The 72,089-nt window shown below is 45.2% G+C and overlaps 1 protein-coding gene across 1 annotated transcript; it reads left to right on the top strand.

Annotated features, from left to right (window-relative positions):
- Positions 1 to 34,232: 34,232 nt before the first annotated feature.
- ASRGL1 (asparaginase like 1) lies at positions 34,233 to 54,101 on the top strand. Its single transcript, XM_027531775.1, has 7 exons — positions 34,233 to 34,539; positions 35,127 to 35,327; positions 44,796 to 44,938; positions 45,612 to 45,769; positions 51,280 to 51,398; positions 52,343 to 52,453; positions 52,795 to 54,101. Exons 2-7 carry the CDS (start codon positions 35,138 to 35,140, stop codon positions 52,998 to 53,000), a joined length of 927 nt encoding a protein of 308 aa, XP_027387576.1. The 5' UTR covers positions 34,233 to 34,539; positions 35,127 to 35,137; the 3' UTR covers positions 53,001 to 54,101.
- The last annotated feature ends 17,988 nt before the right edge of the window (positions 54,102 to 72,089 follow it).

Raw genomic sequence — 72,089 nt, 5'->3', positions numbered from 1 at the left:
AAACGAAATTAGAACAAACTTTAACACCATGCAGTTTTCAGTAGCTAAGTCATTTCTGAGTCTTCATGACCCCATGGACTGCAGCATGCCAGGCTCCTCTGTTCTCCACTATCTCCTGGAGTTTGCTCAAATTTATGTCCACTGAATCAATGATGCTATCTAATCGTTTCATCCTCTGCCACCCCCTTCTCCTTTTGCCTCAGTCTTTTCCAGCATCAAGGTCTCTTCCAATGAGGAGGTTCTTCGCATCAGGTGGCCAAAGTATTGGAACTTCAGCATCAGTCCTTCCAATGAATCTTCAGGGTTGATTTCCTTTAGGATTGACTGGTTTGATCTCCTTGCTGTCCAAGGGAATCTCAAGAGTCTTCTCCAGCACCATAATTCAAAAATATCTAACACATACACAAAAATAAACTCAAAATGGATTAAAGACCTAAATGTAAGACCAGACACTATAAAACTCTTAGAGGAAAACAAAGAACATGCTCTGACATAAATCGCAGCAATATCTTTTTTGAGTCTTCTCCCAGAGTAATGGAAATAAAAACAAAAATAAACAAATGGGACCTGCTGCTACTGCTGCTGTTAAGTCGCTTCAGTCATGTCCGACTCTGTGCGACCCCAAAGATGGCAGCCCACCAGGCTCCCCCGTCCCTGGGATTCTCCAGGCAAGAACACCAGAGTGGGTTGCCATTTCTTTCTCCAATGCATGAAAGTCGTGTCCGACTCCTAGCGACCCCATGGACTAGAGCCCACCAAGTTCCTCCGTCCATGGGATTTTCCAGGCAAGAAAGAGTACTGGAGTGGGGTGCCATTGCCTTCTCCAAAATGGGGCCTAGTTAACTCAAAAGCTTTTGCACAGCATAGCAAACGGTAAACAAACCAAAAAGACAACCCAAAGAATGGGAGAAAAGATTTGCAAATGATTCAACTGACAAGGGATTAATCTCCAAATTTACAGTTCATGCAGCTTAATATTATAGGAGTAAACAATCCAATCAATAAATGGGCAGAAGATCTAAATAGACATTTCTCAAAAGACATTCAGATGGCCAAGAGGCGCATGAAAAGATGTTCAACATCGCTGGTTGTTAGAGAAATGCAAGTCAAACTATAATGAGCCATTCAGTCAGAATGGCTATCATCAAAAAAAAATCTACAAACAATAAATGCTGGAGAGAGTGTGGAGAGAAGGGAACCCTCCTACACTGTTAGTGGGAATGTAAATTGGTACAACCACTGTGGAGAAGAGTATGGAGGTTCCTTGAAAGACTGAAAATAGAGTTACCATATGATCCTGCAACCCCACTCCTGGGCATATATCTGGATATAAGCATTGCAACACTGTTTATAATAGTCAAAGCCTGGAAGCAACCTAAATGTCCATCAACAGAGGAATGGGTAAAGGAGGTGTGGTGTATTTATATATACAATGGAATGTTACTCAGTCACAAAAAAGAATGAAACAATGCCATTTGCAACAATATAGATGGACCTAGAGATTATCTTATTAAGTCAGAGAAAGACAAATATTAGATGATATCACTTATATGTGAAATCTACAGCATGATACAAGTGAGTGAAAGCCACTCAGTTGTATCCAACTCTTTGTGACCCCATGGACTATACAGTCCATGGTATTCTCCAGACCAGAATACTGGAGTGGGTAGCCACTCCCTTCTCCAGGGGATCTTCCCAACTCGGGTATCAAACCCTGGTCTCCTGCATTGCAGGCAGATTCTTTACCGGCTGAGCCTCAGGGGAGCCCTGATACAAGTGAACTTATTCACAAAATGGAACAGACTCACAGACTTGGAGAACAAGTCATGGTTCAAATTTATGGTTACCAAAGGTGGAAGGGAGGAGAAGGATAAATTAGAAGTAAGAGGTTAACAACCCTAAAGGCAGAAAGTGAAGAGGACCTAAAGAGCCTCATGATGAAGATGAAAGAGGACAGTGAAAAAGGTGACTTAGAACTCTACGATCATGACATCTGGTCCCATCACTTCATGGCAAATAGATGGGGAAACAATGGAAACAGTAACAGACTTTATTTTCTTGGGTTCCAAAATCACTGTGGATGGTGACTGCAGCCATGAAATTAAAAGATGTTTGCTACTTGGAAGAAAAGTTATGACCAATCTAGACAACATATTAAAAAGCAGAGACATCACTTTGCTGACAAAGGTCCAATTAGCCCAAGCTATGGTTTTTCCAGTAGTTGGGTATGGATGTGAGAGTTGGACCATAAAGAAGGCTGAACGCTGAAGAACTGATGGTTTAAATATGTGCTGCTGGATAAGACCCTTGAGAGTCCTTTGGACAGCAAGGAGATCAAACCAGTCAATCCTAAAGGAAATCAATCCTAAATATTCATTGGAAGGACTGGTGCTGAAGCTGAAGCTCCAATACGTTGGCCACCCGATGAGAAAAGCTGACTCATTGGAAAAGACCCTGATGCTGGGAAAGATTGAGGGCAGGAGGAGAAGGGAGTGACAGAGGATGAGATGATTGAATGACATCAGCGACTCAATGGACATGAGTTTGAACAAAGTCCAGGAGATAGTAAAGGACAGAGAAGTTTGGCATGCTGCAGTCCATGGGGTTGCAAAGAGTTGGACACAACCAAGCGACTGAACAGCAACAAATGGGATTAACAGATACAAAACAGATGTCAAATAAACAACAGGGAACTATATTCAATATCTTGTAATAATCTATAATAGAAAAGAATCTGGAAAAGAGTTTATATATATATGGGCTTCCCCGGTGGCTCAGAGGTTAAAGCGTCTGCCTGCAATGTGGGAGACCTGGATTCGATCCCTGGGTTGGGAAGATCCCCTGGAGAAGGGAATGGCAACCCACTCCAGTATTCTTGCCTGGAGAATCCCATGGATGGAGGAACTTGGTGGGCTACAGTCCATGGGTCGCAAAGAGTTGGACATGACTGATGTGGGCTTCCCTGGTGGCTAAGCCAGTAAAGAATCCACCTGCAATGCAGGAGACCCTAGTTTGATCCCTGGGTCAGGAAGATCCCCTGGAGAAGTGAATGGCTACCCACTTCAGTGTTCTTTCCTGGAGAATCCCATGGACAGAGGAGCCTAGCAGGCTACAGTTCATGGGGTCTCAAGGAGTTGGACACGACTGAGTGACTAAGCACACACGTAAGTGTAAATACATGAATCAGTTTACTGTACGCCTGAAACTAGCACAATATTTTAAATCAAGTATAGTGCAATAAAATAATAAAATAAAGAAATTTTAAAAGTGGCCTCTAGGCAGTAATTCCAGGGACTGGGGAAGTGGGGCGGGGTAGGGGGGTGTGGACAGACGACTGTTACTTTTCACTTCCAATTCTTTTGTATCATTTGGGTTTTTTTAAGCTGTACAGTATGCAATAAAATTATGCGCTTTCTTTTCCCCTCCCATATTTCTCTTTATATCATGACTCCACTGCCAATGAGATTTCCAAACCTCAACCACAGTCCAGATATAAATAAAGACTATTTCTAGGAATCGGACCACAGGCAGAATCTATTTGTACTCACGCATTTCCTACCCTGATTAAAAATTCTCTGGTCAGTAGGAAGGAGGAGAAAGCTGGACCTCTCCAAGATCTTCTAAGAACAGTCATGGGAAATGCTTACATGGGCATCCTAAAAACACCTTGAGACCTGTTTCTCAACAAATTCTTCTCCTGGAGGCAGGGCTACTAGAACTCCTAAATGAACTTGGAGATCTCAGAATAGAGGGGTCTGGGTTCCAGTTCTGGGGTTCCAGGTCTGGGTTCCAGGTCTAGGTTCCAGATCTGGGTTCCTCCTCCCTGGGGAGGGATAGGTAGCAAGCCCCAAGACTTTTGCACACCCTAGAAGGGCCGGAAAGAACTCATAGATCCACTGTGCCCCTGGTGGCACCTGGGAGCCAATGGAGGTTGCTAGCCCGTGGCCCTGGGAGCGCCTAAAGACATAGACAATATAATGAAGCAGATGCGCTCTGGCCACTAAGGTCAACGGGCAGGGGCGCTTGGGTTGTCCTCGGGGTGGTTCAGGTTAAAAGAGATGAAGGTTGTGCTGCGTGCGCTGGCGGCTCCTCCTCGAGAGCCTCCTTTCCATCTCTTCCTCCTTCCCTCCCGCCCCCTTGCTCTCTTGCTCTGTCCCTGGTCCCCGTCTGCCCCTCCTGCTCTCTCCTGCTCTGGTCCCCCTCCTCACTCTGTCCTGGCAACCCTCCCATGTCTTCCCCTAGAAAGCCCAGAGCCACTGTATTTAGAATCCCCTCTTTGGAGCTTTAACCAACCTCTGATTTTAAATGGTGTACCAATCCTTCGAAATCTTACTAAAATGATGTTGTTGAAAGTGAAAGGCACTCAGTCATGATCTGGGTCTGATCCTGATTCCTGATCCAGGTCTCCTGCATTGCAGGCAGATTCTTTACCATCTGAGCCACCAGGGTAGCCCATGGGCTACAGGGTGTCCTGCTAAAAATAAAAAGGTAAAGAATCTTCTTGCAATTCTGGAGACCTGGGTTCAATCCCTGGGTCAGGAAGATCCTCTGGAGGAGGAAATGCCAACCCACTTGAGTATTCTTGCCTGGAGAATCCCATGGACAGAGGAGCCTGGCGGGCTACGGTCCAGGGGATCGCAAAGAGTCGTTCACGACGGAGGGACTATCACTCACTTCCTTACCTCTCAGACTCTCCTGCCACTAGAGGTAGCCATGGAACCCTCTTTTGGCCAACGTAAAGTCCACTTGGGGACTTCCAAGGACACTTTCTTGAATTAAGGAGGCAAACTAAGCAGGTATGAGCTTCCTGCTTTGCCCTTCCCCATTCCTCCTGCCCAGCAGTGATCTGAGGGCCCAGAAAGATGCCAGAAACATGAAAGCCACTCGGTGAGAATGGCAGGAAAGGAAGACAGAGGGAATTGGGGCATCAGTGTCTACCACAGACCAGTCCCACTGGATTTCTTATTATACTTTAAAGAAAAATCAACACTTCCCTGGTTAAACCACTTGGTCAGGTTTTGTCAGGGGCCTTTGAACCCAATCTGTAATCCATGCAATTGCTGTTGGTTGAATATTACATTCGGAGTTAAACAGCTACATCCCTTCCCCCATCCCACAGTCAGACAAAAAGACCCTTCCTCTTCAGAGGCCAGAATTTTATCTTTACAAGAAAAGAAATGAGCATAAGACTTTGGACTGGAACTGGGCATATGAGGCCCATCAGAAAGCTAAGTAAATGCAGGGGTGGGGGCAAAGATGAAATGATCAAATAGAAACCACACACCAACCCCTGGGACCGTCAGCCACCTTCCCCAGTCCTCCGCCAGACTGCTGAATCCGAGACAAGTCAGGGTCTCGGTTAGGGTCAGGGACAGAGTAGGACTCAGCTCACTACCTCTGCTGCTGCTGCTGCTAAGTCGATTCAGTCGTGTCTGACTCTGTGCGACCCCATAGACGGCAGCCCACCAGGCTCCCCCGTCCCTGGGATTCTCCAGGCAAGAACACCAGAGTGGGTTGCCATTTCTTTCTCCAATGCATGAAAGTGAAAAGTGAAAGTGAAGATGCTCAGTCGTATCCGACTCTTAGTGACCCCACGGACTGCAGCCTACCAGGCTCCTCCGTCCATGGGATTTTCCAGGCAAGAGTCCTGGAGTGGGGTGCCATTGCCTTCTCCGCACTACCTCTAGCCGAACGCAAATAATCATAAGCTGCGTTCTGATGGAAACAGGCACATGACCAACGTGAGTACAAAACAATCATATTCGAAGCGTGCATTTGAGAGAGAGATACGGACTTTAAGAAGGAGAGATTGCCCTGCATTGTCCAAGAGGGACCAATTTAATCACAAGGGACTTTACACAAGAAGGAGACAGGAGGGTCAGAGTCAAGCAGGCAATGTGATGACGGCAATAAAGAGAAAAGGTAAAGTAACAACGGAAGCAGAAGTGAGAAAGGGGGACAGGGAGATTTAAAGATGTTAGGCTGTCAGCTTTGAAAGTGGAGGGATGGGGCTTCCCAGGTGGTCCAGTGGCTAAAACTCCACACTCCCAATCCAGGGGGCACGAGTTTGATCCCTGGTCAGGAAACTAAGATCCCGCATGTAGCAACTAAGAGTTCACAAGCCACAACTAAGATCCATCCCAGCAAAAATAAATAATAAATTTTTTAAAAAAGAAAAAATATGGAGGGAGAGGCCATGAGTCAGGAATAAAGTGTTAAGTGTTAGTTGCTCAGTCCTGTCCGACTCTTTGCAACCCCATTGGACTGTAGCCTGCCAGGTTCCTCTGTCTGTGGAATTCCCCAGGCAAGAATACTGAAGTGGGTTACCATTCCCTTCTCCAGGGGATCCTCCCGACCCAGGGATCAGCCTCCTGCATTGCAGGCAGATTCTTTACCATCTGAGCCACCTGGCCTCTAGACACTAGATAAGACAAGAAAATGGATTCTTTGCTAGACCCTCCATATAGGACACGATCCTGCAGCCCATTTTGGACTTCTGACCTCGAGAATTGTAAGATAATAAATTTGTGCTGTTTTAAGCCACCAAATTTGTGATAATTTGTTATGGCAGCAATATGAAACTCATACAGTGGGGGAATGACTTATGCTGTGCAGTGGGGCGGGGGATCAGAGGGGAAGTCTTCACAGAGGGTTTTATTTAAACTGGGTTTTAAAGTACAGAAAGGAGGGGACTTCCCTGGGGTCCAGTGGCTAAGTCTCTGAGTTCCCAATGCAGGGGCACAGGTTCGATCCCTGGTCAGGGAAAACTAAGATCCCACATGCCACACACTGTGGCAAAATAATAATAATAATTTGAATTGGGAGAGGAGAAGGAAACAGAGAAGGACATTTCAGGTGGGAGACCCAGCTTGGGCTAAGGCCTGGAGGAGGAGAGGGCTGTATAATATGCTGTCCAAACCAGCCCCCTTGAGGGCAAAAAATGTAACCAGGCAGGACCGTGTGGAGCCTTCCCAGGACAAATTCCCACATGTTCTGTGCCTGCTCTTGTCCTACAATTTAACTCCATTCCATTTGCCTGGAGATAGTGTCAGATCCCAGAGGTTAAGGGCTCAGTCCCACAACGGCTCCCAATCCACTTTCGATGCCAATTGTAGCTATAGGTCCCAGATTACTCACAACTTCTGTCCAGCTTGAGGGCAAATCGGGGGTCCCCATGATCTCTGCCTCAGGGTCAATTAATTTGGTAGAGCAGCTCCCAGAACTCAGGGAAACACTTACGTTCACCAGTTTACTAAAGGATATGATAAAAGATACAGATGAAGAACCAGATGAAGGATGCGTAGGGTGAGGTTTGGGGGCCCTGAGTGAAGGAGCTTCAGTCCTCATGGAGTTGGGGTGTGCTGCCCTCCTGGAATGTGGATGTACTCACCAACCTGAAAGCTTAACCTGAACCGCATATTATTGGGGTTTTATGGAGGCTTCCTCTCGTGTTTGACTCTTTTGCAGCCCATGGACTGTAGCCCACCAGGCTCCTCTGTCCGTGGGATTTCCCCAGGCAAGAATACTGGAGTGAGTTGCCATTTCCTACTCCAAGGGATCTTCCCAACCCAGGGATCAAAACCTGCAACTCCTGCATTAGCAGACAGATTCTTTACCACTAAGCCACCAGGGAAGCCCTTCCTCTCACAGGCATGATCAATTACTATCTCCATTTCCAGCACCTCTCCCCTCTCTGAAGGAATAGATGGGGCTGAAAAGTCTACACTTCACATCACAGCCTGGTCTTTCTGGTGACACCCAGGAGCCCACCCAGAGTCACTTGACTAGAACAAAACATTCTCCTAGTGTTCTTATCACTTAGGGATCTACATCTGTTTTAGAAGCTTTGAATCAGGAATCAGGGACAGAGACCAATATTTATATGTATTACCTTTTATATCACAACTTGCATATAGGCAGATGGGTATCATTGTTTGCAACCAGAAACTTTGACTAACACAAGTGGTCTGGTCTCTACAGCTAGTTAATAATTTCCCTACAGTCAGTGTGGATCTTTGAGAGCTTTTATATTCCTCTAAGCACAGACCATGCAGACCATGCTATATCAGGTTTGTGCCCAGAGGAATTAGGGGCACATAGTCAGGGGAGGGTGTAGGGTCGTGAAGCCTAAAGTGTGGTGTTGTTGCTCCTTGCCAAGCCCAGGGACAAACAGTGAACAAACAGCCCAAAGGCAGATGCCCAACAGACCCCAGCTGAATTCCAATGAGGCACCAAAGCTTTTGGCTGGTTGCCTCCTATGTGCTTTCTCCACTTCTCCCCAAATGGGGGCCAAGCAGGGTCCCTTCTTGTCCCTAGGAAAACAATTTAGCAGCTTGTCATCTTCAGGATTTACCCAGCATGCCTTGCAGAGTTTCCTACTTCCAGCAAGTATTGTGCAGTGTACTTGGTTCCTTAAAGCGTCTCACATTTCAGAAGTGTGTATTTATTTGCTGCTTCCTTCCTGGACTCGGCAATTTGAATGCTGTGTGCATTTGACACAGGGAAACATTCCAAAGGGACCAATGACTAGATTCTTGTCCAAGGCAGTAACACAGCTCTAAACTCCATTTAAAATCTATGGCTCCCCAAAACTATTTAGAAACAATTCTCATAAGTTTTTGTGAATTCTTGGTAGAAAGAAAGTCATAATTCATGGATACTCCTGCAACATAACTTATTTCCTGCTTCACCTCCCACATGTATCATAACCTTTGACCCCAAAAACCTACTTTATGGATTTTTCTTAGAGGATTAATCAAAATGCACATGAGGATTTATGTATAAAAATGTTCACTGAGTATTATTGCTAATAGCACAACATAGAAAACATTTAATAGCATGGAAATGCTCACAAATAATGCTGCTGCTGCTGTTAAGTCACTTCAATCATGTCCGACTCTGTGCGACCCCAGAGACGGCAGCCCACCAGGTTCCCCCATCTTTGGGATTCTCCAGGCAAGAACACTGGAGTGGGTTGTCATTGCCTTCACAAATGCTACCTGGGTGAAAAAAGTGCACAATACAGCATTCTAGTAGAGAGAGAATACATCAAAAAATTTAACTGTGAGTAGCTCCAGGGGTCAGAATTATAGCCATTTTCATTTGGTTCTTTTTACTTTCCCATTCTCTGTCTATAATAAATACACCCCTTACCTGAAAATGTATTTTTGCATCCAATTTAGAATTCCCATGGTTGATTAGTCTAAAGAAGAATCTTCCGTTATGCAAGTAAAATAAGTATGTTCTTTTGTTCCAATGTTGAGTTTAAATTATAATTACCAACCATCAGAATCCTCAGGACTCCAAATCTCAGCCCAACTGCTGTGCAATGCTGAAGACCCCCTATCTGAATGAAGTTGGCCCATTTTTTATTCAATAAACATTTGAGCAGTTACCGTGTACCAGCCTCTGTGCCAGGCCCAGGGAGGAGCTGGGAATTGCTCCAAGGAATATAAAAGCTCTCAAAGATCCACACTGACTGTAGGGAAATTACTACCTAGCTGTAGAGACCAGATCGATTGTATTAGTCAAAGTTTCTGGTTGTGTACAATGATACCCATCTGCCTAGAGGAAGGCTATGATATGGAAAATAATATATATATAAAGCACTGAATACAACAACCCAATTGTTACCCATTATGGAGCTGTCACTACCTCTAGGACACAGCCCCCAAGTGGGCACCGATGTGACTCTACCCGGAAAGTAGATTCCGGCCACCTCCATCTGAATGAAGCCCAGTGTTTTCCTCCCATGGCAATAAGTCATGCTCACTGATCAGTTCACAAATACCCAGACCATGCCAGTTTCATTCTTCCCAAGACCTATTGTCTCAGACTTCTGGAAATTTGCTCTTTTGAGTTTCTGAACCAGTTGTTTTTTATCCAACAAATGTTCTTGAAGACCTTCAGAGAGAGAGGCACTGTTCTGGCCTCATGTTACAAATAGAACTATTCATAAGATGCTCATAGCTTAGTCTGTGGCAGAAAAGTCCCTCAAAGGACTATACTCAGTGCTGGAAACTTCTGTGAAGATGTGGCAATGCCATGGCAGGAAGCTTAACAGATAAACCCCTCTTCAAATAGCTGCCTGTTCATTGAGAACTGCTATGAGAGCTGCAAATGTATTTAGGGGGCCTAATTTTAACCTTTGCTGTTGCTGCTGCTAAGTCACTTCAGTCGTGTCCAACCCTGTGTGACCCCATTAACTTAACTCAAATTCACCTTTAATTTGAGACCTTTAACTTGTAGATCTGGCACTAACTCCAGGTAGACAGTATCAGAACTGAACTGAATTGCTGGCCACCCTGCTGGCATCCGGAGAGTCAGAGAACTGGTTGCTAGCGCTGGGAGCTAGCAATACCCCCGAAGCAAGTTACATGGTTTTTAAGGCTCTACACTGGACCAGAGAGATAAAGTGATGAGCCTGAAGAGTCTGGTATGATAAAATACGGTCCTATTTCTTTTATTAACTCTTTAAAAGTTTAGGTCAAAATTTACCAATATATATAAGGATGAAGGAAATGTTAAGAGGGAGTAATAATTTTAATCATTCCCAACCAATTTCAATTACCCCCAGCCTACCCACCCAGATGAACTGAACTGAGCACTCTGACTCTGGGCTCTTAAGAAACAAAGGCTCATTCATCATTCATGGAATGCTTGAAGAAAAAGGAAAACCAAAAACGGCACAAATTTCCCAGCCTTTTAATTCCCCATTCTAGATCCCACGAAGAAAACTGTCATCAGTCCCAGGGTGGATGAGTTTACAAAGGACAAGATCTCAATGGTTCCTTCCAGACAGTGGTAATCCCCAGATCAGCAACAGCAGCATCACCTAAGAACTCTTTAAAAAGGCAAATTCCTGGCTTCCACCCACCCCCCGCCCCCACCTCCCCACCTCACCCCTCACCTCACACTCCACTCCCCGAAAGACCTGCTGAGTCAAAAACATTTGGAGTGGGGCCCAGCAATCTGTATTTCACCTCCAGGTGACTCTGATAGTAAAATGAGGCCATGGCTCAGTCATGACTAGCACCCTTTCCATCATGGGAAGGGGCCCAGGGTTAGGGTTCAGGATTAGGGCCACCATCCTCCAAGATAGATCTAACATTGACTTTCACAAAATTCCTCCCACCTTATCTATCAGAGCAGAAGTGATTGCTTATTGCTGTCAAGGCTGACACAAAAGAAAACAAGGGACCTATATTCAGTGCCGTTTGCTTCTCAAACCTCTTGAGACTATCACTGACACAGCCAGCTTGTCTTCTTGGGGAGGCCAGTATAAAAAATCATTACATGGGGACTTCCCTGGTGGTCCGGTGGCTAAGACTCTGAGCTCCCAATGCTGGGTGCCCAAGTTCAAGCCCTGGTCAGGGAACTAGATCCCACAAGCCACAACTAAGAGTTCGAATGCTGTCACTAAAGATTGCACATGCCAAAATGAATATGGAAGATCCCATGTGCCACAACTGAGACCCAGCACAGCCAAATAAATAATCTTTCAGGTCAGTTCAGTTCAGTCGCTCAGTCGTGTCCAACTCTTTGCGACCCCATGAATCACAGCAGTGGAGGCCTCCCTGTCCATCACCAACTCCCAGAGCTCACTGAGACTCACATCCATCGACTCAGTGATGCCATCCAGCCATCTCATCCTTTGTTGTCCCCTTCTCCTCCTGCCCCCATCCCTCCCAGCATCAGAGTCTTTTCCAATGAGTCAACTCTTCGCATGAGGTGGCCAAAGTACTGGAGTTTCAGCTTTAGCATCATTCCTTCCAAAGAAATCCCAGGGCTGATCTCCTTCAGAATGGACTGGTTGGATCTCTTTGCAGTCCAAGGGACTCTCAAGAGTCTTCTCCAACACCACAGTTCAAAAGCATCAATTCTTTGGCACTCAGCCTTCTTCACAGTCCACCTCTCACATCCATACATGACCACAGGAAAAACCATAGCCTTGACTAGACGGACCTTTGTTGGCAAAGTCATGTCTCTGCTTTTGAATATGCTATCTAGGTTGGTCATAACTTTCCTTCCAAGGAGTAAGCATCTTTTAATTTCATGGCTACAATCACCATCTGCAGTGACTTCGGAGCCCAAAAATATAAAGTCTGACACTGTTTCCACTGTTTCCCCATCTATTTCCCATGAAGTGATGGGACCGGATGCCATGATCGTAGTTTTCTGAATGTTGAGCTTTAAGCCAACTTTTTCGCTCTCCTCTTTCACCTTCATCAAGAGGCTTTTGAGTTCCTCTTCACTTTCTGCCATAAGGGTGGTGTCATCTCCATATCTGAGGTTATTGATATTTCTCCCAGCAATCTTGATTCCAGCTTGTGTTTCTTCCAGTCCAGGGTATCTCATGATGTACTCTGCATAGAAGTTAAACAAACAGGGTGACAATATACAGCCTTGATGAACTCCTTTTCCTATTTGGAACCAGTCTGTTGTTCCATGTCCAATTCTAACTGTTGCTTCCTGACCTACATACAGATTTCTCAAGAGGCAGGTCAGGTGGTCTGGAATTCCCATCTCTTTCAGAATTTTCCACAGTTTATTGTGATCCACACAGTCAAAGGCTTTGGCAGAGTCAATAAAGCAGAAATAGATGTTTTTCTGGAACTCTCTTGCTTTTTCCATGATCCAGCAGATGTTGGCAATTTGATCTCTGGTTCCTCTGCGTTTTCTAAAACCAGCTTGAACATCAGGAAGTTCACGGTTCACATATTGCTGAAGCCTGGCTTGGAGAATTTTGAGCATTACTTTACTAGCATGTGAGATGAGTGCATATTTAGGTTGGTGAAAAAGTAATTGCGGTTTCAGACCATGAATGTTAAATCATTATAACTAGGTTCAAACACATCTTTATTAATCAAAATAGGAACCATACAATCAACACATTTTTGCCAATGAGAAATGTTTGTTTATTCCTGTAATGTAAAAATCCATGCTTCATACTTACAGGGCAGCAATGGAGAAACAGACATAGAGAACAGACTTACGGATATGGGGAGAGAGGAGGAAAGGGTAAGATGTATGGAAAGAGCAAGGTGGAAACTTACATTCCCATATGTAAAATAGATAGCCAAGGGGAATTTGCTGTGTGGCTCAGGAAACTCAAACAGGGGCTCTGTATCAACCTGGAGGGTTGGGATGGGGAGGAAGATGGGAGGGAGTTGCAAGAGGGAGGAGATATATGTATACCTATGCTCTTCAAGAAAATCAGAGATACCAAAGGAATATTTCATGCAAAGATGGGCTCGATAAAGGACAGAAATGGTATGGACCTAACAGAAGCAGAAGATATTAAGAAGAGATGGCAAGAATACACAGAAGAACTGTACAAAAAAGATCTTCACGACCCAGATAATCACGATGGTGTGATCACTGACCTAGAGCCAGACATCCTGGAATGTAAAATCAAGTGGGCCTTAGAAAGCATCACTACGAACAAAGCTAGTGGAGGTGATAGAATTCCAGTTGAGCTATTCCAAATCCTGAAAGATGATGCTGTGAAAGTGCTGCACTCAATATGCCAGCAAATTTGGAAAACTCAGCAGTGGCCACAGGACTGGAAAAGGTCAGTTTTCATTCCAATCCCAAAGAAAGGCAATGCCAAAGAATGCTCAAACTACCGCACAATTGCACTCATCTCACACGCTAGTAAAGTAGTGCTCAAAATTCTCCAAGCCAGGCTTCAGCAATATGTGAACCGTGAACTTCCTGATGTTCAAGCTGGTTTTAGAAAACGCAGAGGAACCAGAGATCAAATTGCCAACATCTGCTGGATCATGGAAAAAGCAAGAGAGCTCCAGAAAAACATCTATTTCTGCTTTATTGACTCTGCCAAAGCCTTTGACTGTGTGGATCACAATAAACTGTGGAAAATTCTGAAAGAGATGGGAATTCCAGACCACCTGACCTGCCTCTTGAGAAATCTGTATGTAGGTCAGGAAGCAACAGTTAGAATTGGACATGGAACAACAGACTGGTTCCAAATAGGAAAAGGAGTTCATCAAGGCTGTATATTGTCACCCTGTTTATTTAACTTCTATGCAGAGTACATCATGAGATACCCTGGACTGGAAGAAACACAAGCTGGAATCAAGATTGCTGGGAGAAATATCAATAACCTCAGATATGGAGATGACACCACCCTTATGGCAGAAAGTGAAGAGGAACTAAAAAGCCTCTTGATGAAGGTGAAAGAGGAGAGCGAAAAAGTTGGCTTAAAACTCAACATTCAGAAAACTACGATCATGGCATCCGGTCCCATCACTTCATGGGAAATAGATGGGGAAACAGTGGCAACAGTGTCAGACTTTATTTTTGGGGCTCCAAAATCACTGCAGATGGTGATTGTAGCCATGAAATTAAAAGATGCTTACTCCTTGGAAGGAAAGTTATGACCAACCTAGATAGCATATTCAAAAGCAGAGACATGACTTTGCCAACAAAGGTTCGTCTAGTCAAGGCTATGGTTTTTCCAGTGGTCATGTATGGATGTGAGAGTTGGACTGAAGAAAGCTGAGCACCAAAGAACTGATGCTGTTGAACCGTGTTGTTGGAGAAGACTCTTGAGAGTCCCTTGGACTGCAAAGAGATCCAACCAGTCCATTCTGAAGGAGATCAGCCCTGGGATTTCTTTGGAAGGAATGATGCTAAAGCTGAAACTCCAGTACTTTGGCCACCTCATGCGAAGAGTTGACTCATTGGAAAAGACTCTGATGCTGGGAGGGATTGGGGGCAAGAGGAGAAGGGGACAACAGAGGATGAGATGGCTGGATGGCATCACTGAGTCGATGGACGTGAGTCTCAGTGAGCTCCGGAAGTTGGTGATGGACAGGGAGGCCTCCACTGCTGTGATTCATGGGGTCGCAAAGAGTCAGACACGACTGAGCAACTGATCTGATCTGATCTGATCTGATGGCTGGTTCATATTGAGGTTTGACAGAAAATAACAAAATTCTGTAAAGAAATTATCCTTCAATAGAAAAATAAATAAATTCAAAAAATAAAAATCCATGCTTCAGGATTTGACGAGCTCTTGGAAAGCATTTTTTTGCCTCCTGCTGCTTGTGGAAGCATTTTCCCTGCAAAAAATTTCGAGGTGCTTGAAGAAGTGGTAATCAGTTGGCAAGAGTTCAGGTGAATATGGCGGTTGAGGCAAAACTTCATAGCCGAATTCATCCAACTTTTGAAGCGTTGGTTGTGCAACATGCAGTCGGGCATTGTCGTGAAGAAGAATTGCGTTCATTCTGTCTATCAGTGCTGGCTGCAGGCCTTGAAGTTTGTGGTGTATCTCATCGATTTGCTGAACATACTTCTCAGAAGTAATGGTTTCCCTGGCATTCAGAAAGCTGTAGTGGATCAGACAGGCAGCAGACCACCAAATAGTGATCATGACCTTTTTTTGATGCAAATTTGGTTTTGGAACGTGCTTTGGAGCTTCTTCTCAGTTCAACCACTGAGCTAGTCATCACTGGTTGCGTAAAATCCACTTTTCATCACATACCACAATTTGATTGAGAAATGGTTCACTGTTGTTGCGTACAATAAGAGATGATACTTCAAAAGGCTGATTTATTTGATTTTCAGTCAGCTCATGAGGCACCCATTTATCAAGCTTTTTCACCTTTCCAATTTTCTTCAAATGCTGAACAACAGTAGAATGGTTGGCACTGAGTTCTTTAGCAAGTTCTCGCGCAGTTGTAAGAAAATCAGCTTCGATGATCCTCTCAATTGGCCATTGTCAACTTCTGATGGCCAGCCACTGCGCTCCTCATCTTCAAGGCTCTCGTCTCCTTTACAAAAGTTCTTGAACCACCACCATACTGTCCGTTTGTTAGCAGTTCCTGGGCCAAATGTGTTGTTGATGTTGCAAGTTATCTCTGCTGCTTTATAACCCATTTTGAATTCAAATAAGAAAATTGCCCAAATTTGCTTTTTGTCTAACATCATTTCCCTAGTCTAAAATAAATACGATATAAACAGCAAGTGATGTCATTAGCAAAAAAATAAAGTGAGAAATGCACATTAAAATGGTGTATAATATAACCATATTTATTTAAGAATGTAGTCCAATATCAAACAACAAAGTTCAACAATGAAAAACTGCGATGACTTTTGCACCAACCTAATCAATAAATATGTAGTTTTTAAAAAAGAAAGAAATTATTACATGTATGACTGGGTCTTGCTGACCCACACGCTTTGATTCACACTGCATTTTCAGCCAAAATGTACTCACTATTTGAACCATCTAGCCTCCATGGAAGGGGAAGAAAAGCAACTATAGAGTTAGGTTATTCTATCATACTGAAGCCTTAATTTGTTTTCTCAACAAGTGAATTTAGGCAAATTACAATTGTAGCAGGAAGAACTGAAGGTTTCCTAGTCGAGGTTATGGCATAGCACATTTACGGCTGAAGCAGGCTTCCTTTCCACATCCTTGGCTTTTATCTGATATTGAATTCATCCCCTGGCTTGTGCTGGCAAACTGGAGGTACCCCAGTGATAGAGCGATGTAGGCTGGGATTCAACGTAGCTGCAGATAAGCCACAGTTGAGTATGACACATATTCTACTACCAGGAGAGACAGGAAGATGCTTCTAGAGTGCCTTGTGTGTAAAACAGCAGGTTAGTGAGAGAACTCTCACAGCTTAATAGCTGCCTAGGGGGAATTGCATAAATAACAATTGCTAGATGTGGGGTTGTGTTAGCCACAGAGGTCAGAAAGTCAATAATATAACTTTGGTTGTTGACACCTTCTGGCCTGGTCTGAGAAAAACCAGGACTTAGAAAAGAGCTGAGATCTCTCTGCATAATGCCGCCACCCCCAGTCCCCGCTCCCCCATATTTCTTCCTCTAATTCAAAGCTTCAGGCCCTGTGAGCTTTTGCCACTATTTTACACAATAATATAGTGGTTCATGGCACTAATCTATCAGTATCTTGCAGTTGTTTTGCTGGATAGAAACGTAAACATTTTTTTGAAGGTCACTAATGTTCTGAAGGAGATGGGAATACCAGACCAGCTGGCCTGCCTCTTGAGAAATTTGTACGCAGGTCAGGAAGCAACAGTTAGAACTGGACGTGGAACAACAGACTGGTTCCAAATAGGAAAAGGAGTACGTCAACGCTGTATATTGTCACCCTGCTTATTTAACTTATATGCAGAGTACATCATGAGAAACGCTGGACTGGAAGAAACACAAGCTGGAATCAAGATTGCCGGGAGAAATATCAATAACCTCAGATATGCAGATGACACCACTTTTATGGCAGAAAGTGAAGAGGAACTAAAAAGCCTCTTGATGAAGGTGAAAGAGGAGAGCGAAAAAGTTGGCTTAAAGCTCAACATTCAGAAAACTACGATCATGGCATCTGGTCCCATCACTTCATGGGAAATAGATGGGGAAACAGTGGAAACAGTGTCAGACTTTATTTTTTTGGGCTCCAAAATCACTGCAGATGGTCACTGCAGCCATGAAATTAAAAGATGCTTACTCCTTAGAAGGAAAGTTATGACCAACCTAGATAGCATATTCAAAAGCAGAGACATGACTTTGCCAACAAAGGTCCATCTAGTCAAGGCTATGGTTTTTCCAGTGGTCATGTATGGATGTGAGAGTTGGACTGTGAAGAAAGCTGAGCGCCAAAGAATTGATGCTTTTGAACTGTGGTGTTGGAGAAGACTCTTGAGAGTCCCTTGGACTGCAAGGAGATCCAACCAGTCCATTCTGAAGGAGATCAGCCCTGGGATTTCTTTGGAAGGAATGATGCTAAAGCTGAAACTCCAGTACTTTGGCCACCTCATGCGAAGAGTTGACTCATTGGAAAAGACTCTGATACTGGGAGGGACTGGGGGCAAGAGGAGAAGGGGACGACAGAGGATGAGATGGCTGGATGGCATCACTGACTCGATGGACGTGAGTCTGGGTGAACTCCAGGAGTTGGTGATGGACAGACAGGCCTGGCATGCTGTGATTCATGGGGTCGCAAAGAGTCGGACACGACTGAGCGACTGAACTGAACTGAACTGAACTGAATATCTAATTCATGACTAAACTTAGAAAATGAAGCTACATCTTGCACTGTGTCTGTCTAAATATGTCTTGGTATGTCTTTGTCTCTGGGTAATATTTTTGAGGTTTTTGTAAATGAGCTCTATTTAACTGGCTTAAAAAAGATAAGCGCTTACAAATCAAATAATTCTAAATTAAACAATAAATTCCAGGTTCATGTGAACTGGGAAATATTCAGTATTAAATACCTAATATTAATGTTTGTTTGTTGACCTATCTAATATAGACATGTCTTAGAGTAGTTAACATTAAGTAGAATATTTTCATTGTACCTAGGTTTAATATAAGTTAAATATTATATCTGTTACAAGTTTCTCAATAAGGAAATTACCTCGAGTGAAGAAACTTCTAAAAAATGTAAATGAGATATGAGCTTTTATATACACTCTAATAAGAATAATTATTCTTTAGAAATATCTGTCTAAAATAGTCTCTCCAGATTGGCATAACTTAAGTTTCTAAGGGTTGTGCTAAGTGTGCTAAGTGTTGGAAGTCTATTGAATAGTTAGGTCATTTCCAAATAAAATAAGATTTTGAAACATTTACTGCTAAACACTAATTTCCTTTTACAGAGAAACGAAAGAGATTTGGGACTATAAACGAATAATGTTTGGTGCCATCCTAAAATGTTCTAAGAAAGCAAGGGTTTTAGAAATTATCACTGGCATTTATACTCACCAATCTATAAAATGCTAATATAAAAGTTAGTTCTTGGTTGCTAAATGAAAGTAGGAAGTGTGTTTTCAGTATAAAAAACAAAAAAAGAAAGAAAAAGGTGTGAAAAATACAAAAGAGTTATGCATGATCAGGATTTTTTAAAATTGGATAACAATTAGTTAGATAAATGGATTTTGTTAGAAATGACACAGCCATAATAAAACTGGTTAGAGTCAACTAGGTCCAAGATGGCGGAGCTGTCTTTCACTAGACCTTGAGCCTTGGTATTTAGGCCTATTGTGACATGTCAACAAGCTAAATGATACACCCATCAACATTGACTAAATCTGACCAAATGCTCTAAACACTTTTAATTGATCTTTTCAATAAAACTTCCTAAATAGAGTTCTTTTGAAGTTCTTTTGACCTATAGCTAACTTTGGGGTGCTTCAGAGGGCCCCTGAAACATCCCAAAGAGAGATATTAAACTGTGTTTATTTCGTTGGTTAAATGACATGAAAAAGATTATCAAATGAGTAATAAATCGACTCATGTTATAATGTATGGTAAAATTACTAATAAGATATCCTAGAAATTAACATTTCTTAACATTCTGATATGTCCTGGTATTCTAATAGAAAACCTGATGACTTCACAAAAGTTAACAAAAGGACTGAATGAAGCAGCGAATATGCTTATAACTTTTATGGTTTCTATCTGGAAAATTACGGGTTTTCAGGGACTAGGGAAAACCTTCCTCTCAAATGAATTACGACAATACTTTGGTAAAATTAAACCTTATAAACAAAACAATTATATTTTCTCTCTGACTCCTCTAAAAATTGGAAATTCTTAGGTTTCCAGTAAGTTTATCAAATGAGTTAGGAAAGTTATCTCACGGGTACAAAAATCTCAAAAAAATTTTGAGACCTTAGAAAGGGAAGAATTCACCTAGATTTGTTAGGCAAAATCTGTGATAAGCCTTTGGTGTGAGTTTCCCAGCCCTGTTTTATTTTAAAAGTTCAGTCTGAGACTCTATAAATGTTTCAGCAAAATAAAAAGTCTATGATCAATTATGGTTATATAAACCATCAGACCAAAATTAGTGAGAACAGACCTAATTTTGCAAACAAGCTAGGCTTAATTTGGTTATATTTGATAAAAATGAGGGTAACTTTAGGGAGAAAAAGATATTTCAAAAAATATTAAATCCCAGTTTGTTAATGGAGGTCTGCATCTAGAAAGACTCATCTCTCAGATAGTTTTTTACTGTTATGTGATATTAATGTAAAACTTAATTGAATTCTTAAAGAACACCCCAAGTTTGTTTCTGAAGCTTATCTCAGTAATCTATCTTTGGATGAGGATCAGATGCCTCATGACCTGCAACCAGGACTGGAAAAAGACATAACTTAAGGAACTGGCTCCAACCTGGATGGAAGGACTTTTGTACCAGCTACTCTTAACTAGCTCATGCACAATGAAACTGAAGGGAAATTAATTCTTAGATTAATTCCCACTTCCAAAGGCCCCTACAGTGGATTGGTCTATAGAGAAGACAGCTGACCTGATCTCACCTTAAAATGATGCTCAAGCAGGAGAAACTACACTACACCAGGATGAGAAGACGATGACATCAGAGGTAGACAGCTTGCCCAAGATGCCTGACCTGATTCATATGATCATTTATGTTTTCTTGACTTCTTAGACCTTTGCATATAAATCAAATGCTTTTCTACCAAAGGCCTGATTCTATGCTAGTTTTAGAAATCATTTCAATTGTTGGGTTTGTGGCCAATAACCTGTGTCTAGTTCTGGGTTACCTTGTTAAATTTCTCTACTACAAGACTCTAACTGGTTGGCCCTGAGAAAATTTACTTAAAAAAAAATTACAGTCATATTCAGGTTACTGTGATATTGCTAGATGGGATCCCCTCACAAGGCCAATTAATAATGCCTGCTCTGACTCTGGCCATAAATTTGAGCTTTTTTTCTATTACTCAAGCTTGATCAGAGCAACAAGAAAAGTGTCAGCAAAGGAGGAAAAAAATCTCCCACAATTATGGGATGGATTTATATAGATAACACCAGGCTATGGTAATTTAGGTTTAAAGTCTCCTCTGTGTTGGAAACAATTAAATCATACTAAGGACAAATCAGTCTAGTAACACTAGAAAACGGGGCTATGTGCCTTATAGACGGTGCCAATATATAATTTCCCTGGAAGATAAAGATTCTACAGAACCGACTAAAGTCAGATGACCTGAGATATACTGGGCTACATCTAATGGAAGCTCTTAACTTAAGTCTTACTTGTGACTTTACTAATACTGCTGGCTATGTTATTTGTATTTCACCTGTTTTACAAAATTGCTGTTTCTTACACTGTCAAATGTGTGTCTGAGGCCTCCAATAGAATAATATATAGTCCCATATGAGATCGATGATGGTAACAGTGTAACTCTAGATATGGGAAGAAGCAACAAGAGGGAATATTTTCCTGGACCAAGAAGCTAGCAGAGCACCTAGGTGGTCCAGAGAATTTTGGATACCGTTTTATGGCCTAGTCCAGTAACAGCACATTGAGTGGCCTGTCAACAAAATCTTTGCCAAACCTGAGAATGGACATTCTCAGCACCATGGGATAAAATGGTCATGAAATGCCCCCCTCAAAATCATGGTCAAGTTTATGAGCAAAAAGGGGCTCTGCCAACTGAAGACTGACACTTGCCATCTACATCTACAAAGATTAAACCATGGCCGCTGCAACTGCTGACTTTCAACGCCCCTGAAAGGAGTTCAGGGTGAAAATCAGGAATGAGGCACTCTGTGCTCTGGGAAAAACTGGCAGAACAGGCCTTCAGATAGTTAGATCTTTTCAGGAGAAGATTTTATGAGTCCCAATTCTTGCACCTTCTCATACCTAGAGAAACACTGACGTCATTAATGGTGAAGTCTGCTTTGGCCATTAGAGTAGCTATGGTTCAGGTATCCCGAGAAATAACTAGGTGATGCTATGGGTGTACTTTCAGATTAGACCTTGTATTGCTAAACGCTTGAGTTTTCTGAGTCGTGTCAGGCTTGGATGCCACCATTCTCAAAACAGTGTCTGCTGGAAGCTAGTAGCTGCGACCTTACTTCTTATAAAACTAGGCAACTGGCTACCTGTCTCCCTGAAGTGCCAGGTCCAGACTGGGTTTTAGGCCTATTCTTCTAAAAAGAAATGAGATTTATTTTGTCTTCTAAATTCCAGTCATCACTCCTCCAACTACTTCTAATTGGGTCTGTTACACCAAAATGGCAGACCAAGGGATTGAGATTTTAATCATACAAGACTCAGATCTAGAACTTGGAACTCAGAAATACTTCCAATTCAGTGTCTATACTCCAAGCTGAGGCAGTCCTATGCTCCATTTTGACAGGAAGTTATCACAGTCATAGCTGCCTAGTTGCCTAAATTAAAACTGAGTAGAACTCTGTGGGGCTCTGGAGTAGAGATCAGTTCTGTGTTCTCCATTTCTTGTCTGTAGGATATAGGCTTCATTCAGCCTCCTTGACCTTCCCTGAGTTCCAAAGGGTGCATTCAAAAGATTGCTAATCAGGGAAGCAAGGGGATACAAAAACAGGAGAAACAATCAAAGGTTGGTACAGCCTCCAGACAGAGTCCTGGTTCCTACTCGAAGAAATATGCACAACAATGTCTTTGCACCCCCACCCAGGTGGAGGATGGTGACTTCAGACTGAACACAAGATTCCTGGAGCACAGCTCTATTGCCTCACCACCAACCAATCAAAAAGGGTCACAAACCCTGCAACCCTCACCCCAAATGTTGCCTTCTGTTTCCGGGGACCAGAGATGACCATCCTGTTAGGTCTCCTGTTTGGCCCTTGTCTATTTCATCTCTGAGAGGGGCCAACAGTTTCAAACTAAATTGCTGTTACTAAAAGGGTGGAAGCTGGTTTCAGATGTGGAACACCCCAACTTAGATCAGGGAGAGAGAGAGACTTCTGCTCTGCTAGGCAGGCCTACGCCCATGCACAGCAGGATGAAGTTACAGGAGGAAGAGACCTCCGCCCTAATTCCCAAGAAGTCTCTCGGGGGAGTTGTTACGGGAAGCACACTGATTGAAACCGCCCACCCTGGCCAGGCACCATAGTAACCATTTGCATGAGTCGTTTTATGGCAGGAGATCCTGATAAGGAATAGGGAACCAATAAGCCACCACCAACCGGAAGAGTTCAGGACGGACCGCGTGTCCGTCCACTTCCCAGAATCCCTCTCGCTAGCATCCATCTTGGCTGAGTGATGCGTGCGCCACCAGGAAAAACTCTGAATTAGAATGATTGGCCAAAGACCACCCGGAGACTGATCCCATCACCGTAAAACCTGAGACTTCGAGCCAAGTGGCAGAGCAGTTCTCCTGGGTTCCCTTACCCTACTGCTCTCCACCCGGATGCCCTTTCCCAATAAAATCTCTTGCATTGTCAGCACACATGTCTCCTCGGGACAATTCATTTCCGAGTGTTAGACAAGAGCCCAGCTTCGGGCCCTGGAAGGGGTCCGCCTTCCTGCAACAAATGGTGACTCTGGTGGGACTCTTCTTCGCTGAGACTGACATCCTGACCACTCGGGGTCCTCAGGGGCCAGCTTGCCTGCCAATGGACCAGACCCAGCGGCTGCAACTGGGACCCTTTTGTCCCTGGTCTCCTCCTGACACGGACAACTGGCCAGAGTGCCCCGACCGGTAAGGAACAAGAGACTTTATTGACCTCTCTCCTCTTTCCTCTCCTTAACCCTTCCCTTCCTTCCCCCTTTTTCTAGTCCCCTGGTCCTGGACACAGGAATCTGGTCAAAGGGCCCTCAGCCTGAGCTGAGGATTGGAGAATGATAACCTCCTCTTGGCAGAGAACTCGAATTCTGGTTCTGGTCTGGTCTGATTTCTGGTGGGGCCGAGTTCCAGTCCTCCCTTCTCTGGAAGCCCAGGGGAAAATCCCATAATGCCTGGGTATCTGTGGGTGGCAGGAGATGTCTGTAAGGCCACCCCTTTCGCCCCCCTCTCCCGCCTCCTCCCCTTCTTGTTTCAACCTGGCTTCCTTTCCTCCTTTGAAATCTTTGATGTTAGTACTTGGATCTAAAGTTCTGTGTCTCTATAGGGGGTTTTCTGAGAGACTGTATTCTTGTATTTAAGGGCTTCCCTGGTGGCCAAGAGGTTAAAGCGTCTGCCTGCAATGTGGGAGACCTGGGTTTGATCCCTGGGTCGGGAAGATCCCCTGCAGAAGGAAATGGAAACCCACTCCAGTATTCTTGCCTGGAGAATCCCATGGACAGAGGAGCTTGGTGGGCTACAGTCCAAGGGTTGCAAACAGTCGGACACGACTTCACTTTCACTTTGATGAGGACTGCCAGGTTTATTTGTGTGTGTTTTAACTCTGTGTTCTGTGTTGTGATTTTTGATGGCCATTTTGCTTTCTCTGGCCCCGATTTGGTTTAGACCTGCCGCCATTTTGTTAGAACTTGATTTTCTTTCCCTGTGCCTTGAGACCAGGGCTCTCAGGAACACATATCTAGACCATCTCTAACTCCTGAGACTGAGGGAAAAGGGGAAAAAGACTTTAAAATTTTTATTTATTTCAACTGTTTTTTTTATAAACTAGTAAATTTTATATTGTAATATCTTTTTTTTTAATATTGTAATATCTAATTCATGACTAAACTTAGAAAATGAAGCTACATCTTACACTGTGTCTGTCTAAATATGTCTTGATATGTCTTTGTCTCTGGGTAATATTTTTGAGGTTATTTGTAAATGAGCTCTATTTAACTGGCTTAAAAAAGGTAAGCACTTACAAATCAAATAATTCTAAATTGAACAATAAATTCCAGGTTCATGTGAACTGGGAAATATTCAGTATTAAATACCTTATATTAATGTTTGTTTGTTGACCTATCTAATATAGACATGTCTTAGAGTAGTTAACATTAAGTAGAATATTGTCATTGTACCTAGGTTTAATATAAGTTAAATATTATATCTGTTACAAGTTTCTCAACAAGGAAATTACCTCGAGTGAAGAAACTTCTAAAAAATGTAAATGAGATATGAGCTTTTACATACACTCTAATAAGAATAATTATTCTTTAGAAATAGCTGTCTAAAATAGTCTCTCCAGATTGGCATAACTTAAATTTCTAAGGGTTGTGCTAAGTGTGCTAAGTGTTGGAAGTCTATTGAATAGTTAGGTCATTTCCAAGTAAAATAAGATTTTGAAACATTTACTGCTAAACACTAATTTCCTTTTACAGAGAAACGAAAGAGATTTGGGACTATAAACGAATAATGTTTGGTGCCATCCTAAAATGTTCTAAGAAAGCAAGGGTTTTAGAAATTATCACTGGCATTTATACTCACCAATCTATAAAATGCTAATATAAAAGTTAGTTCTTGGTTGCTAAATGAAAGCAGGAAGTGTGTTTTCAGTATAAAAAACAAAGAAAGAGAAAGGTGTGAAAAATACAAAAGAGTTATGCATGATCAGGATTTTCTAAAATTGGATTACAATTAGTTAGATAAATGGATTTTGTTAGAAATGACACAGCCATAAGAAAACTGGTTAGAGTCAACTAGGTCCAAGATGGCGCAGCTGATTTCACTAGACCTTCAGATCACATCAGATCAGTCGCTCAGTCGTGTCTGACTCTTTGCGACCCCATGAATCACAGCAGTGGAGGCCTCCCTGTCCATCGCCAACTCCCGGAGTTCACTGAGACTCACGTCCATCGAGTCAGTGATGCCATCCAGCCATCTCATCCTCTGTCATCCCCTTCTCCTCGTGCCCCCAATCCCTCCCAGCATCAGAGTCTTTTCCAATGAGTCAACTCTTCACATGAGGTGGCCAAAGTACTGGAGTTTCAGCTTTAGCATCATTCCTTCCAAAGAAATCCCAGGGCTGATCTCCCTCAGAATGGACTGGTTGGATCTCCTTGCAGTCCAAGGGACTCTCAAGAGTCTTCTCCAATACCACAGTTCAAAAGCATCAGCTCTTCAGTGCTCAGCATTCTACACAGTCCAACTCTCACATCCATACATGACCACAGGAAAAACCATAGCCTTGACTAGATGGACCTTTGTTGGCAAAGTCATGTCTCTGCTTTTGAATATGCTATCTAGGTTGGTCATAACTTTCCTTCTAAGGAGTAAGCATCTTTTAATTTCATGGCTGCAGTCACCATCTGTAGTGATTTTGGAGCCCAGAAAAAGAAAGTCTGACACTGTTTCCTCATCTATTTCCCATGAAGTGATGGGACCAGATGCCATGATCATAGTTTTCTGAATGTTGAGCTTTAAGCCACCTTTTTCACTCTCCACTTTCACTTTCATCAAGAGGCTTTTTAGTTCCTCTCCACTTTCTGCCATAAGGGTGGTGTCATCTCCATATCTGAGGTTATTGATATTTCTCCCGGCAATCTTGATTCCAGCTTGCGTTTCTTCCAGTCCAGCGTTTCTCATGATGTACTCTGCATAGAAGTTAAATAAACAGGGTGACAATATACAGCCTTGACGAACTCCTTTTCCTATTTGGAACCAGCCTGTTGTTCCATGTCCAGTTCTAACTGTTGCTTCCTGACCTACATACAGATTTCTCAAGAGGCAGGTCAGGTGGTCTGGTATTCCCATCTCTTTCAGAATTTTCCACAGTTTATTGTGATCCACACAGTCAAAGGCTTTGGCAGAGTCAATAAAGCAGAAATTGATGTTTTTCTGGAACTCTCTTGCTTTTTCCGTGATCCAGCAGATGTTGGCAATTTGATCTCTGGTTCCTCTGCCTTTTCTAAAACCAGCTTGAACATCTGGAAGTTCACGGTTCACATATTGCTGAAGCCTGGCTTGGAGAATTTTGAGCACTACTTTATTAGCGTGTGAGATGAGTGCAATTGTGCGGTAGTTTGAGCATTCTTTGGCATTGCCTTTCTTTGGGATTGGAATGAAAATTGACCTTTTCCAGTCCTGTGGCCACTGCTGAGTTTTCCAAATTTGCTGGCATATTGTGTGCAGCACTTTCACAGCATCATCTTTCAGGATTTGGAATAGCTCAACTGGAATTCCATCACCTCCACTAGCTTTGTTCATAGTGATGCTTTCTAAGGCCCACTTGACTTCACATTCCAGGATGTCTGGTTCTAGGTCAGTGATCACACCATCGTGATTATCTGGGTCGTGAAGATCTTTTTTGTACAGTTCTTCTGTGTATTCTTGCCATCTCTTCTTAATATCTTCTGCTTCTATTAGGACCATAACATTTCTGTCCTTTATCGAGCCTATCTTTGCATGAAATGTTCCTTTGGTATCTCTGATTTTCTTGAAGAGATCCCTAGTCTTTCCGATTCTGTTGTTTTCCTCTATTTCTTTGCATTGATCGCTGAAGAAGGCTTTCTTATCTCTTCTTGCTATTCTTTGGAACTCTGCATTCAGATGTTTATATCTTTCCTTTTCTCTATTGTGACATATCAACAAGCTAAATGATAAACCCATCAACACTGACTAAATCTGACCAAATGTTCTAAACCCTTTTAATTGATCTTTTCGATAAAACTTCCTAAATAGAATTCTTTTGAAGTTCTTTTGACCTCTAGCTAACTTTGGGGTGTTTCAGAGGGCCCCTGAAACATCCCAAAGAGAGATATTAAACTGTGTTTATTTGGTTGGTTAAATGACATGAAAAAGATTATCAAATGAGTAATAAATCGACTCATGTTATAATGTATGGTAAAATTACTAATAAGATATCCTAGAAATTATATGGAGTCTGAACATTCTGATATGTCCTGCTGCTGCTGCTGCTGCTAAGTCGTGTCCGTCTCTGTTCGACCCCATAGATGGCAGCCCACCAGGCCCCCCCATCCCTGGGATTCTCCAGGCAAGAACACTGGAGTGGGTTGCGGTTTCCTTCTCCAATGCATGAAAGTGAAAAGTGAAAGTGAAGTTGCTCAGTCGTGTCAGACTCTTAGCGACCCCATGGACTGTAGGCTACCAGGCTAGAAAACCTGATGACTTCACAAAAGTTAACAAAAGGACTGAATGAAGCAGCGAATATGCTTATAACTTTTATGGTTTCTATCTGAAAAATTACAGGTTTTCAGGGACTAGGGAAAACCTTCCTCTCAAACGAATTACGACAATACTTTGGTAAAATTAAACGTTATAAACATAAGAATTATATTTTCTCTCTATCTGACTCCTCCAAAAATTGGAAATTCTTAGGTTTCCAGTAAGTTTATCAAATGAGTTAGGAAAGTTATCTCACGGGTACAAAAATCTCAAGAAATTTTTGAGACCTTAGAAAGGGAAGAATTCACCTAGATTTGTTAGGCAAAATCTGTGATAAGCCTTTGGTGTGAGTTTCCCAGCCCTGTTTTATTTTAAAAGTTCAGTCTGAGACTCTATAAATGTTTCAGCAAAATAAAAAGTCTATGATCTATTATGGTTATATAAACCATCAGACCAAAATTAGTGAGAACAGACCTATTTTGCAAACAAGCTAGGCTTAATTTGGTTATATTTGATAAAAATGAGGGTAACTTTAGGGAGAAAAAGATATTTCAAAAAATATTAAATCCCAGTTTGTTAATGGAGGTCTGCATCTAGTAAGACTCATCTCTTAGATAGTTTTTTGCTGTTATGTGATATTAATGTAAAACTTAGTTGAATTCTTAAAGAACACCCCAAGTTTGTTTCTGAAGCTTATCTCAGTAATCTATCTTTGGATGAAGATCAGATGCCTCATGACCTGCAACCAGGACTGGAAAAAGACATAACTTAAGGAACTGGCTCCAACCTGGATGGAAGGACTTTTGTACCAGCTACTCTTAACTAGCTCATGCACAATGAAACTGAAGGGAAATTAATTCTTAGATTAATTCCCATTTCCATAGGCCCCTACAGTGGATTGGTCTATAGAGAAGACAGCTGACCTGATCTCACCTTAAAATGATGCTCAAGCAGGAGAAACTACACTACACCAGGATGAGAAGACGATGACATCAGAGGTAGACAGCTTGCCCAAGATGCCTGACCTGATTCATATGATCATTTATGTTTTCTTGACTTCTTAGACCTTTGCATATAAATCAAATGCTTTTCTATCAAAGGCCTGATTCTATGCTAGTTTTAGAAATCATTTCAATTGTTGGGTTTGTGGCCAATAACCTGTGTCTAGTTCTGGGTTACCTTGTTAAATTTCTCTACTACAAGACTCTAACTGGTTGGCCCTGAGAAAATTTACTTAAAAAAAAATTACAGTCATATTCAGGTTACTGTGATATTTCTAGATGGGATCCCCTCACAAGGCCAATTAATAATGCCTGCTCTGACTCTGGCCATAAATTTGAGCTTTTTTTCTATTACTCAAGCTTGATCAGAGCAACAAGAAAAGTGTCAGCAAAGGAGGAAAAAAATCTCCCACAATTATGGGATGGATTTATATAGATAACACCAGGCTATGGTAATTTAGGTTTAAAGTCTCCTCTGTGTTGGAAACAGTTAAATCATACTAAGGACAAATCAGTCTAGTAACACTAGAAAACGGGGCTATGTGCCTTATAGACGGTGCCAATATATAATTTCCCTGAAAGATAAAAATTCTACAGAATAGACTAAAGTCAGATGACCTGAGATATACTGGGCTACATCTAATGGAAGCTCTTAACTTAAGTCTTACTTGTGACTTTACTAATACTGCTGGCTATGTTATTTGTATTTCACCTGTTTTACAAAATTGCTGTTTCTTACACTGTCAAATGTGTGTCTGAGGCCTCCAATAGAATAATATATAGTCCCATATGAGATCGATGATGGTAACAGTGTAACTCTAGATATGGGAAGAAGCAACAAGAGGGAATATTTTCCTGGACCAAGAAGCTAGCAGAGCACCTAGGTGGTCCAGAGAATTTTGGATACTGTTTTATGGCCTAGTCCAGTAACAACACATTGAGTGGCCTGTCAACAAAATCTTTGCCAAACCTGAGAATGGACATTCTCAGCACCATGGGATAAAATGGTCATGAAATGCCCCCCTCAAAATCATGGTCAAGTTTATGAGCAAAAAGGGGCTCTGCCAACTGAAGACTGACACTTGCCATCTACATCTACAAAGATTAAACCATGGCCGCTGCAACTGCTGACTTTCAACGCCCCTGAAAGGAGTTCAGGGTGAAAATCAGGAATGAGGCACTCTGTGCTCTGGGAAAAACTGGCAGAACAGGCCTTCAGATAGTTAGATCTTTTCAGGAGAAGATTTTATGAGTCCCAATTCTTGCACCTTCTCATACCTAGAGAAACACTGACGTCATTAATGGTGAAGTCTGCTTTGGCCATTAGAAGTAGCTATGGTTCAGGTATCCCGAGAAATAACTAGGTGATGCTATGGGTGTACTTTCAGATTAGACCTTGTATTGCTAAACGCTTGAGTTTTCTGAGTCGTGTCAGGCTTGGATGCCACCATTCTCAAAACAGTGTCTGCTGGAAGCTAGTAGCTGCGACCTTACTTCTTATAAAACTAGGCAACTGGCTACCTGTCTCCCTGAAGTGCCAGGTCCAGACTGGGTTTTAGGCCTACTCTTCTAAAAAGAAATGAGATTTATTTTGTCTTCTAAATTCCAGTCATCACTCCTCCAACTACTTCTAAATGGGTCTGTTACACCAAAATGGCAGACCAAGGGATTGAGATTTTAATCATACAAGACTCAGATCTAGAACTTGGAACTCAGAAATACTTCCAATTCAGTGTCTATACTCCAAGCTGAGGCAGTCCTATGCTCCATTTTGACAGGAAGTTATCACAGTCATAGCTGCCTAGTTGCCTAAATTAAAACTGAGTAGAACTCTGTGGGGCTCTGGAGTAGAGATCGGTTCTGTGTTCTCCATTTCTTGTCTGTAGGATATAGGCTTCATTCAGCCTCCTTGACCTTCCCTGAGTTCCAAAGGGTGCATTCAAAAGATTGCTAATCAGGGAAGCAAGGGGATACAAAAACAGGAGAAACAATCAAAGGTTGGTACAGCCTCCAGACAGAGTCCTGGTTCCTACTCGAAGAAATATGCACAACAATGTCTTTGCACCCCCACCCAGGTGGAGGATGGTGACTTCAGACTGAACACAAGATTCCTGGAGCACAGGTCTGTTGCCTCACCACCAACCAATCAAAAAGGGTCACAAACCCTGCAACCCTCACCCCGAATGTTGCCTTCTGTTTCCGGGGACCAGAGATGACCATCCTGTTAGGTCTCCTGTTTGGCCCTTGTCTATTTCATGTCTGAGAGGGGCCAACAGTTTCAAACTAAATTGCTGTTACTAAAAGGGTGGAAGCTGGTTTCAGATGTGGAACACCCCAACTTAGATCAGGGAGAGAGAGAGACTTCTGCTCTGCTAGGCAGGCCTACGCCCATGCACAGCAGGAAGAAGTTAACAGGAGGAAGAGACCTCCGCCCTAATTCCCAAGAAGTCTCTCAGCAGGGAGTTAGGGGAAGCACACTGATTGAAACCGCCCACCCTGGCCAGGCACCATAGTAACCATTTGCGTGAGTTGTTCTATGGCAGGAGATCCTGATAAGGAATAGGGAACTAATAAGCCACCACCAACCGAAAGAGTTCAGGAAAGGTAAAGGAGACACCGCGTGTCCGTCCACTTCCCAGAATCCCTCTCGCTAGCATCCATCTTGGCTGAGCGATGCGTGCACCACCAGGAAAAACTCTGAATTAGAATGATTGGCCAAAGACCACCCGGAAACTAATCCCATCACCATAAAACCCGAGACTGTGAGCCACGTGGCAGAGCAGTTCTCCTGGGTTCCCTTACCCTACTGCTCTCCACCCGGGTGCCCTTTCCCAGTAAAATCTCTTGCTTTGTCAGCACATGTGTCTCCTCGGGACAATTCATTTCCGAGTGTTAGACAAGAGCCCAGTTTCGGGCCCTGGAAGGGGTCTGCCTTCCTGCAACATTTGCAACAGATGGCCAAAGTATTGGAGCTTCAGCATCAGTCCTTCCAATGAATATTCGGGGTTTATTTCCTTTATGATTGACTGGTTTGATCTTGCTTTCCAAGGAACTCTCAAGAGTCTTTTCCAGCACCACAGCTCAAAAGCATCAAATTTTCAGAGCTCAGCCTTCTTTATTGCCCAACTTTCACATTCATACTTCACAATTGGGAAAACCATAGCTTTGACTATACAGATCTTTGTAGGCAAAGTAGGTTTGTCATAGCTTTTCTTCCCAGGAGCAAGCATCTTTTAATTTCATGGCTGCAGTCACCTTCCGCAGTGACTTTGGAGCCCAAGAAAATAAAATCTGTCACTGTTTCCACTTTTTCCCCTTCCGTAAAGTGATGGGTCAGGATGCCATGATCTTAATTTCTATTTGGATAAAATGTAAACTTCTATTTGAAGGTGGCTATGGTAACAGTATGGAGAAGGCAATGGCAACCCACTCCAGTACTCTTACCTGGAAAATCCCATGGACGAAGGAGCCTGGTGGGCTGCAGTCCATGGGGTCCCTAAGAGTTGGACACGACTGAGCGACTTCACTCTCACTTTTCACTTTCCTGCATTGGAGAAGGAAATGGCAACCCACTCCAGTGTTTTTGCCTGGAGAATCCCAGGGACGGGGGAGCCTCGTGGGCTGACGTCTCTGGGGTCACACAAAGTCGGACACGACTGAAGTGACTTAGCAGCAGCAGCAGCATGGTAACAGTAATCTAGGGAGGCTGGGTAGTGGGGAACATTGGTGAATGGTTCGATCATCTGGATGGGGGTGGGGGTGTCAGAGCCTTTAAGGCTCTGGGACAAAGAGGAGTATAAGTGTCAAACACACACACAAAAAATTGTACTTACGGTTGAAGGAATTTAATAGCTGGGATCCTGAGGCTCAGAGGAAGGGTTTCAGACTCTTCAGTGAACCGCAGGCAGAGAACCAGACCAATTACAGAGGTTATCTTTCTGATCTCTATCAAATGTTAAGGGGTGAGACAATTAAAGGGAAGAAAATAACTAGCAAGTCTGCGAAACATCCCAGGCAGAGGAAGGACTTCAGCTCGTGAACTGGGGCTTTTTAATTTTCAATTACAAAACCTTGACGCATCATTTCTCGCCACCCACCCCACCAGCGGGCCTCACTGCTGAGGTCCAGCCCCGGCTGATCCAGGGTATTCGAAGGGGAGACGGAGTCGGCGACTATTTACATATTTATCAAAGATATAAAGAGTAATAGAATGAGGATAGCTCAGTAGGAAAATTCAGTGGAGAAAAGAAGCTGAGTAGCTTGGTTTACGCGGGAGACCAATAAAACTTCAAGACAAGAAGTTTGCACCACTTACGTAGGCCGCAGGCGTCCTTCCGTTCTCCCGAAGGAGAGGAGACACTGAGGCCTCCCCGGTCGGATCTTAGAAGCCCAGGCATAATTAGTAAGCATGGTGGGTTCCGAGCTCCAGATGGAGACTCAGCTGGAAGTTAAAGGGAAGAATGACATGGGGAGACCAAGCGTTGGTGAGCAAGGCCCGTAGCTTTATTTTTAACAGGGGTTTTTACACCCTAAGTTACACATAGAGGATAATAGGGGATGCAAAGTCAGCAGTTTTTGATCCTTATCAAAAACCAGGGTTTCTTTCCTGCAAATTTATCGTATACAAATGGTTTAGGTGATTTACATCATCTTCTGGTCAGAAGGCCTAATCACATTTTATGACTCTTGACAAAGACTTATCAACCGTAAGACTTATTTTCTCTAAGAGTAATTATTTTAAGGTTTGGCGCCATCTTCCGAAGATAAAATTGCATTCCTATAGGGCTGTGTAATGGGTTTACAACAAAGGAAAGAATTTATTACTTTAAGGGTCTAAAGTTACTAACACCAAGGCCACTACTTATTTTTTCTACATACCAACTATATTAATTAATACACATTCAAGGATACAATTCAGGGGATGTGAAAACTTGGCAACAAGCATTGGCTCATCAATGAAATCTTTTACTAGTTTTATTCTGACAGTTTCTAACTCTCTGAGAGGCTCTAAGCTATTTGAATATCTTAAGCTTCCCGTGCCTCTCGAGGCTGGGAGACTGTAAACAATAGTATGCATAGCTGCAGGAGTCCGGGTAAAGTTGTCAGGCGAGTTAGAGAGCCATCTGAGGGGTTTGGATTTAAACACTCCGAATTGCCCAGGAACTTTATTAATTGGAGCTGGAAGTTAACTCTTTGACAGAGAGAGCGAGATGGTGGTGGGGGACAGCCCCCAGTAAAGTCAGAGGTGAGAGCACAAAGCAATAAAGTAGGCAGACTCTGGTTTTGGGGGGGAAGATGCTCGAGAATATCCAGGGGGACTCCTGAGGCTCGATCCCGCCTTTGCGTATGCCGAGCCTTCTTCCTCATGACCTTCGTCACGAGTTGAATGCCTCACCGGCTCCCGGCACCTCACACCGAGGAGGAGGAGTTTCCCGCATCCCAATAGGAAGCTCGCGTGGGCGGGGAGGCCAGCATAGCTCCAGCCCCAGGAGCCGGGAGGCGGGAGTCCAGCGCGCGCTGGCTACGAGGGCAGGAGTCCTTGCTCCCCCGCCGCGCGTTGAGGCCTTGCGGTAATTCAGCGGGGCTCGCTGCCCCGCCCTCGTGCGCAGGCGCAGAGCCGTTGCCCGCCGAGCGGTTGCCGGCGGAGCAGTTTCCAGAGCAGCTTTGCGGAGAAACCCGCTTGTGCAGGTTCCGAGGCCGCCAGGGCGGCTCGCCCGAGCCTGAATCCCCGGCGTCCGCCTCCTGCGGCGTGCTCGGTAAGTCGACGGGCCCTGCGGGAAGCCGCCTCCCCAGACCCGGGAAGGCACCTCGTGGGTGCCGGGGCCGATAGTGGGAGGGCGCTAGCGAGTTCTAGCCCCCAGGCCTCCCCCTGGCCCCGCGGCGCAGGTGGGAGCGCGGACAGGCCCCCGGGAAACTGAGGCTCGACGTGGGGCCCGGGAGGAAGGCTGGAGCTGCGGCCCCGGGTCGGGGTAGGTGTGGGTGGCTGGAAGGGGTGCCATCTCCGCCCCTTCCCGGCCCGGGCCTTGAGCCGGGGTTCCTCGGGGAAACTGAGGCCGGATGTCAGCGGGCAAGGAGGGGGCGCGGAGCATCGCACTGCTGCTGCGAGGCGGGCAGGTGCCCCGGGCCGGGCAAGGAAGGGCACCCTGGGCTTTTCGTGCAAAGTTCACACCCAGCCGCCTCTTCTGCTCGCTGGACTCCCTGGGTCTCGGGAATTCGCCTGAGGTTGTAAAAACTGCCCCTGTCCAGCAGTGGAAACCAGACCTTGTCCCCAGCGGGAGACATAAGCCCCATGCGGTTCTCTTGGACCCGTCTGAAAGAACGCTTTCGTCTTCCTAACCCCTAGGATCCATCGCCATGAACCCCGTCGTCGTGGTCCACGGTGGCGGAGCCAGCAATATCTCCAAAGACCGGAAAGAGCGGGTGCGCCAGGGCATCCTCAGAGCCGCCACCGTGGGTTACAACATCCTCAAGCAGGGAGGGAGCGCCGTTGACGCGGTGGAAGGAGCCGTGACAGTGCTGGAAGACGATCCCGACTTCAACGCAGGTAAATGTGCACCGCGGCTAGTGACCAGCGCCACACCGGGTTCAGCTTCCCACGCCAGATAAACAGAACCTTTCTAAAGTGTCGCTGGATCTCTTACCTAATATGCTGAAAAGGCTTAGTTTTTCTACCTGTTGACCAAGTTGCTTTGGGGCTTGCCTGGTGACTCAGGGGTAAGGAATCCACCTGCCAATGCGGAAGACTCTGGTTCCATCCCTGGGTGGGGAAGATCCCCTGGAGAAGGAAATGACAATCCTCTCCAGTACTCTTGCCTGGGAAGTCCCACGGACAGAGGAGCCTGCTGGGCTCCTCTGGGGAGTCCATGGGGTCGCAAGAGAGTCAGACAAGACTTAGTGACTGAACAAGTTGCTTTAAAGAATTTTAAAATTCATTATTCACCCTTTCTTCTTTAATCTGCTTTCTGGATTTCACATACCAAGAGGCTGTTTTATTACATCTTTTTATGGGGTAAGGGAATAGACTGCTTACCCCACAAAACATGGCAACCTTGGAGCTTCAGGGTGTCATTTGAATGGAGGGAGTGAGGCCATGGAGAGACTGCAGGAAAAGGCAAATCACTCCAGATTGGTAGGTGGCAGATCTAATAAGCATGGGAACATACACTAGAGGCTTGTCTTGCTGGATAAGTAGCCCTCTGTTCGTGCCCACCAGAATCTGAAAAGTTTATTTAGAGGCCTTATCTAGGTTCAGCCATGCATACCATCCAGATGATCTCAATACCACGTCTCAAGGCTATGTCTTTGGACAGTTTCTGGTGCAGGAAGGCAAATGGAGGGCGCCTTCCAAGGAAAGAGGAAGGGGTAAGGGCCTCTGATTGCCCCATCACTCCACCCGTCGTGACCGGCTCTTACAGTCCCACACACTTTCTCTTCTGCAATGTCCCTTGAGCAATTGTTTGGGTGGCTAATTTTGGCGGCTGTCTGCCTGCATTGGAGGCAGATGCCACAGCAAGAGTACAGGCACATACAAAAGAAAACACAGGTTAAGACAGTTTATCAGATCCCAGATACCTTTTTCCACCAAGAGTCTCATGATTCAAACCATTGTTCCTAAGTCTTATAGGCTGGGAGCCAAACCACTCAGAGTGTTCACCTGTGTCCTGTGATTTAATAAAAGTGACACATTTTATTATCAGGTATGAGCACACAGCATTCTGTTTGGGTAACGGCAGAGCTGCCTCCTTGCAAGGCAGTAATAATGGCCAAGGCTATTCTGTTTTGGAGGAGAGCTTGTCTCACTGGAGACTTTTCAATGTGCAGGTAGGACAGGCTTTGCTTGCCATCATTCTGGGCTTGATGAGGGAAGCCCTGCGTGTCCCGTCGTGTCCTCCAGCCCAGGGCACAGAGATGGCAGCGGAATGATTGTTCCAGTGGGAAACAGAACATGCTCACCTGGCCTTGAGTAGAGGGAGGTCGGCAGCCTTAGGAACTTGATCTGGTTGTAAATACCATACACGTTAGCCAGGGGAGGCGGTGCTGTCAGGCTTGAGACGGCCTGGGGGCAGGATACCCCAGACCAGAGCCCTCCCCTTCTCCTTTTTCAGCAGGGCACCTTCCCTTGCAGGTTTGATGCATCTCAACAAGCCCAGCTTGCGGCAGGACAGCAGGAGTGGAGATTGAGTGGTCCCTCCTCCCCCATCCGGGTAGAATGTTCAATTGCAAATCCCAGTTGCTGATCCCCCCGCCCAGGTGTGACGGGGCTTGGTGTCCTCAGAACCATAGCACATTGATCCATGGTGAGAGGGCAGTGGCTGTTTCCCGAAGCCCCTTTTTGGTATCAGGCGCTTCCTTGGGGGTCCCCAGTCTGGCATATGAGACAGCAGTTCTACTGGTTGATCATTCAGATGTATTAAAACCTTGAACAGTACTTGTGTCGACGCAGCCACAGTGGTTTTATCTGTTAGTAATTTAAGGTACTGCCTTACTGTTCCATTTTTCCTTTCTCTCAGCCCTGCTGCTTGTGAGGCTTATATAGGAGATAGAACGTCTTTTGTCCAGTTTTGCATATTACAGTCCACAACCTTTGAAATGTGACCTCAGTCACTGTCTGTGTAATGAAGGTACTCCTGCTTGGTACTCAGCTTCTCTGATCTCCTAACAGTGGTACCTGGTTTGCATGGGGACAAGGGAGAGTTTGAGTTATGCCAGATGCGGAGTCCACACAAACCAGGATATGTTAGAACCCTCTCTCAGAGGACGGAGGCCAGTATAATCCGTTTGCCAGTCCCTCACCAGTTAGGAGCTCTGGTGGGTGGCCTCAGACTCCTTTGGCAGTTGCCATGGGCATTGCAGAGAATACACAGGACATGCCATTACTGCATTAACCAAGTCACTGTGTTTTGAGGACAATCCGGCATCCGCGATATAGTGGCCATTCTTTCCATGCCTCACATTCTTGCAGGCAAGCCCAGATGACCCCTCCACACATCCCGACCCCACAGAGGCCCACTTCTGTTGTTTCACATAAATGCATTCACCAAGAGTGATTCTTTTGTGTTTGGCTTCTTTCACTCAGATCAATCCTTTTTCAGAGTAATAATCATCATAACTACTATGAGTGTCTGCTGTGTACCAAACCATGGTCTAAGAAACTTGCCTGATTAACTCACTTAATCTGTACTTCTGTCCTGTGGTTAGGTGTAATTATTGTGCTCATTTTTCAGATGAGGAAGCTAAGGCGCAAAGAGATTAAGTAACTTGCTAGAGATTAAGTAACTTGTCAGATTAAGTAACTTGCTAGAGATTAAGTAACTTGTTAGATTGAGTAATTTGCTAGAGATTAAGGAATTTGTCAGATTAAGGAACTTGCTAGAGATTAAGGAATTTGCTAGAGATTGAGTGACTTGTCAGTGTCTTCTACTGACATAGAAAACCTAAAATCTTGGGATTAGAATACTTCTTAGAATTGTACCACCCATACACCTGACATCTGTCAACAGAAAAGAATTTCAGGAACTCTAACCAGTCATCAGATACTGAGTAATGGTTCTGTCCCCTAGCCTCTGCCCTGCATTCTTTAACCCATAGAATGAGACATAACTGCCTCCGTGGCTGTTTGTTGAGCCAGAGTTTACTAGATGCCCTTCCACCCCTTGCCAGCAGCAGCCCGTGGGGGACTCATTAAGCTCTATGCCTGTTAGCAGTCAGGACCCGGTCGGCTGACAGTGCCCACTTCTTCACAGGAGACCTTCATTTGGAGCAAGGCATTCTGGCCTCCCACCCTCTCTAAACCAATGGGGTGCATTGGTGAGCTAGGGACCAGGGAGCTGCAGCTGCTGGATCTCGTTTCTCTGCTCTGAATCTGGAGCCTGCATTCTGAGTGGCTCCCTTCTCATTTCCCAGTTGCCCACTCTGCACATTGAGGAGAACAAGAGCTGGCTAAAAAGAAGGAAATGAAAGATCTGGGGGTAAAGGTGGAACTTTTAATAGCATACTCTGCACCTCGAGCTCTGTTTTCTGTTTGTCTTTCCCAGCTCTTTTCAGCAACCTCTACTGTAATCCTCTAGAGGGACTATGTGGGAACTGCATACAAAAAGCTGAGCCCTGGCAGTTACTGAGTTAGGTGGCAATAATTTGCATTCCTGACAAAGCTTATCTGAATGTCTGTTAAAGCATTGTTTACATTGTATTGATCTTTCAATATAGGTTTCATTTTATGTTTGAAGCTTGTTTCATAACACTTTGTTTATTAAAAAGTAGTTTATTTATTAGACACCACCAGTTTAAATTTGAATGTTAGGAATATTCTTTAGAGACTCAGATTGGCACCCAAACAGGGACCCTTTGCTTTCACTGGAATTGAGCAGTTTTTACACAAACTTTAGTTAATTTATTTTCCCTATAGTTTTCTCTACAGACTTTTCCCTACAGACTCTGTCTGGTTGCCACGAGTAGGGGCTACTGTTCATCTCGGTGTGCAGGCTTCTCGTCTCCGGGGCTTCTCTTGTTGCGGAGCACACACTCTCGGCGCACGGGCTTCAGCAGTTGCAGCCCATGGGCTCAGTAGTTGCGGCCCACGGGCTTAGTTGCTCTGAAGCACGTGGGATCTTCCCAGACTAGAGATCGAACCTGTGTCCCTTTCATTGCAAAGTGGATTCTTAACCACTGGACCACCAGGGATGTCCCACCTTATTCTTAGTTTTTGAGATTTTTTAATCATGTATGGATGTTGAATTTTATCCAGTCCTTTTTCTGCATCTGTTGAGATGATCATATGGTTTTTGTTTTGTCTATTGACATGGTGAAGATTGACTGATTGATTTTTGAATTTTGAACCAAGTTTTCTTCTCTGGGATTAACACCACTTTGTTGTGATATATGTACATATATGTGTGTGTCAGTCAGTCAGTTCAGTCGCTCAGTCGTGTCCGACTCTTTGCGACCCTATGAAAATTGCAGCACGCCAGGCCTCCCTGTACATCACCAACTCCCGGAGTTCACTCAGACTCACGTCCATCTAGTCGGTGATGCCATCCAGCCATCTCATCCTCTGTCATCCCCTTCTCCTCCTGCCCCCAATCCCTCCTACCATCAGGGTCTTTTCCAGTGAGTCAACTCTTCGCATGAGGTGGCCAAAGTACTGAAGTTTCAGCTTTAGCATCATTCCTTCTAAAGAAAAATGACATATATGTAATTGCCGGGAGCCGACAAGAGACATTCCACTCGTGACAAAGGTCATGAGGAAAGAGGCTCGGCATACGCAAAGGCGGGATTGAGCCTCAGGAGTCCCCCCGGATATTCTCGAGCATCTACCCCCCAAAAACCAGAGTCTGCCTACTTTATTGCTTTGTGCTCTCACCTCTGACTTTATTGGGGGCTGTCCCCCACCACCATCTCGCTCTCTCTGTCAAAGAGTTAACTTCCAGCTCCAATTAATAAAGTTCCTGGGCAATTCGGAGTGTTTAAATCCAAACCCCTCAGATGGCTCTCTAACTCGCCTGACAAATTTACCCGGACTCCTGCAGCTATGCATACTATTGTTTACAGTCTCCCAGCCTCGAGAGGCACGGGAAGCTTAAGATATTCAAATAGCTTAGAGCCTCTCAGAGAGTTAGAAACTGTCAGAATAAAACTAGTAAAAGATTTCATTGATGAGCCAATGCTTGTTGCCAAGTTTTCATATCCCCTTAATTGTATCCTTGAATGTGTATTAATTAATATAGTTGGTATGTAGAAAAAACAAGTAGTGGCCTTGATGTTAGTAACTTTAGACCCTTAAGGTAATAAATTCTTTCCTTTGTTGTAAACCCATTACACATCCGCCCTATAGGAATGCAATTTTATCTTTGGAAGATGGCGCCAAACCTTAAAATAATTACTCTTAGAGAAAATAAGTCTTACGATTGATAAGTCTTTGTCAAGAGTCATAAAATGTTAATAGGCCTTCTGGCCAGAAGATGATGTAAATCACCTAAACCATTTGTATACGATAAATTTGCAGGAAAGAAACCCTGGTTTTTGATAAGGATCAAAAACTGCTGACTTTGCATCCCCTATTATCCTCTATGTGTAACTTAGGGTATATAAGCCCCTGTTAAAAATATAGCTACGGGCCTTGCTCACCAAAGCTTGGTCTCCCCATGTCATTCTTTTCACATTCTGGCTGAAGTCTCCATCTGGAGCATGGATATCCTCTGTGACATTTATTTGCATGGGCTTCTAAGACCCACTCTAGAAGGTGTCTAAGGTGGGGCACCTTCTGCTATTCGAGAGGGCGCCTGCGGCCTCCGTGGTCAGAGCTAACCTGGTGTCACGGGTTATACTGATTTTCCACGTAAACCAAACTACTCAGCCTCTTTTCTCCACTGAATTTTCCTACTGAGCTATCCTCATTCTATTACTCTTATATCTCTAATTAACATATAAATAGTCGCCTAGGCCGTCTCTCCTTCGAATACCCTGGATCAGCCGGGGCAGGACCCCGGCATGTAATATATTCATAAAATGCTGGGTTTGATTTAATGGTGTTTTCTTAAGATTTTGCATCTATGTTCATGAGATACTGGTCTATAGTTTGATTTTCTTATAACATCTGTCTGGTTTTGAAATGAGGATGATGCTGGCTTCATATGATGAATTGAAAAGTGTTCCCTTCTCAACAGTTTTTCTCGAAGAATTTATATAAAGTTGGCATTATTTCTTTGTAATATTTTGTAGATTGGCTTTTGGTAGATTGGTAGATTGATTTTTGTTTGTTTTGATGGAAAGTTTTTATCTAAGAAATCAAAGTCCTTAATAGGCATGGCACTGTTCAGGTTATCTATTTCTTCTTTGAGAGAGTTTTGTCAGTTGTCTTTCAAGAAATGTTTATATTTTATATAAGTTGCTGAATTTGCAACATTTCTGTGTTATGCTTTTGATATCTGTATGGTCTGTAGAGAGGTTCCTTCTTTCATTCCTGATATTTGTAATTATGTCTTTTTTTTTTTTCTTTGTCAGTCTGGAGTTTATCAAGTTGATTGTTCTTTTCAAAGAACTAGCTTTTGAGGGGATGGATTTTGTGAATTTTTCTGTTGTTTTTTTCTTTTGCTCTTTTTCTGTTCTGAATTTCATTGATTTACCTTTGTTATTTCCTTTGTTCGTTCAGCTTGCATTGGAAATAATTTACTTTTCTTTTTCTTTTTAGATCATTAATTTGAGACTATTCTTTGCTGATATACGCATTTAATGTTTTAAATTTTACCCTAGCACTGCTTTCATTTTTTTTTTACCTGTTTTTATATGTTGTCTTGATTTTCATTCCACTCAAAATGTGTTCTAATTTTCCTTGTGATTTCCTCATTATATCATGAATTATTTAGAAATATAATATTTAATTTCCAAATATTTGTGGATTTTCCAAATATCTGTTACTGATTTTTAGTTTAATTCTGTTACAGTCAGAGGATATGCTTTATGTGATTTGCATTCTTATTAAACTTCCTAAGGTTTGGTTTTTGGTTCAGAATGTGTTCTACCATGCCCATTTGCACTTGAAAAGAATGTACTCTGCTATTGTTGTATAGAACAATAAGGTCAAGTTCATTAGTAATGTTGTTCATACCTTCTGTATCTTGACTGTTTATTTCTACTGATTACTGAGACAGGAGTATTGAAATCTTTAATTGTAATGGTGGATTTGTCTTTTTCTCCTTTGAGTTCTATCAGTGTTTACTTTGCGTATTTTGAAACTGTTAGCTGGTGTATAGATTGTTGTCTTCTCAGTGAACTGACCCCCTATATCATTGCTTGGTGTCCTTATTATTATTTAATGCTCCTTATTGTGAAGTATGCTTTGCCTGATGTTAGTATAGTTGCTCCAATTTTCATTTGATTCATTTTGGCATGGTATATAATTTGTCCATTCTTTCACTTTTAAACTATTTGCATCTTTATATTTAAAGTAGATGTTTCATTGGCAGCATATAATTATGTCCTATCTTTTCATACAGTTTGACAATTTCTGCTTTTTATTGGGGCTTCCTTGGTGGCTCAGATGGTAAAGAATTCACCTGCAAAGTGGGAGACCTGGGTTCGATCCCTGGGTTGGGAAGATCCGCTGGAGGAAGGCATGGCAACCCACTCCAGTATTCTTGCCTGGAGATTCCCCGTGGACAGAGGAGCCTGGCAGGCTTGTAATAGAGATGTTTAGACCATTTCCATTTAATGTGATCACTGATATGGTTAGGCACAAGTTTGTCGTCTTGCTGTTTGTCTTCTCTTTACCCAGTCTATTCATTGTTCCCCTTATCCTCTTTTTCTACTTTTTTCTGCCTCCTTTGGAATAATTGAATGTTTATAATTCCATGTTACCTCCTTTGTGGGCCTAGTAACTAAACTTCTTTTTTAAAGGTTGTTTTGGAGTTTATAGTATACATCTCTCACTTATTACAGTCTGCCTTAAGTAATATCAAACTTCATGCATAATAGAAGAACTTTATGCAGTACACGCCTGTTTCTCCTTGCCTAGCCTTTGTGCTACTGCTTTCATATGTTTTATAAGTGATAAGTTACCCAATGCGTCGTTATGATTTTTACTTTAAACAGTTATATTTTAAAGATACTATAAAAGTAAAGGGAAAAGGGGTTTCTGCTTTTCCACATGTTAGCCGTTTGCAGTGTTCTTCATGCTTTGGGGGAATCCTGATTGCCTTTTGCGGTCATTTTGCTTCTGCTTGAAAGACTTCCTTTAACATTTCTTGTGTTTCACAACTGCTGTTGATGACTTTTTTTTGTTAGCTTTTGTATGTCTATAAAAGTCTTTGTTTTGGGTTTTTTAAAGATACTTTCACTGTGTGTAGAATTCCAACTTGACTTTTTTTTTTTCCTTTCAGAGCTTTAAAGATGTTGCTCCTCTGTCTTCTGGTTTGCATTGTTTCTGGCAAGAAATAGACTATCATTTTTCTTTTTCCTTCTATGCCTAATGTGTCTTTCTCTGGCCGCTTTTAACATTTTCTCTTCTCATTGGCACTAAGCTGTTTGATCATGGTGTGCCTGAGTGTAGTTCCCTTCGTGTTTCTCTTCCTTGGACTAAATTCTGATCTGTGAATTTATAGTATTCACCAAATTTGAAAATTCAGCATTTCCTTAAACATTTTTTGTCCCTCTGTCTCACCTCTCCTTTGGGGATTCCAATTATACGTGTGCTGGACTGCTTGAAACTGTCCCTGAGCTCAGTGATAAACTCTGTTAAGTTTTTTTTTCCATCTTTTGCTGTGTCTTAAGTTCATTCTTCTTTTCTGTAGTGTCTAATTTGGTATTAATCCTATCCAGTGTATTTTTCATTTCAAACTTTTTCATTTCTAGAAGTTCTCTTTGGGTCCTTTTCATATTTTCTTCCACATTCTGGTACATATGGAATAGTTACAACAGCTGTTTTAATGTTCTTGTCTAATAATGCCATCATTTATGCCATTTCCGAGTCTGTTGCTATTGACTGATTTTGTTGTTGTTGTTCCTCATTATGGGTCATAATTCCCTGTTTCTTTTTGTACCTGGTGATTTCTTATCAGATACCAAACACTTTTTAGGTGCTGGATATTTTTGTACTCCTTTAAATATTCTTGAGCTTTGTTCTTATCCCTCTGACGAAACAGAGCCACATAGAGGTTAAGAACAACTACCCTTACAGGTATTATCTAGGTAGAGAACGCTGGAGAAAAGCTGCTAGTGGTAAAGAAAACAGAGTAATGAGACCTGATGGTTTTAATACGTTCAAGGAAACCTAATGTTGCAGTAAAATGTTGCCATGGAGAGGAGATGAAGCTGGAAAAGGAAGTCAAGAGGCCAGATCAGGAAGGGCTTCACACCTTTTATTTTGTAGGTCATGGGGTACTGAGTCAGATTTGTGTTTTTAGAAATGTTCCTTTGACAGAGAAGTAGAGGATGAATTAAAGTAGGCAGCTTGGAGAGCAAGCTCTGAAGCCATTTCTAAATTGTTAACTCTTGCTTTTCGACTTCTCTTTGGTTTTAGGTTGTGGATCTGTCTTGAACGAAAACGGGGAGGTTGAAATGGATGCCAGTATCATGAATGGGAAAGACCTGTCTGCAGGGGCAGTGTCTGCAGTCCGCTGTATCGCAAATCCCATTAAACTTGCACGGCTTGTTATGGACAAGGTATGTGGGACCAAACCACCCTTTCCTAAGGGATTGCCACTGCTTCACTTCAGCAACCAAAAGGGGTCTAACTGTGGGGAAACACTTGAGATCACTGTTCTCCTAAAAGTGTATGACAGAACAAAAGCAATGTTATTATTTAAGTTTCTCAAGGAAACCAAGATTCTGACTCATGATCACTTGACCAGGTGTTACATGTTATCTTCCTGTATTTTCTTCAGCCTGTTCTCAACACGTGGTAACATAACACATTCAAACTGAAGAGACCAGCTGTGTAAATAGCATGTACGGGAGAATTCCCCAGTGGTCCAGTGGTTAGGACACTACATTTCCACTGCCAGGAGCTGGGGTCAGTCCTTGGTCAGGGAACTAAGACCTCAGAAACTGTGCAGCATCGTAAATAGATAAATAGCATACATAAAATAAAAATGGATTAAAGTTTAAGACCATATGTAAGTTGAATTCCTGATATTCCATCATTTGGTGGTTTTTGAAAATACAAAAACTCAGAGAGGTAGGCTTTTTTCAACATTCAGAAAATTAATGCCAGTGGAATTTGCATTCTTGAGGCTTTTACCCAGAGAGAACAATTATTTCCACACAGTTGGAACAATTAAAAAGAGTTTAACTTTTTCCAGAAACTAACTATTTTCCCATTTCTTTCTGGCTCCAGACACCTCACTGCTTTCTGACTGACCAAGGTGCAGCAAGATTTGCAGCAGCCAATGGGATTCCAACAATTCCTGGACAACAGCTGGTAACAGAAAGAAGCAGAAAACGCCTGGAAAAAGAAAAGCTTGAAAAAGATGCTCAGAAACCAGACTGTCAGAAGTAAGTGTCATTTGTGGCTCACATGTTGGGGAGTTATCCAGATGTGGAAGTTTGACACATGTCTGATTATCCACATTTCTTAAAAAAGTCCAATATCACAAGGTAGTTTCAGTTTTTGTATAGAATAATTCACACTAAATAATGAAAAAGCTGCTTTTTTGATTCTGAAATTTAACCTCATTTTTTATTCCTATGAATAGTTTATTCATAGTCAGCTGAGAGTTCCTTTTCCAACATGATTTGACAGAGGAATGCTGGGTGTTGATGTATTAATTACGTGCAAGCTTCTCGAGCAGTTTGTTGTCTTCTGTACACTGCCCGGCTCCTCTGTGATCTACACCACCCTCAACTCAGGCACCTTCCACGGGGCAGAGAAGCCCTGGAAAGTGAATTAATCATGTGTTCTGAATTATTGTTTTCCGTGTTACCCATTCAGAAGTGCCAAATAAAAGCCCCCCTGTTTAAAGCAAAACTTGAAAAATACAATTTGAGTGTGGCCCAGAATAAGGAATATAATGGAATATAATCTATTAGTTCTACCCACCCTTTTAGATTTGTAATGTTTAATCAGAGATATACTTTAATATCACCTTAAGAGCTTTTTCAAAATATCCATGTCTGAGCTCCTTTCCTACAGGATCTGATTTAGTGGAGCTGAGGTAGAGAGACCACGCAGGTCCATTAGAAAAAAAAGTTTTCCAGGTGATTACGACATGTCCCCAGGTTAAGCATCTGCTTCACAAGATGGCCATATGTTGGTAGCTGTGATAATCTTGACCAAAGGTGCTATTGTGTCTGGGGCTGCTTTATCAGTGGCTCATGTCCATTTTAATAGAGATTGACACATTGTTTCCAAAAATTCTGCAACAACACCATCTCTGCCAGCCTGAACTGTTCTTCTATATAAGCAAGAGGGGCTCCTGCCCTGGGCCTTGCACTTTAGAAGACCCTCACATCACAAATGGGCTTCCCCAATGGCTCAGTGGGTAAAGAAACCACCTACCACCTACAATGCAAGAGACATGGAGATGCAGCTTTGATCCCTGGGCTGGGAAGATCCCCTGGAGGAGGAAAATGGCAGCCCACTCCAGTATTCTTGCCTGGAGAACCCCATGGACAGAGAAGCCTGGCGGGCTGCAGTCCATGGAGTTGGAAAGAGTTGGACACAATTAAGCAACTTAGCACACAAGCAACAGTGTAGCGCAAATACACAAAACAGTTGGTTGATTGCAGGCCCGTGGGGCACCTCTGTCACTGGCCTTGGCACAGTGTTACCCGTCACCTTCAACATCCGCTCTTGGGACTGATACCATTCAGCCCCCAGGGAAATGCTTCTCTCCATCTCTTGCTCTGTGTCTTGGAAGTAAAGGCCACCTGAGTCTAAAAGCTTGTGGATTATACCACTGCTGACATCAGAAATAGACCCTGTTGGAGTGTGGGGGAAGAACTGAACAGCAGAAGGACTTAGGTAAGAAAAAAAGACAATGTTTTTTGAAACAAATTCTTGTATAACGAAGTGTTTCCCAGTAGTGCCAAGTGTCCTTTTCCTTTCTACATGGTTCAGTTTGCAATTCTGGAGTTATCCACAAATTAGTACAATATCTGCAAGATTTGCACTGAGGGCTATAGGTCTAGACCCGCACTGTCCAATAGAAAAAATGAGAGCCATATATGTAATTTAACCTTTTCTAATAGCCACATTAAAAAAGCAAAAAAAAAAGTGAAATTAATCATATTTATATCATTGAAAAAGCAAGAGATTTCCAGAAAAACATCTATTTCTGCTTTACTGACTATGCCAAAGCCTTTGACTGTGTGGATCACAATAAACTGTGGAAAATTCTGAAAGAGATGGGAATACCAGACCACCTGATCTGCCTCTTGAGAAACCTATATGCAGGTCAGGAAGCAACAGTTAGAACTGGATATGGAACAACAGACCGGTTCCAAATAGGAAATGGAGTACGTCAAGGCTGTATAATGTCACCCTGCTTATTTAACTTACATGCAGAGTACATCATGAGAAACACTAGGCTGGAAGAAGCACAAGCTGGAATCAAGATTGCCGGGAGAAATATCAATAACCTCAGATATGCAGATGACACCACCCTTATGGCAGAAAGTGAAGAGGAACTCAAAAGCCTCTTGATGAAAGTGAAAGTGGAGAGTGAAAAAGTTGGCTTAAAGCTCAACATTCAGAAAACAAAGATCATGGCATCTGGTCCCATCACTTCATGGCAATAAATGGGGAAACAGTGGAAACAGTGTCAGACTTTATTTTTTTGGGCTCCAAAATCACTGCAGATGGTGACTGCAGCCATGAAATTAAAAGACGCTTACTCCTTGGAAGGAAAGTTATAACCAACCTAGATAGCATATTCAAAAGAGACATTACTTTGCCAATAAAGGTCCGCCTAGTCAAGGCTATGGTTTTTCCAGTGGTCATGTATGGATGTGAGAGTTGGACAGGGAAGAAAGCTGAAGGCCGAAGAACTGATGCTTTTGAACTGTGGTATTGGAGAAGACTCTTGAGAGTCCCTTGGACTGCAAGGAGATCCAACCAGTCCGTTCTAAAGGAGATCAGCCCTGGGTGTTCTTTGGAAGGACTGATGCTAAAGCTGAAACTCCAATACTTTGGCCACCTCATGCGAAGAGTTGACTCATTGGAAAAGACTCTGATGCTGGGAGGGATGGGGGCAGGAAGAGAAGGGGACGACAGAGGATGAGATGGCTGGATGGCATCACCGACTTGATGGACATGAGTCTGAGTGAACTCTGGGAGTTGGTGATGGACAGGGAGGCCTGGCGTGCTGCAATTCATAGGGTCGCAAAGAGTCGGACACGACTGAGCGACTGAACTGAACTGAGCTGAAAGTTAACTCATTATACCCCAAATATTATCATTTCAACATGTAATCCAAACCAATATTGTAAAGCAATTATCCTTCAATTAAAGATAAATGAGTTTTTTAAAAAACATGTAATCAACATAAGAAATTATTTCTGAGGTATTTTACATGCTTTCGTGCTAAATCTTTCAAAGCTGCCATGCATTCTGCACTGACAGCATGTCTTACCGGGGACCCCCCACATCTCTGGTGCTCCGCAGCCAGCAGTGCTGTATTGGGCATTGCAGGTCTAGACAGAGCCTGCCCAAGGAACCAGCTCTTTATGCTGGCAGCTAAATGGATGCTGAATATTAGAATTATGAATGGTTTTATTCTTATAAACATACTTAAGATTGAGGGACTTCCTTGGTGGTCCAGTGGTTAAGATTCTGTGCTCCCAATGCAGGGGGCCTAGGTATGATCCCTGGTCATGGAACTAGATCCCACACACAGCAAATAAGACCCAGGGTAGCCCCCCCCCCCAAAAAAAAACACAATAATATGTAAGGTTGAATTAAATTTTTTTAAATGTTGGAATGTTCAACTTTTAGGTAATTTTTATTTTAAATGGTTCTATTCATTAATTATAATAAATGTTTGCTGCTGCTAAGTCACTTCAGTCTTGTCCGACTCCGTGTGACCCCATAAAGGGCAGCCCACCAGGCTCCACCATCCCTGGGATTCTCCAGGCAAGAACACTGGAGTAGGTCGCCATTTCCTTCTCCAATGCATAAAAATGAAAAGTGAAAGTGAAGTCGCTCAGTCATGTCTGACTCTTTGCAACCCCATGGACTGCAGCCTTCCAGGCTCCTCCGTCCATGGGATTTTCCAGGCAAGAGTACTGGCGTGGGTTGCCACTGCCTTCTCCAATAATAAATGTTTAGACCTTAATAATTTTGTGAATTTTAGAAAAAACTAAATTTTGAAATTATATCTACAAATTACTTTTATTCTTTTTTTTTGGATTTGCCCTTAATTTTGATGAAAATATATGCTGATGTACACTATAAGTATAGTTACATTTCAGTTTCTAATTCCTAGACTACTGAAAACGTGTACAAGTCAAGATTTTGATAGAAAAAGAATACTAAAATGGAGCTCATGAAAGAAAACTAAAAGAAAAAAAGGAGTAAAAAAATCTTCAAAGAAATGGTCTGCTTTAAAAGTAAGCAGTCTTCTTCCAGGATGACCCACATAAAATTCACAAAGAACATTACAGATTCTTTGTTCAGTGAAGATTTAATTATGTATCAAAACAATGAAAATTAGAAATATTCTCGCCAAATCCACAACTTGAACAGTTCAGATAAATCCTGACAACTTCACGTTCTTTACTAAAGGAAGATTTAATTGCTAATCACAAAGAATCATAACGCCAGAAGACATGTGCAGTTATTGGAATTGGAGGGGAAAGGCTGAATAAACAGCAAACAGTTGTTAACCAGAAAAGGCAAAGATAAAAAAGATAGATGTAATGTTCTTGAAAGAATAATATAATATTTGGGACTTCCCTGGTGGTCCAGTGGTTAAGACTTCGCCTTCCAATGCAGCCAAAAAGCCAAAGCGTAAAGCAGAAACAGTGTTGTGATAAATTCAATAAAGACTTCAAAAACGGTCCACATCAAGAAAAATCTTTAGAAAACTAATAATATTTGGCCAAGTATAATGGTGCTTTTTATGACCTCATCACATAGTGTTTATAAAAAACAACGCAAGGGCTTCCCTGGTGGCTCAGTGGTAATGAATCCACCTGCCCGTGCAGGAGACATGAGTTCGATCCCTGATCTGGGACAGTCGCACATACCATGGAACAACTTAGACCGTGCCCCACAACTATTGAACTTGTACTCTAGAACCTGGGAGCCACAACCGTTCAACCCATGTGCCACAGCCGCTAAAGCCCGCCTGAAGCCCATGCTCCGCAACAAGAGAAGTCACCGCCGTGAGAAGCCCTCGCACCACAAGAAAGAGAGCGTCCCCCACGCCACACCCCGCCAGTCCACAACTGGAGGAAAGCCTATGCAGCAACACAGACCCAGCACGGCTGAAATAATAAATAAATAAATTTTTTTTAATGGGACATTTTTAGGCTTAGTAAAGCATTATTTCAAAAGTTGATAAAATGCCAAACATAATTAGGGGGAAAAATCTAATGATGAGTATCTAGGAGAGAGAATTCAGATAGGTTCGTTTAATGGGTAATAAAGCAAGAGATGAAATCATGTGTGAAGTTTAAAAAAACTCATTTCCACTAGAATGTACGATGATCAGAAGACATGTTGGAAAAACAAGGCACGCCTGTAATAAAGGGGCTAACATGGTAGGTACATGAAAGGTGTGTAAGCGCGAGGTTTGGCCAAGAGTCCAGAAGTGCTCTGTGTGGCACGTCCAGCTCACAGCGAGTTTGCTTCTAGGCGACGAGCCGTCAGCTGCTCCAATGCTGAAAGTGATGTCTGACTATGTGTGGAATGTAAACCAAACAGGCTTTCTTCGCTGTCACCATGAGTGGGGAATGCTGGAGTCAAAGCATGTCCCATGTGCCATTAACATAGAAGTGTATTAAGCCATGTAGTCACCTGTGGGAGTGTCTCACATCTAGCCTGTCACTCTGTGTTTTGGCAGAAACTTGGGGACTGTGGGTGCTGTTGCCTTGGACTGCCAAGGAAACCTGGCTTATGCAACCTCAACAGGGGGCATCGTCAACAAGATGCCAGGCCGCGTCGGGGACACGCCGTGTGTAGGTGAGCTGGACAGGTGACCCCTGCCCCTGCCCTCCCCCTGTCGTCTTGTCCTCATTCTCGGGTCTCTGTCCCCCGCCCCATTTCTTTCTTCCTTCATCTCTTCCTCTTCCTGTGGCAGCTGTAGAATTTCTGGGGGTGGCCTGAGTTGGGGACGGTTGTCCAGGGACAACGTGGAGAAGGTGGCCTATACAGTAGGTACCTGATTCCTAAATGCTGTGTTTGGGAACAACTTGGGAGGGAGGTGGAGACGGGGTGCTGAAGTCACCCCAGCACCCCCGATGGCTCTTTCTTCTCTGTAACCCGCTTCACGGTCTACAGACTAATTATGCCCAAAGGCTTAAGTAAGTGAAACGTCTTCCCAGGAATGGGCTCAAACGAGCAAACTAAGAAAGCTGACAGTTTAAGTCTGCAGTTATTAGACTGGAGTGGCGTAAGAGCAGCACAGCACCACTCGGTATTACAGGGACTTCCCTGGTGGCCCAGTGGTTAAGACTACGCATGCCCAGTGTGGGGGGCACAGGTTTGATCCCTAGTCAGGGAGGATTCTGTATGCTGCACAGCCAAAAAAAAAAGGATATTACACATCGAAGTGTTCTTTGCATTAACCCTGGAGCACATTATCTAATTCCCAGGAGTGTGTGTGTTTGGGAGAGGGCGCATAGAGGGTGTGTATGTGTTTCATCCTGTGAGGGCTATGTAGATTTGCCCGAGAGCAAAGGAGGAGCTACCCTGGTGTAGCTGCTCCAGGAAAGGTCAGGCCTGCCTCCCCAAGGCTCCCCCTGTCCCCTGATTTCAGAGTATTCGCATGGTGGTCACTAGCGCACCTTGGCATGACACCCTGGCACTCTTGGGATTTAATTTTCATGTAGCTTTAGACCTGTAATATGTGTTTGACTTTCCTGACTGTTGCTGCTCAGTTAGAACCAGTCCCCTTCCTTGAGCAGGATCTGGAGGTTACGCTGACAATGACATCGGAGCTGTCTCAACGACAGGGCACGGTGAGAGCATCCTGAAGGTGAATCTGGCCAGACTCGCGCTCTTCCACGTTGAACAGGGTATGTGGAACCGGGAAGCTGCTTATAAATAGATGGAGAAGGATAGGAAACCCTTGCTTTGCTTTCAGGTTGAGTCCCTATCTGTTAGAAAGGGAGAATTTGGAATACTATTCGCCTTCTGCCTCCAGGGGGCAGAAGAGAGACTCTGAGCCTGGGTTCATCCCAATGGAGCAGAGGGGACTTGTAGAGAGAGTTAAGAGTCGTTGTTTGAGACATTCAAGTAGAAATCACTTACCAATAATCTTTGTTAACACGCTTTGTTTTTTTCATACTGTAAATAATTTCCCCATCAGATTCCTTTCAATAACTTGTGCTGTTCTCAACCTCTCGTTGTTTTTCAGGAAAATCACTAGAAGAAGCTGCCAACGCATCACTGGGTCATATGAAGTCAAAGGTCAAGGGCGTAGGTGGTATCATCATGGTCAACAAAGCAGGAGAGTGGGCGGTGAAGTGGACCTCCACATCCATGCCCTGGGCAGCGGCAAAGGATGGCAAGCTGCACTCGGGAATTGACTTCGGCGACACGAGCATCATTGACCTGTCCTAAACCCCCAGAAGCTGTATTCTAGAAACTAGCTTGGAGGTGACGCACGGTCTCCTGACGTGGAGACTTAGCTTCATCAATTAGATCTAGAAATAGAAAAATTCTGCAGCCTGTCACTCGTTTTGTTGCCTTGATCAGTGTCTGGTTGGGGGCGGGTTCCAAAGTGTGTGAGAAATGCCCATGTTAAGATAAAAATAAGACCAGTGAAGATGACCAACTCCACGGAGCCTCCCTTATGAATAGTCCCCATTGTCTGAGATTAGAAAGAAGAAACAGCAAGATCTTAACAGTAAAGAAAGGGCCTCGATGCAGGGAACGGTTTTGGAGTTGGGGGACCTACAGCAGTAACAGAGGCTGTAGGTTCAAGGGTGTGGGGGGTTCGGAGGAGAGGGCTCTGGGGCAGGACCCAGTGCAGGGCACAGCAGGCAGGAAGGAGCCAGTGGACGCGGTGAAGGGGACACGGCAGCAGAGTTAATGGAACACTGGATGTTGCAGAGCTCATTCAGAGTCGGAAGAACATTAGGCAAAAGAAACAGAAAAACTGGTTTTGTTAAGAAAGTGAGATCTTCTCTGACTTACCAATACAGACGTGTTTCCAGATGCTGTAAAAGGACCCTCTGCTGACCCCTGGCTCTCAGCTGCAGGTGAAGGGTCGTCATGGGCACCCTGGAGCCCCTCCCAAGATTAAGAGCTTTCTCAAGCTCACTCCCGAGCCTGCTCACCTTGTTTCCGCCCCGCCAGCCAGCTTCCGCCTCCCAGACCCCCGGTTCTTCACAGTGAACCATGGGGCTTGTGACCTCTCTGCCTCTCCTACAACAGGAAAGGCCAGTCCGTGTCCAGATGACCCCGACTTAACAGCGTCCGTGACTATCCAGTGCCGTGGGTTCCCCCAGCTGAACTGGGTGTCCACTGTAGTCAGCATGGTGGAGAAAGTCATTTCCTTGGTGGAGAGTATTCCTATTAACCTCTTTACACTGGAGACAGTATTTTTGCTGTGACAAATCTGCTCATTTTTTTACAACCTGTCAGGGCTTACTTTCTGAAAAGAAATTGCTTCACTTTAAATTCCATATGCCACTAATAAAATGTATTTTGAAAGAATAACAGTGTGGTCAGGAGTCACTGTTGACGAAGACCAGAATGTACATGACCTCCCTTGTCTGTCAGTTCAGACAGGTGAACTTGTTAGACCTCTCAGCCTAAGGGTGGTGTGTGGATGTGATAAGACCACCTGCCTTGAGGAGACTATTTGAGAGTTTCCAGAAGAATGGAGTTTTGGGGGGATGGGCTAAGGAAGAGGCCCAGCCACACTGCAGTAATTAGCAGGGCTACAGATCCATCTTCTTGCCAGTTGCCGACCTTCAAGCCAGATGGTCTCACAGGCCAAGCCCCTGTCCCCTGACCTTCCCTGCACCCGTGTCCTCTGCTCTGAGCCCGAGAGAGAGAGAGAGAGAGAGAGAGAGATGGAGGCCGGCCGAGTTTGAATCTTGCTTATCCCCACGACCTGGGTGACCCTGGGCAGGATAACTTCTGAGAATGTGGTCATCTATAAAGTAGGTCACTCTGACGATTAAATGAAACAGACGCCAGCTGCTCAGTGTTTTATCTCCAGAGCCTCTGGACAGACAACATGTGGCCAGGCCCCAGGGGAGTCCATGCGGTTGTGTCCTTTAAGCCTCAGATGCAACCTCCGCCCTTTAGAGATGGCATTCTGTCAGCAGGCGTGTTCATTCACTGGGGCTGCCGGCACCCAAACACCACAGGCGATGGCTCACGATAGACATTCCAGAGGCGGGAAGGCCCAGGTCCAGGCGTCAGCAGGGTGGCTCCTCCAGAGGCCCTGTCCTTGGCCTTATCTCCTCCTTGTCCAAGGACACCAGTCAGATGGGGTCAGGGCCACCTAACAGCCTGCTTTCCACCTCTTCACAGAGCCTGTCTCCAAAACCCTGAGTGGCAGGGCTTCAGCACGAGGATTCTGAGCGTCCCGATTCAGCCCCAACAGGAGGCAGAGCAGGACCATTCAGGAGTTGGGAAGGGAGAGACTTCTGCAGAAGTAACCATCGCTGAGTAGAGAAGGAAGGAGCAGGGAGCGAGGACTGGTTTCACACGTCTCGTTTTTGTTCACAAGGGACGCGGCTCTGGTCACGGGGGCCTCTGGGGGCTCAGCTCTGGCCACCCAGTCAGGGAAGGGTCCCCCAGCTCCTCTGTGGCGGCCAAGGTGTGTGTTGTTGGCCTCAGACCTCGCTTCTGTGAACAGTCACTAGACTAGTCCGGAATCTCATATGCAGAGACCAGGGGGGAGGTCTCTCCTGCCCCACAGGCTGCCCAGCAGCAGCTCCCCAACTGTCCCAACAAATGCGGGCTCGAGGCCACGTCTGTGGGGAACACCAGGCCCGGATCCCTTCTCTGCCACAAGAGGGCAGCAACCCACACCGTCCACAGACTTCAGCCCTAAAGGAACACAACTCACCTCACTTAGCAAAACAATGTACTCAGATATTTTGGAACCAAAAGAGGTTTTCCTGTTCCTGACCTTCATCTAAATACTACGATTTGTTTTAGAGCACAGTTGTGGGGAGAAAAAAAAATGGTAGCAAATGCCCCACAAAATCAAAATCAGCCACGTCTCTGTCTTTTAAATCACTGAAGCCTGCTCTGCACCGACTGCCGCAGCCCAGGGGTGAGCTCGGCCAGGCAGTCCCTTCCAGCCAGGAAGAGGCTCACACCGCATTTGGCCCAAACGTGGGGACCCAGAGCCCAGTGAGGGCAGGTGTCTGCTGGGTGCGGCTCGACCCACCTGCTGATCTGGACGAACAGTCCCAGGAAGGAAGGGCCGTAACCGTGCAGCTGCTGGACAATAAGTGTTTTTTGTCCCACCTCCCCCCTCACACACCAATAATGTCCTTTTTAGACATGTTCCTCTCTTGCAGGAGAAATTACAGACTCTGAGGGCAGAGGAGGGAATGGTTTCCCCGCTCATCAGAAGTGGAAGTGTGGGGAAGCCCGGGGGAACACCGTGCCCCCCGCTGCACTTCTGCTTTCGCCCGCCCACACCCGGGAATCAGGGAGTGTGCCCAAAGAGTGTCTGGCTCCTGCTGGGCAGTGTAGGAGAGACCCAGGAAGGAATGGGGCTGGGCAGAAGGGCAGAGTCGGAGCCAGGTCCAGGAATGGGGCCGGGAGGGGGCCAGGCCAGTGGAGGGTGTGGGTGCCCAGCGGTGGCTCCATCCAGGGCACGGGTGCCATTAGATGGGCAGACCGCCCGTCCACTCACCTGCCCCGCACACAAGACCCAGAGGAGTTGAGCCACAGCCTTGTGAGAGGTGAGCTTGCCAGGGGAGGCCCAGGATGATACGGCCCTTCTGAAAGATGAAATAAGGCCCAGAGAAGTGGGTTTTCCAGGGCACTCATTGCATTCCAGTTAAACTGTGGTTTATCTCGGCCTCCCTGGTCCCAAACCCTCTATCTGAGTGATGGTCTTATCACATCACGCATGGTACCCAGTCTGGCATCACTAGTGGTGCCCAGACGCACATGGGACAGTCCCACCAGTGCTGCCGGTGACTAGCAGGGAAGTACAGGACATTTAGCAACTTTATCCTTCAAATTCTGCTTTTTTATTTCCCCAACCCACTATTAACATGGAGTTGGATTTTCATACAAAGAGAAGTTTGGGGCAAGCCTGGCCTGGGCTGGTTGAGGAGGCCAGGCTGAGTTATCTTTTTTTTTTTAATCACTCACTAATCACTCATCATCTTAGAGTCAAGTCTGTTTTTTGCTCTGCAATAATTAGCTCTATCTGGACCTTGTGCCAAACTCAGGGCTTCCCAGATTGCGCTAGTGGTAAAGAAACTGCCTGCCAATGCAGGAGACATAAGGGATGTAGGTTCAATTCCTGGATCAGGAACATCCCCTGGAGGAGGAAATGGCAACCTACCGCAGTATTCTTGCCTGGGAAATCCCATGGACAGCGGAACCTGGTGGGCTACAGTGCATAGGGTCACAAAGAGTTGAACACAACTGAAGCAACTCAGCACGGGTCAAACTCAGGTGGAGTTTGAGTTCTAAGCTGTGGCTGGGAGCAAAGGAGCAGAGAGGTTAGTTCTTCCTGTCCCATAGGACCATGGCTCCAACCACGACTCAGGCTGTTCTCTTGCAGAGGAGCAATTTTTAACAAATGTTTTTTAGTTAAAAACAACCTTTTAACATAATAAAAGAGGTATATGTTCATTGTAGCAGTTGAAGACAATGACCAAAAAAACTTAAGTGTGAGAAAACATAGAGCCACAAAAATAAGAAAAAATAAGGGGAAAAGATTTTTAGCACCCAATCAATATCACTATTAACACCTATGGTACATATTCATTATTATTTTGTCCAAAATGAGATCACACCATATATGCATTTTTAAACTTTTTTCAGTTAACAATCCAGCTTTCCATGTCAGTCAAGTTTCACCTTTTGTAACACTCATTCAACATTCAGATTTCTCCAATGTTCTCAAGAAAAACGTCACCGACAGCAGGTTTGTGCAGATCCTCAGCCTTGCGGGGATGGGTGAGCGATCGTGCATCTCAGTCCCCCCTCTCGGGTCCTGCCCTGCTTTAACGGCTCTGACCTGTTGGGTGGTCAGGCCAGGGGCCCCGCAGCACCGTGCCTGCCCGGCCAATCAGGCTGCCTCCTCTGGTTCCGCAGCACAAGCCTGCCGAGCTGGGCTGTGGGAACAGCACCGGGCTTAAGGTTTGGAAAGGGAAACACGGGTTGTGCCAGAGCACACGGCCTCACCCAGAAGCTTGGCAAGGCCCGAGCTAGAGTGGGACGAGCAGGTGGGGAACGGGTTCGTCTCGTGCACCGTCCAGGAAAGACCTCGAACCGCCCTTCCTGCTGGGGCCTCCTCGTCACCTCTCCCCGGGGTCACTCACTGCCTTCCCAGCTCTGCTCACCTTCAACCTCTCCTACGGCTGGCTGGCCACACAGTAAGCAAGAGGTTTCGCCAAGTGCCTCCTGGGCAAAGGGCATTTCCAAAAGTATTTACAAATTGGCATAGGCGGATGCCAATCTTGCAGTGAATCCAGGACTGTTTCTGTGGGATGAGAACAAAGGCTGGGCTTCTCTCGCCTTCCAGAACAACATTCCCCTGTCCACAGGCACCAGATCCCTGGGGCTTTGAACTCCTGAACTCTCTCCCCCAGTGCTCTATTCAGACACCAAGTATTTAAATCTTTCAAAAAGAAAGTCCAAGGCGAGTTTCTGCCTCCCTCCCACCCCTCCCCTACCTTCCCCCGGGCTGCCTCAACCCCCCACCTCTCCCCTGCCTTCCCCTGGGCCCCCTCAGCCCCCTGTGCTGCATGGCTCACTGTGGCCCCTGCTTCTCCGGTGACCTCACCCCGGATCCGGCCTCTCTGCCTCGTGCTTCCCAATCGCCCCAGCCATCTCTGCACATCTTATCTCTGGCTCTTGCACAGACATCACACCCTGGATGCCTCATGACTCAAAACTCCACCACTCCCCCTCCAGGCCCTTTTCCCACCCCATCCCTGTCTTTGTTGGAAATTCCTGCCTGTTTGTCCATGGTGATGGAGGCTCAAGCAGAAATGGTCAGGATGCAGGGCGGGTCACCCTGCACAGTCAACCCTCCCCTGCACGCTCCCTGGTTCCAGCCCCAAGGCCTTGCTCGGCAGTGAACCACGGCTGTCCTGGGAAGGGACGCGCCTGCCTGCTTGCACACCAGGTCTCAGACCAGGGCCCGCCACCGTGGTGCTCCAGGGTGGCCTCCCTGGGAAAGGATTTCATTGTCTTTGAGAGGAAAGGGTCCAGGGCTGTTTCCTCTCTCTGGTCGCTGGGGCCATGGAGCGATCACCCCCTCCCCAGCTGGGCCAGTCCCCTGATCACGCTGCACAGCAGGATGGCCCAGAGCGGGAAGAATGTCCCTGGCTGCTCTAAAACTTGGCAGGCAGGCTGCCCTGCCCTTCCGGGAGTCCGCTTCCCAGGATGGGTGTGGCCTGGCGCCCGCAGTCCCCTTGGCCCCCACACTAGCCCACCCAGCTCTGGACCTCGGCCCTCTGCACCGACACCGCCCAGCTCCTCAACGCTTCTCGGAGTTGAGGATTCCCGGAGGGCCGCCTGGGTGGCAGCTGGGCCTGTGCTCAAGTTTGAAGACAGAGGAATGAGGAAGCCCGACGGCCAGTCTTCCCAGGAGCCCATCCTGACCACCCTCAAGGTTAGGTCCCCCAAGAACCTCCGAGGGTTCCTGCTGCTGCCGTGTGAGACCCCCAAGCCCTGGGCCAGCTCCTCCCGCTGCACCCCCAAGCGAGGGGCTCCCCAGGCCTCTGCACACCCCATGCCCTCTCCCGTAATGCCTTTCCACCCCTGAAGGGTTGGCAGGGGGAGTAATGGGAACCTCTCTCAGAAGGGAGTTGTGAGGATCAATCAGTCAAGACAGGAAATTCTTAGAAGTGTGTCGGGCACATAGTGAGCACGGAGGAAGCGTTAGCTCTCATTAGTGTGTTGTTTTGTCCCCAGGCCACACCAACCAGAGCGAACTCTTCCTTTTCTGAGCCCCTGCCACTCTCAGGGTCCCCAGCCAGAGATCTGAAATGGGCCTCCATCCTATGGACCCCGAAGTTGCTTTACCCATATGGACACGCAGACTTCAGGGCTTGGCCAACAGGCCTGGCTACCCCCATGTGGGGCAAGGGCTTGGGCAGGACCCCATCCTCGATGACGCCAGCACAAAGGGGAAGTGTCTTCCTTTTGCAGGTTACAAAGCACGTTCCCATCTTTCTCTACTTCAGAGAACAGACAGGGCAGAAGTCATTATTCCCATTTTCCAAATGGGGCCCTTGATACAGAGGAGCAGTGAACACCTCACTCACCCAGACTACGCTCCAGTGAGTGGCCCAGTTAGGCCCTGGATCCAGCTTTGTTTGCTGGAAGCCCAGCGCTTCCTCAGCACCACACTGGGTCACAATCAGTTAAGTGCATCTTCCTCCTTCTGAAAAGCAGCTCAGATGCCAAAGGAATTAGAGATGGCCGCCCGATGAGAACCAGACGCCCTGCCCCTTGTCTCTGGGCCAGCTCCCAGGAAAGGGAAGACAGTGGACGTGCGGGCCCCGAGGCCCGGCCCGCCCTGTGAGCTCAGCTCCTGGCAGAGGGAGCCTCCCTAAGAAAGGCCAGGAGCCCCCCGAGCCTGGAAAAGCCTCTCCCCAGAGCTGGACCAGACCACCAGGCTGCTCATCTACGGGGTCAGAACAAGGAGTGTCCAAGGCCAACTGTGCAGTCATTCACCCTCCCTAAACCCAACAATCCAGCTAACTTGGTGCTGTACCCATTTTTCAGATGGGAAAAGTGAGGCCCAAGGAGATGTGACTCCCTGAGCAAGCAAGGAAAGCTGGATGACAGCCCATGCCTCAGCCCTGTTCACAACAGGGCTCGGCGGGGGAAAACTCACCCAAGACCTGGGGCAACACAGCCAGCCCTGCCCAGCACCCCCTCTAACCCCTGCCCAGAGGCTGGGCCCACCAGGAGGCCCCAGGCCCCACTGTCTGCTGGGTCGCTGGTAGGGGAGCTCCTACCAGCTCCTAGTTGAGGTGAAGGCCCACTCAGCAGAGGTTCCAGCAGGTCAGGGCCTTGAGTGGGGAAGGGAGGCTGGGCTCCCTGAGAACATGAGTGCATCAGGGAACAGGCAGAACTCGAGTCCACAGCCAGGGCACCCAAGGTCACTGGCCAGAATCGCTCCTGGGGGCCGTTTCTACCACCAGCTCCCCACCTGGATGCTAGGAGAGCTGGAGGGGCCAAGGACATAGCCAGGCCCAGCCCCAGGCCTGGTGGGTGTGCATGTGTGGGCGGCCTCCCTGCCTGAGTCCAAGTTCAGGAGCCCAGCCAGGGGGATTGTTCACATTCGTTTAACAAACAGAACAGCCTTGACCACAAGGTCAAAATAACAATGAATTCAAACTCCACTCCAGTCCCAGCCCACCCTCCAGCGCGGTGCTGCTAGAGGACTCAGGGAATTGAGGGTGCCCACCTCCCGTCCCCACCCCAGCAAGCCCCTTTTTCTTGCATCCACCAGATGTGTGTCCCCCTCCCTTGCCCCTTGCCCCCACTTCCCCTGCTCCAGCCTACCCTCCACCCCACTTTAGAACCTTTCAAGGGGTCCTAAGTTAAAGCCAAACGCCCCTTTGTCACTCAAGGCTCTGTGTGGACGGAGCACACGGGCCTCGTCCAGCTCATGGGCCTCGGCCACGTCGGCTTCTCATGGGGCCCTGCTCCCTCTGGCTCCAAGCTTCACACACTCCTCTCTGCCCAGAGGCCCCCTCTCCTACCCAGCTCTGGACAGCACCTGCTGATCTCAGAGCCCACCCAAGGGACGCTTCCTCCAACACCCAGGCCCGGTAAGCCCTCTGACACCCCCAAATCTCTTCTTCATGGAAACCATCACCATTGTAATTAACATGTGTCTCCCACCCTAAATGACGTCCCCAGTACCAGCCCCAGGCCTGGCACATGGCAGAACCTGAACTACTGAGTCCTGAACAGCCAGTGGAGGGGCTGGACACTCCTAGCTCTGACCTCGCTTCCTTCCAGCTTCCTCCCTGCCACCCTCAATTCAGAGACACCTCCTCCAGGAAGGCTTTCTGTCTTTCCCTTCCCTGAGTAGCTCCTAGTAGACAACTCGTAAACCATGATCACCTTGTCCGTCTGCCTCCCCATATGCTTGTGAGATCCTTGAGGGAGCACGAAGCCCCGGGCTCCGGCCAACCACAGTCTCTTCCCCACCCTCTCCCCTTGCCCCGCTCAAGCTGAGGTCCCTGAAAAGCATGGACTTCCTCCCATCAGTCCCTGAACTCTGACAGCCCTTCTGAGAGGGACAGCCTCCACTAGTCCCAGTTTACAGATGACATCCCTGAGGCTAGGAGGAAAAAGGCTCAAAGTTCTGCATTGCTGCGAACATCCTCATGATGGGTACTGTGTCGCCTGTTAGGAAGTTGGCCAGCCTCTGGTCTCGGGCCTTTTCTCAGAGAGGCCCAGCCTTCCAGAGCGGGAGAGACAGACAGACAAAGAGAGAGAGAAAGGGAGGGAGAGAGAGAGAATTTAGTTACTTCGGTCAGGGTTGTATTTTAAAACTGACTCTTGAGCAGTTTGGACCACAGAGAAGTATGTAATTACACAAAAATGTTAAGACACAATTTAGAGTAAGTAAATTTAAGTAAATTTACAGTAAGTAATTGTCTTCTATTTGCCAAGTTCTGTCAGTCCCTTCCCAACACATGCTCATCTTGTCCTTCAAAATTTTCTACGGAAAAAAAATTCCATGGAATTTCTCGACAACAGTAAGTTTTTAAAAAGCCCGCACGTGGGATGGGGGATGAAGGGCCAGAATTAGGTCCAATCCCTGCCCATCCTTGCCCTCAGCGATGGCCCAGCTTCCAAGAGCAGCGAGGAGGACACAGGGCTGGAGACAGGATGGTCAAAGGGCTCTGAGCTCCCTGGGCAGCAGAGACCACAAGGACCAGAGGTGCAAGGGGTGGGGGGCGGTTAGGGGGCCAGGCGGGCTCAGCGTAGGGCCTGTAACTATAGACCCTGCGGATGGATTGCAGATCAGTCGCAGCTGGGTCAGCCTCCCAGGGTTTAGATGCTCCTTCTTCTACTTATTTGGGGTTTTTTTGGTTTGTTTGTTTATTTTGATTTTTTTCCTTTAATTCTATTGGAGCATAGTTGATTTGCCATATTGTGTTAACTTTCAGATGTACAGCAAACTAAGTCAGTTACACATATATCCACGCTTTTTTAGATTATATTCCGTAGAGGGCATCACAAAGTATTGAGCAGAGTTCCCCGTAGTATACAGCAGTTCCTTATTAGTCATCTATTTTTCATATATAGTTGTGTGCATATGTCAATCCCAATTTTCCAGTTTATCCCCTCCCCCACCCTCTGGTAACTGTAAGTTTATTTTCTACCTCTGTAACTCTATTTCTGCCTTGTAGTTCAGTTGCACCCTGTTTTTTAGATTCCATATAGCGATACCAAACGATATTTGTCTTTCTCTGTCTGACCTACTCCCTCCTCTACTTGTGACTGTGAGACCCTGGGCAACTTCCTGAGCCTCAGTGTCCCCACCTGTGAAATGGGGTCAGGAGCAGAACCTTCCTCACAGGACTGTTGAAAGGCCTGAATGAGAGATCCGGTGGCGTGCAGTGCCGGGCAGAGGGTGGGTGGCCACGGCTGAGGCCATACTCTCCCTGAAGAGGTGACGGAGTTCTAATGGAAAGTTGGCTCTGATCCGAGTCTTGAAGGTGAGAAGGGTTTCAACAAGTGTAGATGGGAGTAGAAGGTTGGTGCACTCAGGGAGATTTAAACTGATGATGAGGACAGACAGGTGAGTGCATCTCAGGAAACGGAAGAATTACTGAGGATAAGCTCCAGGGCCTGGGGGCAATAATTGTCACAGAAAACACTGAGTTTGGGGTTTCTATTTGTTTGGGCTGCTCTGGGTCTTTGTTGCAGCATGTGGGGTCTAATTTCCTGACCAGGGATCAAACCCGGGCCCTTTGAATTGGGAGTGTGGAGTCTTAGCCACTGGACCACCAAGGAAGTCCCAACACTGAGTATTTTAGCATTTAGTATCTGCCAGGGGCCTCCCTGGTGGCTCAATGGTAAAGAATCCACCTGCAAATGGATTCTATCCCTGAGTCAGGAAGATCCCCTGGAGAAAGAAGTGGCAACCTACTCCCGTATTCTTGCCTTGGAAATCCCATGGACAGAGCAGCCTGGCGGGCTACAGTCCATGGGGTCACAAAAGAGTCAGACGTGACTGAGCGACTGAACACAGGCACGTGGCATGCTCTACGTGCCATCCATGTTCCCCTCCCTCCCTACCCAAGATCACAGAACACCTGGCAGTGAGGGTGGGGGATAACATGCTCCGAGCTCCATCCGTTCATTCAGCAAATATTTAATAAGCATCTACTATGTGCAGGGCCCGGGCTTCTCAGGCGGTGCTAGTGTAAGGAACCCACCTGCCAATGCAGGAGGCAAGAGATTCGGGTTCAATCCCTGGGTCGAGAAGATCCCCTGGAGGAGGGTACGACAACCCACTCCACTATTCTTGGCTGGTGAATCTCGTGGATAGAGGAGCCTGTCCAGCTACAGTCCATGGAGTCACAAAGAGTCGGACATGACTGAAGAGACTTAGCATGCACACGCCCATGTGCAGGGCCCTGGAGAATTATAGGTGAGCACGGAGCTTAGTTCTAGCGGGGAGATAGATAATAGACAAACATGTAAAGGAGATCGTTTCAGGCGGTGATAAAGGCTCTAAAGGAAAGAAAGCTGAATTCTGAAATCCAGAGTGACTGGGGAAAGGGGACGCGGTGATCAAGGAAGGCTTATCCACAGAGGGGCTGTTAGAGTTGTAATCAGAAAATAATTTGGGACGAGCATCCAGGCAGAGGGAGGTGAGCCGGCCCTCCGTATGCCCACCATGGCCACAGGGTACTGAGTCAGGGGGAGGGTGGGATGACCCAACGTGGGACTGGAGAGACAGCTGAGGATAGGTCACACCAAGTGTGGACCAGGTGAGACTTGGGATTTTATTCTGAGTGTTGTGGGAATGGCTTATACAGAGAAGTGACAAGACCAGATTTATTTTTCAAAGATCTCAACAGCTGCTCTGGGGCGAACGGACCTCAAGGGGCACTGTGGGGACATGACATGGGATCCATGCTCCACCAGAGCCTCAAGCAGGAGCCCCCACACTGTCCTCCCAGGCCAGGCCTCTCCAGGGCCACCGTGGAACAGGCTGCTCCCAGCTGGCCCCCGCCTGACCAGTGGGTCTGTCTCCAGCCTCTGCAACGCAGGAACGCCTGCTCTCTAGTTATCACATCTTGTGGCGTTCTGAATCCACTGGGGAAAGACCACCAGTGAGTTTAGAGGAAAGTAAATGACAGCAACAGAGGTTGTTTTTCAGCATTTTTCCAGGCCCCAAGGGCCCATGAGGTTCAGAGCATCATTGAACTGTTTGTCCCTGAGACGCTGGCTGTGGTCTCGGCGAGGCAGCGGTGAGCAGTGGTGTGAAGCGAGATTTTAGTTCCCTGCCCAGGAATTGAACCTGGGTGGCCTGGATGAGAACCAGGAGTCCCAGCCATCAGACCAGCAAGGGCTAGAGGCTAGGAACTATTTTTCCCTGGATCTTTGCCACCAGTGAAAAAATACATTAATCATGAAAGCCAAAACTGTAAATGCAGGTACAAAGTTTATTATTAGAGGCACAGCATAACAACAAGTGGGGGGGGGGCACACAGAGAAACAATTTGTCAATTTGTTTAGTTAAGATGGAAGCAAGGCAGAGATGCATAATCAGAAAGAGTGTGGGTGTCCCCATTAGTAAAAAGGAGCTCAGAAAAGAGCCACTGAAGTCATTTATATAGAACCGTTCTTCCCCATCTTTGTTTACCTTTAGCCAATTTTCTGGTTTCTTTCTCCACATCTGACCTGCCCTAAAACTCCCCTCAACATTCAGGTGCTACTTTTTGCAAAGATGGATTTCAATGCAAAGGTGTCTGGAAGAAGCAAGACTCAATATGGCCTGGCATCCCTGACTTTTGACCCCCAAGGAGGCTTTCTGCATGTGGGTAGTGTCTCCCTTGCACCAAGGAGGGGAAATATGTGACCTCTTAATCCTTTACTCAAACAAGGTTCAGCCCCTCTTTGTTCCTGACATGACTTAAGGCGTCCACAAGAGACAAAGCCTGGCTAGTGCCCTGTTTCAATTGTTACTTCCATTGATGACAGCAAACAGGAGGTTGATTTGTAAGTGCTTAACCTGGAGCCTGGGCTTCCTTGGTGGCTCAGCAGTAAAGAATACCCCTGCAATGCAAGAGACTCGGGTTCAATCCCTGAGTCAGGAAGATCCCCTGGAGGAGAACATGACATCCCACTCTAGTATTCTAGCCTGGAGAATCCCAGGGACAGAGGAGCCTGGCAGGATATAGTCCAGAGGGGCACAAGGACTCGGACGAGACTAAAGTGATTTAACATGCCCACCTATCTCCTGTCTCAGGAAATGCAAACAGGAGGCTAGTGTAAGTGTCTGACCTGAAGTCCATCTTTTTCTCACCCCAAGAAGTGTAAACAGAAGGCCGGTTGTAAATGCCTAGGCTGGAGCCCATCTATCTCCTGCCTCAGTTGCAGCTCGAGCTGAGCAATAAGCAGCCAGCTGAGCTGTGCTCTGCAGATCAGACCTGCAGAAAGACACTCAGTTCAAGTACTGTTTCTGCCCCAACTCTCTGTGCAACCTCTCATGACTTATGGCATCTCGCTGGGCCTGAGACCCCTTCTCCAGAACAAAGGGTGGAGCTGATGTTCGCTTCAGCCCTTCCAGACTCCAGAGGCAGAACCTCCCAGAGTTCGAGCCGGAGGCAAGCCATCTGCAGAGAGCCATGCAGTCATCTGGAGGCCGAGACCTGGACAGTCTGACCTCTTCCATGCTGTCTTGGCTAGAGAGACCGCAAGGATGTCACTGGGGTCTCACCACCTTGAGGGATGGGGTGAGCAGCAGCCCTGTGCCCGCGGCTCCCAAGCTATTCACTCACGCTGGGAAGTTCTTGAAACATGAACCTATGTTATTTTTCCTCTTATTTATTTTCCTCTCTTGGCTCTTGCCCTAATCCAGGTGGCCCAAGGGAAGGGCTGTCACAGAGGAAGGCGGAGAAAGGGGCAGTCTTTTCTTGGCTTCTGCAGTTCAAAAGCCCCCCTTTCAGAGGAATGGAAAGACCTCCAGGCACTTGTTTGTGTAAGAGTCAGGCTTCCTGAGCCCCCACCACACCCCCAGACTAGAAAAGGACTCCCAGGGCAGCTGGGAGGCACAGAGTAAGTATAGACACACCTCGGAGATACATGTGGGTTCAGTTCCAGGCCACCACAATGAAGTGAGTCACATGGATTTTTTGGTTTCCTAATGCATATGAAAGTTACGTGTACACTTAAACTGTAGCCTATTAAGTGTGAAATAGCATTAAGGTAAAAAATGTACAACTATACACCTGTAAGTGAGGCAACAGTGTAAATCAACTATACTTCAGTTTAAAGAAAATAAACAAGCAAAAAATCTACACACCTTAATCAAGAAATACTTTATTGGTTAAAAATGCTAACCACCAGAGAGCCTTCAGCGAGTCATAAACTTTTTGAAAAAGCGACACCAAAGATCACTGATCAGAGATCACCATAACAAATAATAATGAAAAAGTTTGAAATACTGCAAGAATTGCCAACATGTGACACAGAAACATGAAGTGAGCAAATGCGGTTGGAAAAATTGGTACCAAGACATTTGCTCAACACAGGGCTGCCACAAATGTCAATTTCCAGAAAACACCATCTCGTGAAGCACGTCTGGACTACCACAGATCGGTGGTCTCTGCTGAAATAAGTCCAGGCAGTAAGAGGGTTTAAAACCAGTAAGACTCACTAGATGCCTATATGCTTTTTAATATCACCATGCACCAGCAATTCTCAACAATGTCAGTGATAAAATACTCCTATCTGGAATATTCTCCTAAGTCCAAGTTGAAAGCATCTGATATGGGTAACGTTGAGTTTTCATAGTATATATGTAAGCTCCAAATTAGCACACGTTTACTGCTTATCTTTCAACAGACACTATATTCTACATGGAAATTATTTCTAAGAACTCTCAGTCTCCAGCAGGTTCATGTCAAGAATAAGTTTGTCATGAAGACAAGAACACAAAGCTACTAATAACAACCTTTGTAAACCCATGCAGGAAATTAGGAGGGCTACAGGACTGGAAGGTGGGAAAAAATGGATATTAAAAAGTTTATACAAGGACTTCCCTGGCGGTTCGGTGGTTAAGAATCCACCTGCCAGTGCAGGGGACACAGGTTCAATCCCTGATCGGGGAAGATCCCACACACTGCAGAGCAACTAAGCCCATGCGCCACGGCCCCTGAGCCTGTGCTCTGGGACTTGCGCTGCACAACAGGGGAGCCACCGCCGTGAAAAGCCCGAGCAACACGGCTGGAGAGTAGCCCCACTCGCTGCAACCAGAGAAAGCCCTCTCACCTCATCGAAGACCCAGAGCAGCCAAAAATTAATAATTATTTTTTTTAAGTTTTTTTTTTTTTTTAAGTTTTTACAAAACCTTTCTTTTGTTTTCCAGTCACACCGCATGGCATGCAGGATCTTAGTTCCCCAACCGGGGACCCAAACTGTACCCCCTGCGGTGGAGCCACAGAGTCCTAACCACTGCACCACCAGGGCAGTCCCTGGACAGACTTAAATGAAGTCTCCTAAGGTAGAGAAAGCAGATATGATAATGGCTTTCCAGCATATAAAGGATGGCCACAAGAAAGAAGAGTTTCATGTATGTCATATTGCTCGAAAAGGCAGAACTAGCACTAACAGGTATATATTTGCACATAGGTAAATAGAAAATTGATGGCTAAAGCTATTTAACGAAAGAACAAACTGAGTAGAATGATGATCTAGAGGAGTGGGATGCTGAGATAGGAGAGTTGCAAGAGGGAGAGGGTATATGTATGCATATAGCTGATTCAGTTCGTTGTACAGCAGAAACTAACACCACATTGTAACGTAGCTATATCCCAATAAAGGAAATAAAGAAATATAAACAAAAAATTTTAATAAATAGATAAAAACAATAAGCTAAGTACAAAGTAGAAAGCTTGCCATCTTGAAAGGTTTCATATAGAAGCCACTGACTAATCCACTTAGATTGCTGTGAAAATTAAATTTGTTCACTATAGAAAGCACTTCGTACTGTCTGGAACACAGAAATAGCTCACTACATGTTACCTATTATAACTATTATTATTACCTGAAAGTTTAGTAAAACTTCTCTGTAAAACCATCTAGACCTTCTGATTCTTAATTACTGTGCTAGTCAGGTTGTTGGGAGAAGGCAATGGCACCCCACTGCAGTACTCTTGCCTGGAAAATCCCATGGACAGAGGAGCCTGGTGGGCTGCAGTCCATGGGGTCGCTAAGAGTCGGGCATGACTAAGTGACTTCACTTTTACTTTTCACTTTCCTGCATTGGAGAAGGAACTGGCAACCCACTCCAGTGTTCTTGCCTGGAGAATCCCAGGGACGGGGGAGCCTGGTGGGCTGCCGTCTACGGGGTCACACAGAGTCGGACACGACTGAAGTGACTTAGCAGCAGCAGCAGCAGTCAGATTGTTAAGTTTACTTGGGCCCAGTTTTACAGTTTGTTTTCTTCCATTTTATCTGTGGTTTTTGAAATATTGTTCTGTTATAATCCTGTATACTATATTTTGTTGTAATGAAGAACGTTATTTTATCAGTGGCTTACAAAAAAGAGTAAGTTTTTTCGAAGGTGCAGAATGCTTGGAGCTGACTTCAGATTCAGCTCTAGCCTCCAGCTCCTGTTTGCTACACAGTCCTGTGCTCAAACGGCAAGTCCAAAGTGATCCACCGACATGCTGGGCTCGTAAAGAGCAAGGAAGAGAACTTGAGTTGCTTCATTTCTGTCATCTCAGACCACTTGGAGCTTCTCTTTGGGCTTAAATTTTTAAACAGTAAAAGAATGTAAGGCATAATATTTTTGTTTCAGATGAACATTTTAGTTCATACATGAAACATTGGACTGAATTTTACTATCTTTAAAGTTGAAATGTATTCTTTTTCAATTGCTGGTTGTTTGAAAACTAAAGAACAAATCAAATAAATAAAATAGTGCATCAGGGGTACAATTTAGCAGTCGCTTACATTTACCTTTTGCAGGTATGTAATTCAGTTTTATACAAATTCACTTCTGGGTAAATTTTAATTGAATAATTATTTACGTAAGATGTTAATATAGCAGACTGTAACCAAAGAATCAGAGTTCATTAGGTAAATATACAAGTTCTTGAATAAATAGCTGTGTGCTGTGTTTGTGTATGTTTTATTGAAGTGCAACTGATTTACAATGCTGTTAGTTTCAGGTGCATAGCAAAGTGATTCAGTTATACATACGTGTATATTTTCAGACTCTTTCCCTTGTGAAAGTGAAAGCTGCTCAGTTGTGTCCGACTCTTTGCGATCCTATGGACTATACAGTTCATGGAATTCTCCAGGCCAGGATACTGGAGTGGGTAGCCTTTCCCCTCTCCAGGGCATCTTCCCAACCCAGGGATGAAACCCAGGTCTCCCGCATTGCAGGTGGACTTTACCAGCTGAGCCACAAGGATAGTCCCCGTGCTATATTGTAAGCCCTTGTTGGTTATCTACTTCACATCTATAGTAGTATGTATGTATTGACCGCAAACTCCTAGTATATCCCCATTGACCCAAACTCCTAACATTTCCCCACACCCTCTTTCCCTTTGGTAACCATAAGTTTGTTTTCTATGTTTGTGGATCTATTTCTGTTTTGTATATAAGTCCGTTTGTATCATTTTCTTTTTAGATTTCACATCTTAGTAATACCACATGACATTTGCCCAATTTACTTACTTCACTAGATTATTTCAGTTCAGTTCAGTTCATTTCAGTCGCTCAGTCGTGTCCGACTAGTATGATAATCTCTAGGTCCATCCTTGTCGCTGCAAGTGGCATTATTTCATTCTTTTCATGATTGAGTAGTATTTCATTGTAGATATGTACACATCTTCTTTACCCAGTCATCTGTCAATGGACATTTAGGTTGCTTCCATGTCTTGGCTACTGTAAATAGTACTAAATAGCTGTGTGAAAATGGTGTGCTCTGATATTTATTTTTGCCAGCAGGGTGTGTGTGTTTCAATAAAATAAAATGATCTTGATGGATAATTAAATCAGTGGTCACTATCTGCCTTTTTTTCTGATCTTTATTCTTCATTTCATTTCACAGTTGTACTGAGAATAAGTTTTGTTGTCTAGAGTAGGGAGGCATTAAAACGGGATCCTCTCTGGGTATCAAATCCACCAGGGAAGCCATGGAGAGATCAAGCCTTAGTGAGGTGGCAGAACTTCCAGATGGGTCTGAAGAATCTGAGACCAGACAGCAGAAGCCCCCCACAGCAGAAATGGGTGAATGATAGCATCTTAGGTGGGATCACAGCAGAATCTCCCAGCCTCAGCACCACTTGGGAGCAGCAGCAGGATTCCTGGGCACCCAGAAGTGGCTCCAAGGTGGCAGAGAAAGCCAGTGAGCCTGAGGCCTGCACAGGCTGATGACCAACAGCAAGAGCTGAGCTGGTGACAGGTGGCACCAACCAGCACCGATGCCCCCACTGCACAAAGTCCACCGACGTCTTGGTTCTGAGCAAGGCCCCTGGAAGTTAGTACAACTCTGGACAGGGAGGGGCCCAGGAGGACTGAGGCTAAATTCCCATCCCCTTAGCAGAGTGAAGGCTTGAGACTGAAATTGCATTTTATTTTAGTTATCATAGAAATGTTATATACTATTATTAAATGTATTGCTCAGTCATGTCCGACTGTCTGTGACCCCATGGACTGTGGCCATCAAGCTCCTCTGTCCATGGGGTTTTTCAGGCAAGAATACTGGAGTGGGTTGCCATTTCCTCTTCCAGGGAATCTTCCCAGCTCAGGGATCAAATCCATATCTCCTGCGTCTCCTGCGTTACAGGTGGATTCTTTACCACTGAGCCACGGGGAAGCCCATTATATGTGTTATGTATGTTTATATATGTATATGAGACAAAATACATTACATAGTATATTACATATAAAATATATAAATAAACTATAACTATTTTAGTTATAAAAATAGAGAGAGATGATAAAGTTCTCATTCATGTTTGAGGATACTGCATCACCCTGATAGATAGAGTGATGTGGTACCCAGAAGAGGTGATGCAGGCCATGGGAGGGGCATGCAGGGCCAGGGGCTCACCCAGCTCCTCTGCGTGAGACATCGGTGGGTCTCAGACTAACAGCCTGAAAGCCCGTGGTGGTCTTCCCTCCCGCTCCCTGTTCATGTGGGACCACCGCAGTTCCACAGAGCCCCTCGGCCGGCCAGCAACAGACCTGAGCCCTGACCCACGTATGCTGACCCCAAGGGCTCACGTCCCCTGTGATGGCCACAGGCAGAGCCGTACCACCCAC

The sequence above is a fragment of the Bos indicus x Bos taurus genome, chromosome 29 (genome assembly GCF_003369695.1).
Source record: "Bos indicus x Bos taurus breed Angus x Brahman F1 hybrid chromosome 29, Bos_hybrid_MaternalHap_v2.0, whole genome shotgun sequence".
Lineage (NCBI taxonomy): Eukaryota > Metazoa > Chordata > Mammalia > Artiodactyla > Bovidae > Bos > Bos indicus x Bos taurus.
This window is presented reverse-complemented; position numbering and strand designations above follow the sequence as displayed.

Excerpts from the sequence above, each read along its gene's own strand:
- ASRGL1 (XM_027531775.1), top strand. The coding sequence starts at position 35,138 with ATGAACCCCGTCGTCGTGGTCCACGGTGGCGGAGCCAGCAATATCTCC. Across the intron at positions 45,770-51,279 it reads CAGAAACCAGACTGTCAGAA|AAACTTGGGGACTGTGGGTG; the intron begins GTAAGTGTCATT and ends GTGTTTTGGCAG. Across the intron at positions 52,454-52,794 it reads GCTCTTCCACGTTGAACAGG|GAAAATCACTAGAAGAAGCT; the intron begins GTATGTGGAACC and ends GTTGTTTTTCAG.